Raw genomic sequence first — 72089 nt, 5'->3', positions numbered from 1 at the left:
AAAGGAGGGTGGTGCTTGAAATCATTGTTCTTCCTCTGTTAACCATGGTTACCTGCAAGGAAACACGTGCCATCATCATTGCTTTGCACAAAAAGGGCTTCACAAGCAAGGATATTGCTGCTAGTAAGATTGCACCTAAATCAACCATTTATCGGATCATCAAGAACTTGAAGGACAGAGGTTCAATTGTTGTGAAGAAGGCGTCAGGGCACCCAAGAAAGTCCAGCAAGCGCCAGGACCATCTCCTATAGTTGATTCAGCTGCACCACCAGTGCAGAGCTTGCTCAGGAATGGCCGCAGGCAGGTGTGAGTGCATCTGCACGCACAGTGAGGCAAATACTTTTGGAGGATGGCCTGGTGTCAAGAAGGGCAGCAAAGAAGCCACTTATCTCCAGGAAAAACATCAGGGACAGACTGATATTCTGCAAAAGGTACAGGGATTGGACTGCTGAGGACTGGGGTAAAGTCATTTTCTCTGATGAATCCCCTTTCCGATTGTTTGGGGCATCCGGAAAACACCTTGTCCGGAGAAGACAAGGTGAGCGCTACCATCAGTCCTGTGTCATGCCAACAGTAAAGCATCCTGAGACCATTCATGTGTGGGGTTGCTTCTCAGCCAAGGGAGTGGGCTCACTCACAATTACCTAAGAACACAGCCATGAATAAAGAATGGTACCAACACGTCCTCCGAGAGCAACTTCTCCCAACCATCCAAGAACAGTTTGGTGATGACCAATGCCGTTTCCAGCATGATGGAGCACCTTGCCATAAGGCAAAAGTGATAACTAAGTGACTCGGGGAACAAAACATCAACATTTTGGGTCCATGGCCAGGAAACTCCCCAGACCTTAATCCCATTGAGAACTTGTGGTTGATCCTCAAGAGGCGGGTGGACAAACAAAACCCCACAAATTCGGACAAACTCCAAGCATTGATTATGCAGGAATGGGCTGCCATCAGTCAAGATGTGGCCCAGAAGTTAATTGACAGCATGCCAGGGCGGATTGCAGAGGTCTTGAAAAAGAAGGGTCAACACTGCAAATATTGACTTGTGCATAAACAATGTAATTGTCAATAAAAGCCTTTGACACTTATGGAATGCTTGTAATTATACTTCAGTATACCATAGTATCATCTAACAACAATATCTCATAACACTGAAGCAGCGAACTTTGCGAAGACCAATACTTGTGTCATTCTCAAAACTTTTGACCACAACTGTAAACTCAGGTAACTTATATTTGACATTTGTAGAAAGGGGTGTTTCAAAAGCCTATTCAAGCCTTCTGTGCCAAGTTTGATACTGTTACCTCTTGTTGAAGTCACCACAGATCTGAGAGCACCTGAAGATAATGTCATATTATTGAAAAAACAAACAAACGATCTATTAGGTGACCAAATATACAGTACATAGCCATGGGAAGTAGGTGTGCTAAGGGTGCAGAAGCACCTCCTGAAAAATAAAAATAACATTTTAAAAACGTGTTAAAAAAAAATTATAAATTTTTTTGCGGGGGGGTTGGAAACATTTGTTTTCTCACAAAAGTAGAGCACTGGGCCTTTACGCCTTTACTAGTCCTGTATTAACCGACCGATATAGCCGTCTGTAGCACGGCATCTTTTTTGTTCAGCATTGTCCCCCCCTCCTTGGCGGAAAAATCGCAGCACCCCCAAACTACTTCCTGCGGCTATGCAAATATAGGGACCTACAGTATGCTGATTTAGAATTTCAATTACAGAGCCTGCAAGCATTTCCACCCTGCAGGCTCAACAGAAATGTTAAAGGAATAATTCCATCTCTCGCTTTACAATGGGACAAAGAGCCACCAGCTGGGAGGAAAGGGGAAAGGAGCAACGAGGGACATTGAGACCCACGTAATAACCCTTGATGAGACAGCTTTTATGAATAACATTGACTGAGAAAAATTAAGCATGCATTATAGCTAAGCTCTGCCTCTCAGTAGAAACGAACATTCAGGTTTTTAATGCTCCAACTGACATTGTCGAAACAAAATTAAAGTGGTTTCTTATTACAGGATATCTAGCTTCTGTCACAGGCTTTCAATCAGACATCTGTATCCAGGCAGCTGAAGTTCTCTCACTGGCACTCAGGAGACACAACGATTGTGATTTTTTTTTTTTGTGTTGTATATGAGATGTAGAACCTGAGTGTGTATGGGGCCATGATGTGCTTCACACATTCTAGCAATATATTATGGAAAATATTACAGAATTATTACAAAAATGAGAGGAAGATTCTGGGCCACCATCTCACGCGCAATGGACTTGAGAGGCTGATTTGACGCCATATAAATTTGCCCCTAAATACAATTTTCTGGTCCCCTAATCTTCAACAAAATGTAAGTAACATTTTAATTGAGCATTTATAATGCGTCAAATTAGCATCTCAAGTCCATTGTGCGTGAGATGGCGCTGTCGAGCAAGATGAAACATCATTAAGCAAGCAGACACTGAGTCGAGAGCACAGAGGATGGGTCCCACCAGCAGAGGATGAGTGCAGTGAGCGCACAGACCAGACGAGAACGGTCTGTGCAGTTACAATAAAAGAGAATGACCTCTAACCATCTTCTCTCCCACTTTCACTTTGTGATGGGGAAGTTGTTCTCTGCTTTGCTGACAGAGATAGAAGATACAGGAGTCCACTCTGTTCCCAGTACCTTAGCTCTCCTCTATGAACAGCACTCTGGGGACTTCCTGCAGGTAACCATGACTTCTATCAATCACCCCTGTAACTTAATCATTAGCGGTACTGAGAGTTCTTCTAATTGCTTTAACGCTGTATGGAGGCATTGTTATTAGGACATTTGTCACGTAGATAGGATGCCATATTATTGACTTTGACCAACTGCTGTCTATTTGGTTAGAAATATGGTTCTATACAGAGGATGGTTCTATACTGAATGTGTAGAAGTAGGTTAGGTAAGGGATTAAGTGAAAACCTATAGAAAGATAGCTCTCCACGACGAGGGAGAGAGCTGACATCAGGCTGTTCAATACTGAGCCATACTGACTGACGAGTGGCGTGGATTGGTACAGCTCGGCTCAGAGGAAGTTTGTACCTGGGAGTCACATTTGACCTTGACGTAACTTTCTTCTAAGGCTTTTGGGGTCATGGGTGTTCCCCAACTCATCTTCTGCCTTACACACCTCAGCACATACGAATCCCTCCACCTTCCTCGGTGGAGTCCTAACCAGGGGTATGTCTATGTACCTGTTGTGTTGGCGTGGTTACCAGACCAGTGGGGGGAGGTGTTGATGACAGTGATGCGTCAAAGTGTGATCTCAACAAACAACCGCTGTGTCATCGTCATCATGCCTGATGACGATAACCAGATGATATACCTCCACCCTGGATCACGGTAAACACACACCTAGTCTCTCTCTCTGTGCATGTTTTCATTTGCGCGTGAGAGAGTGAGTAATGTGACTCTGTGTGTGTAGTGTAGGATATAAATTTTTTGTATATGAGTCTACTAGTGGTGCGCGGGTCAGCTATTTGTTCACGCGCACCCGCCCGCATTTCTTAATTACCCATCCACAACCGCCCGACTACAGTGGCTTGCGAAAGTATTCACCCCCCTTTGCATTTTTCCTATTTTGTTGCCTTACAACCTGGAATTAAAATTGATTTTTGGGGGGGTTTGCATCATTTGATGTACTCAACATGCCTACCACTTTGAAGATGCAAAATATTTTTTGGGGTGAAACAAACAAGAAATAAGACTAAAAAAAAAAAGACAACTTGAGCGTGCATAACTATTCACCCCCCCAAAGTCAATACTTTGTAGAGCCACCTTTTGAAGCAATAGCAGCTGCAAGTCTCTTGGGGTATGTCTCTATAAGCTTGGCACATCTAGCCACTGGGATTTTTGCCCATTCTTCAAGGCAAAACTGCTCCAGCTCCTTCAAGTTGGATGGGTTCCACTGGTGTACAGCAATCTTTAAGTCATACCACAGATTCTCAATTGGATTGAGGTCTGGGCTTTGACTAGGCCATTCCAAGACATTTAAATGTTTCCCCTTAAACCACTCAAGTGTTGCTTTAGCAGTATGCTTAGGGTCATTGTCCTGCTGGAAGGTGAACCTCCGTCCCAGTCTCAAATCTCTGGAAGTCTGAAACAGGTTTTCTCTCAATATTTTCCCTGTATTTAGCGCCATCCGTCATTCCTTCAATTCTGACCAGTTTCCCAGTCCCTGCCGATGAAAAACATCCCCACAGCATGATGCTGCCACCACCATGCTTCACTGTGGGGATGGTGTTCTTGGGGTGATGAGAGGTGTTGGGTTTGCGCCAGACATCGCGTTTTCCTTGATGGCCAAAAAGCTCAATTTTAGTCTCATCTGACCAGAGTACCTTCTTCCATATGTTTGGGGAGTCTCCCACATGGCTTTTGGCGAACAACAAACGTGTTTGCTTATTTTTTTCTTTAAGCAATGGCTTTTTTCTGGCCACTCTTCCGTAAAGCCCAGCTCTGTGGAGTGTATGGCTTAAAGTGGTCCTATGGACAGATACTCCAATCTCCGCTGTGGAGCTTTGCAGCTCCTTCAGGGTTATCTTTGGTATCTTTGTTGCCTCTCTGATTAATGCCCTCCTTGACTGGTCCGTGAGTTTTTGTGGGCGGCATTCTCTTGGCAGGTTTGTTGTGGTGCCATATTCTTTCAATTTTTTTATAATAGATTTAATGCTGCTCCGTGGGATATTTTTTTATAACCCAACCCTGATCTGTACTTCTCCACAACTTTGTCCCTGACCTGTTTGGAGAGCTCCTTGGTCTTCATGGGCCGCTTGCTTGGTGGTGCCCCTTGCTTAGTGGTGTTGCAGACTCTGGGGCCTTTCAGAACAGGTGTATATATACTGAGATCATGTGACAGATCATGTGACACTTAGATTGCACACAGGTGGACTTTATTTAACTAATTATGTGACTTCTGAAGGTAATTGGTTACACCATATCTTATTTAGGGGCTTCATAGCAAAGGGGGTGAATATACAGTGGGGAAAAAAAGTATTTAGTCAGCCACCAATTGTGCAAGTTCTCCCACTTAAAAAGATGAGAGAGGCCTGTCATTTTCATCATAGGTACACGTCAACTATAACAGACAAATTGAGGAAATAAAATCCAGAAAATCACATTGTAGCATTTTTAATGAATTTATTTGCAAATTGTGGTGGAAAATAAGTATTTGGTCACCTACAAACAAGCAAGATTTCTGGCTCTCACAGACCTGTAACTTCTTCTTTAAGAGGCTCCTCTGTCCTCCACTCGTTACCTGTATTAATGGCACCTATTTGAACTTGTTATCAGTATAAAAGACACCTGTCCACAACCTCAAACAGTCACACTCCAAACTCCACTATGGCCAAGACCAAAGAGCTGTCAAAGTACACCAGAAACAAAATTGTAGACCTGCACCAGGCTGGGAAGACTGAATCTGCAATAGGTAAGCAGCTTGGTTTGAAGAAATCAACTGTGGGAGCAATTATTAGGAAATGGAAGACATACAAGACCACTGATAATCTCCCTCGATCTGGGGCTCCACGCAAGATCTCACCCCGTGGGGTCAAAATGATCACAAGAACGGTGAGCAAAAATCCCAGAACCACACGGGGGGACCTAGTGAATGACCTGCAGAGAGCTGGGACCAAAGTAACAAAGCCTACCATCAGTAACACACTACGCCGCCAGGGACTCAAATCCTGCAGTGCCAGATGTGTCCCCCTGCTTAAGCCAGTACATGTCCAGGCCCGTCTGAAGTTTGCTAGAGTGCATTTGGATGATCCAGAAGAGGATTGGAAGAATGTCATATGGTCAGAAGGAAACCAAAATAGAACTTTTTGGTAAAAACTCAACTCGTCGTGTTTGGAGGACAAAGAATGCTGAGTTGCATCCAAAGAACACCATACCTACTGTGAAGCATGGGGGTGGAAACATCATGCTTTGGGGCTGTTTTTCTGCAAAGGGACCAGGACGACTGATCCATGTAAAGGAAAGAATGAATGGGGCCATGTATCGTGAGATTTTGAGTGAAAACCTCCTTCCATCAGCAAGGGCATTGAAGATGAAACGTGGCTGGGTCTTTCAGCATGACAATGATCCCAAACACATCGCCCGGGCAACGAAGGAGTGGCTTCGTAAGAAGCATTTCAAGGTCCTGGAGTGGCCTAGCCAGTCTCCAGATCTCAACCCCATAGAAAATCTTTGGAGGGAGTTGAAAGTCTGTGTTGCCCAGCGACAGCCCCAAAACATCACTGCTCTAGAGGAGATCTGCATGGAGGAATGGGCCAAAATACCAGCAACAGTGTGTGAAAACCTTGTGAAGACTTACAGAATACGTTTGACCTGTGACATTGCCAACCAAGGGTATATAACAAAGTATTGAGAAACTTTTGTTATTGACCAAATACTTATTTTCCACCATAATTTGCAAAGAAATTTATTAAAGATCCTACAATGTGATTTTCTGGAATAGTTTTTCTCATTTTGTCTGTCATAGTTGACGTGTACCTATGATGAAAATTACAGGCCTCTCTCATCTTTTTAAATGGGAGAACATGCACAATTGGTGGCTGACTAAATACTTTTTTCCCCCACTGTATATGCACGCACCACTTTTCCGTTATTAATTTTTTTAGAATGTTTTGAAACAATGTATTTTTTTCATTTCAATTTGGACTATTTTGTGTATGTCCATTACATGAAATCCAAATAAAAATCCATTTAAATTACAGGTTGCAATGCAACAAAATAGGAAAAACGCCAAGGGGTATGAATACTTTTGCAAGGCACTGTATATGTGATAAAGTGAAAATCTGAGGCCCGCAGTCGACGCTAACCCGCAATGTTTCTGCTTATAATTTCAGACATTTTGGTAAGCTATTTGTTGGTCAACTTGTCTATAATTAGATACATGCCGCTTCTCTTCTGTCATTATATGTTGCCTAGAAGACTAAATAAACCAAGAATAATGTCATAAATCGCTAGAATGAATGCTTCAATCTACACTGAGTATACAAAACATGAAGTAGTGAGGGAAAAAGGTATTTGATCCCCTGCTGATTTTGTAAGTTTGCCCACTGACAAAGACATGATCAGTCTATAATTTTAATGGTATGTTTATTTGAACAGTGAGAGACAGAATAACAACAAAATAATCCTGAAAAACGCATGTAAAAAATGTTATAAATTGATTTGCATTTTAATGAGGGAAATAAGTATTTGACCCCTCTGCAAATCATGACATAGTACTTGGTGGCAAAACCCTTGTTGGCAATCACAGAGGTCAGACGTTTCTTGTAGTTGGCCACCAGGTTTGCACACATCTCAGGAAGGATTTTGTTCCACTCCTCTTTGCAGATCTTCTCCAAGTCATTAAGGTTTCGAGCCTGACGTTTGGCAACTCGAACCTTCAGCTCCCTCCACAGATTTTCTATGGGATTAAGGTCTGGAGACCTCTCCAGGACCTTAATGTGCTTCTTCTTGAGCCACTTCTTTGTTGCCTTGTCCGTGTGTTTTGGGTCATTGTCATGCTGGAATACCCACCCACGACCCATTTTCAATGCCTGGCTGAGGGAAGGAGGTTCTCACCCAAGATTTGACGGTACATGGACCCGTCCATCGTCCCATTGATGCGGTGAAGTTGTCCTGTCCCCTTAGCAGAAAAACACCCCCAAAGCATAATGTTTCCACCTCCATGTTTGACAGTGGGGATGGTGTTCTTGGGGTCATAGGCAGCATTCCTCCTCCTCCAAACAAGGCGAGTTGAGTTGATGTCAAAGAGCTCGATTTTGGTCTCATCTGACCACAACACTTTCACCCAGTTCTCCTCTGAATCATTCAGATGTTCATTGGCAAACTTCAGATGGCCCTGTATATGTGCTTTCTTGAGCAGGGGGACCTTGCGGGCACTGCAGGATTTCAGTCCTTCACGGCGTAGTGTGTTACCAATTGTTTTCTTGGTGACTATGGTCCCAGGTGCCTTGAGATCATTGACAAGATCCTCCCGTGTAGTTCTGGGCTGATTCCTCACCGTTCTCATGATCATTGCAACTCCACGAGGTGAGATCTTGCATGGAGCCCTAGGCCGATGGAGATTGACAGTTATTTTGTGTTTCTTCCATTTGCGAATAATCGCACCAACTGTTGTCACCTTCTCACCAAGCTGCTTGCCGATGGTCTTGTAGCCCATTCCAGCCTTGTGTAGGTCTACAATCTTGTCCCTGACATCCTTGGAGAGCTCTTTGGTCTTGGCCATGGTGGAGAGTTTGGAATCTGATTGATTGATTGCTTCTGTGGACAGGTGTCTTTTATACAGGTAACAAGCTGAGATTAGGAGCACTCCCTTTAAGAGTGTCCTCCTAATCTCAGATCATTACCTGTATAAAAGACACCTGGGAGCCAGAAATCTTTCTGATTGAGAAGGGGTCAAATACTTATTTCCCTCATTAAAATGCAAATCAATTTATAACATTTCTGACATGCGTCTTTCTGGATTTTTTTGTTGTTATTCTGTCTCTCACTGTTCAAATAAACCTACCATTTAAATTATGGACTGATCATTTCTTTGTCAGTGGGCAAACATACAAAATCAGCAGGGGATCAAATACTTTTTTCCCTCACTGTATGTACAGTTGAAGTCGGAAGTAAATACCAAATACTAAACTATTGACAAAATGTAATACATCATATGGGAATTTGTCCATATACTTATGCCACCTTATAATGTGGGGGACTAGATACATACAGTGCTTTCATTTCTAAACAGTAAAACATATGTATGAAAATACCCTCAAATAAAAATACATTTAAACTCAGTTTTTCACAATTCCTGACATTTAATCCTAGTGAAAATTCCCTGTTTTAGGTCAGTTAGGATCACCACTTTATTTTAAGAATGTGAAATGTCAGAATAATAGTAGAGAGAATGATTTATTTCAGCTTTTATTTCTTTCATCACATTCCCAGTGGGTCAGAAGTTTACATACACTCAATTAGTATTTGGTAGCATTGCCTTTAAATTGTTTAACTTGGGTCAAACGTATCGGGTAGCCTTCCACAAGCTTCCCACAATAAGTTGGGTGAATTTTGGCCCATTCCTCCTGACAGAGCTGGTGTAACTGAGTCAGGTTTGTAGGCCTCCTTGCTCGCACATGCTTTTTCAGTTCTGCCCACACATTTTCTAAAGGATTGAGGTCAGGGCTTTGTGATGGCCACTCCAATACCTTGACTTTGATGTCCTTAAGCCATTTTGCCACAACTTTGGAAGTATGCTTGGGGTCATTGTCCATTTGGAAGACCCATTTGCAACCAAGCTTTAACTTCCTGATTGATGTCTTGAGATGTTGCTTCAATATATCCACATAATTTTCCTTCCTCATGATGCCATCTATTTTGTGAAGTGTACCAGTCCCACCTGCAGCAAAACACCCCCACAGCATGATGCTGTTCTTTGGCTTGCAAGCAACCCCCTTTTTCCTCCAAACATAACGATGGTCATTATGGCCAAGCAGTTCTATTTTTGTTTCATCAGACCAGAGGACTGTATGATCTTTGTAATGGACACCTATGATGTGTGTGAAGTACTTTTTTGGTATTTTGTTGTACTGATTATAATGAGCTAATATTTTATATTTGAGATTCTTCAAACAGCCACACTTTGCCTTGATGACAGCTTTGCACACTCTTGGCATTCTCTCAACCAGCTTCACCTGGAATGCTTTTCCAACTGTCTTGAAGGAGTTCCCACATATACTGAGCACTTGTTGGCTGCTTTTCCTTCACTCTGCCATCCGACTCATCCAAAACCATCTCAATTTGATTGAGGTGGGGGGTTGTGGAGGCCAGGTCATCTGATGCAGCATTCCATCACTGTCCTTATTGGTAAAATAGCCCTTACACAGCCTGGAGGTGTGTTGGATCATTGTCCTGTTGAAAAACAAATGTCAGTCCCACTAAGCCCAAATCAGATGGGATGGCGTATCACTGCAGAATTATGTGGTAGCAATGCTGGTTAAGTGGACTTTGAATTCTAAATAAATCACAGTGTCACCAGCAAAGCACCCCCACATCATAACACCTCCTCCTCCATGCTTTACGGTGGGAACTACACATGCAGAGATCATCTGTTCACCCACACCACAACTCACAAGACACGGCGGTTTGAACCAAAAATCTCCAATTTGGACTCCAGACCAAAGGACACATTTCCACTGGTCTAATGTCCATTTCTCGTGTTTCTTGGCCCAAGCAGGTCTCTTCTTCTAATTGGTGTCCTTTAGTAGTGGTTTCTTTGCAGCAATTCGACCATGAAGGCCTGATTCACACAGTCCCCTCTGCACAGTTGATGTTGAGATGTGTCTGTTACTGGAACTCTGTGAAGCATTTATTTGGGCTGCAATTTCTGAGGCTGGTAACTCTAATGAACGTATTGGTTTTTGCTCTGACATGCACTGTCTGTGACATGATGAGGTTGGACCCAGGAGCAGAGAATAGACCAAACGAGGAATCAGTGGTAAAAGTAAACGTAAATAATTTACTTGAGGTAACAGCAGGATTACAGTAACCCTGAGAAAACAACAAACACTAGGACTAGAGAACTTACTCAGGAGGCAAACACACATGACAATCGAATCATGCTACAGCAAAGGGAAGCAGAAAACACACCTCTCTTAAAGGGGAACTTATAATTAGAAAATAGAAATCACCTGAGTGTCATAATAGTCTCTAGCAAACCCGAATTGACACTTGATCGGCGACAGTCCAGTGGATGAGTTCGGCAGTGTGTTGTGAGCATACTCCTCCCAGACGAGGAACTTGCTCCAGTTGACGGCTTGAGAAGAGACAAAACAGCGGAGGAACTTCTCCAGCTCCTGGTTGACCCGCTCAGTCTGCCCATTCGACTGTGGGTGGAACCCCGAGGAGAGACTCACCGACGCCCCCAACATGGAGCAGAAGGCTTTCCAATACCGCGCCATGAACTGGGGCCCACGATCCGAGACAATGTCATGGGGAAGTCTGTGTAGTCGAAAGACATGGGTAATCAAGAGATTAGCGGTCTACCTCACTGAGGGCAACTTGGGCAATGCGATGAAATGGGCTGCTTTGGAGAACCAATCGACAACCACCAGGATAGTGGTCAGCCCTTGGAAAGGAGGTAACCCTATGATAAAGTCTACAGACAGGTGGGAACAGGGCCGCTGGGGATGAGTAGAGGTTGGAGCAATCCAGACTGTCGCTGTCATGAAGATTTACTTTGGGCACAGGTGGAGTAGGCCGTCACGAAGGACCTTTCATCCTCAGTCATGTTGGGCCACCAGAATCTCCACCTTAGAAACTCCAGTGTCCGATTAACCCCTGGGTGCCCAGACAATTTAGAGGTGTGTCCCTATTGTAGTACTTGGGACTGGACTGATTGCGGAACACAGAGTCTGTTAGCGGGACCCCCACCAGGGTCAGATTCTCGGTTCTGGGCTTGTCGGACCATGGGGATGATGGGCTCGGAGTCCTTCTCCTCGCTAGAGACCTCGTGCTGATGGGACAGGGCGTCTGCCTTCTGATTCTTGGATCCCAGGCAATAGGCTAGTGTGAAGCCTGGCGAGCGTTCAACCTCTTGGCTTCTTGAATGGAGACCAAGTTCTTATGGTCCATCCAGATCACGAAAGGATGAGGTGCTCCCTCCAAACAGTGTCTCCACCCCTCAAGAACCCACTTTACTGCCAAGAGCTCCCAGTTGCCTACATCGCAGTTGCGTTCCGCTGGATAGAACAGCTTGGAGAGGAAGGCGCATGGGTGCAGTTTCTTGTCCCCCTCGTTCTGCTGTGAAAGGACTGCCCCTGTTATGGTGACTGAGGCGTCCACCTCTACCACGAAGGGACGAGTAAAATCAGGATGAATGAGGATGGGCCCGGAGGTGAAACATCCCTTGAGTTCCACAAATGCCCTGTCAGCCTTGGGGGTCCAGCAAAAGTGGGTCAGGGTAGAAGTTCTATGGCATAGTCGTAAGGATGATGAGGGGGAAGGGTGGAGGCTTGCCTCTTACTGAAAATCTCCCAGAAGTCAAAGTACTCGGGAGAGGGAGCGGAGAGGTCCTGGTCTTCGAGGGATGCTGGGGAATGTGGCGAGGCTCTTGGTGGAGGTCTTAGACACTTGGTTAGGCAGTTCTTCCCCCAGTCTAGCAGGTGTCCCGTGGACCAGGAGAATAGTGGGTCATGGAGCACTAGCCAGGAGTACCCTAGGATCAGAGAATTCTCGGGAGTAGTGATCAAAAGAAAGCTAAGAGTCTCAGAATGGTTCACCCCAACCTGCAGTAGAATGGGCTTGGTCTGATACTCCACCTGGCCGGAGCCTATGGGACACGCATCGAGCGCTTGAATCTGCAGAGGGATGGAACATTTATGCAGGGGATTTGTAGATTACTGGCGAGGTCTTGGACCATGAAATTATCCGCGGACCCAGAGTCCACGAAGGCTTGAATGTGCTGCTGACAGACAGTGACTGGGGAGTAACTGCACATTTCGTCAGGGTTTCCCCTTGACCTGGCGAGCACTGGCATTTCCCGTCAACTCTGGACATGTAGCACAGAGATGGCCGAGACCGCCGCAACAGAGGCAGCAGCCTTCGCGCATGTTCGGGGTGTGGGGTTGGGCCGTGGTAGGAGGGAATCGGTGAGTGCCCGAAGGGTCTCAGATATATGGGAGAGTTGTTCTGGCTGCCGTCCCAACAGTGCTCCTTGGTGGGTCATCACATTCTTCATGAGGGTGATCTCTGCTGGGTCCATGTTGGAGGCAGTAGCTTGCTGTGACATGATGAGGTTGGACCCAGGAGCAGAGAATTGACCAAACGAGGAATCAGTGGTAAAAGTAAACATAAATACTTTACTGAGAATAAGTAACAGCAGGATTTCAGTAACGCTGAGAAAACAACAAACACTAGGACTAGAGAACTTACTCAGGAGGCAAACACACATGACAAAGGAATCAAACTACTGCAAAGGGAAACAGAAAACAAACCTCTCTTAAAGGGGAACTCATAATTAGAAAATAGAAGGTCTATTTCGCCCTCTGGTGACAGGTGGAAACATGACACTGTCAACTGTGGGACCTTATATAGACAGGTGTGTGCCTTTCCAAATCATGTCCAATCAATTGAATTTACCACAGGTGGACTCCAATCAAGTTGTAGAAACATCTCAAGGATAATCAATGGAAACAGGATGCACCTGAGCTCAATTTCGAGTCACATAGCAAAGGGTCTGAATACTTATGTAAATAAGGTATTTCTGTTTTGTATTTTTATTACATTTGCAAAACTGTCTAAAAACCTTCTTTCGTTTTGTCATTATGGGGTATTGTGTGTAAAATGATGAGAAAAAAAATATATATAATCCATTTTAGAATAAGGCTGTAACGTAACAAAATGTTGAAAAAGGGAAGGGGTCTTTCCGAATGGACTGTATACTTAGGCTATTGTAACAAGGCATATGCCAGCATTGTAGGCCTACTGCCTCTGCTCAGAAGACTACTAGGCTTTCATGGCAACGGCCGTTAGAGCTCACTTTGCCACATATGAGCCCTGGTTAGAGTCCCTGTTGCAGGGTTCACTTCCTTCTGCTACATTGGTGGCAGTGTTGGGATCACGTCCAGCTCACATCTAGTTACGTGATCTAGACGTGGGAAACATTATGTTTTTCAACATTGTGTTGGGTGTAATTACATTGATATACAGTATCTAGTGAACAATTGATAAGCAACAATGGGCGTGACGGATAGAAATAGTCACTACAGGTGTGATCAAGCCTTACATCAAAGTTGCCTGAAGCTGAATGGAAAGTGCTATGCCCTGACCAGATATTCAGAAGAAAATCATCTGTGACTGTCTAATTTACATAAGTTAACTTACCAGTGTGGACCCAAAACAAACACATTCTATGCATTTACAAACTACCTGTTTAAAGTTTTATTACAACCATGGTGTTCTTTTGTTACTGAAGCTTATATACAGTGGGGAAAAAAAGTATTTAGTCAGCCACCAATTGTGCAAGTTCTCCCACTTAAAAAGATGAGAGAGGCCTGTAATTTTCATCATAGGTACACGTCAACTATGACAGACAAAATTAGAAAAAAAAATCCAGAAAATCACATTGTAGGATTTTTTATGAATTTATTTGCATATTATGGTGGAAAATAGGTATTGTGTGTAGCACTCCTGTAGCACTTTGCCCAACATGTTATACCCCAGAGGCTGGAAACCCTTTTTAAGGGGATATAACTTGTATCATTATTATAGGGCTGTGAAACCCATAGCTGAATGGCTTCAGACAGAGCATTTCTCACCATTTATTTATGGAGAGCAATTTCCGTTTTATAACAGGTAGTGTCCATTTAATTACAGTAGTGTGTTGATTAATTATTGCTTTCTTCAGTGGAAATACAGAATATGTAAGAAAAAAAGCTAAATCAAGTAGAGATTTACGACTATTTAACCATGTTAATCATTACTGAAACATGCAAACTACAAACATTTAACCAGTTAAAGATAATGAATACATGACAAATAGATACAAATATTTTATTAAAAATAATTTATACAAAAGTCAAGAGTCGGGTATAACATGAGTACAAACAAAGTGAGTGTGTGTATATGTGTGTAAGTGTTTGTGTGTGTATTATGGTGTGTATTATAATTTCCCATCATAAAAATGTATCCCCATTCCCCAATCAAATACCTTCATCGATACCACAAATTGTTGTTGTACAAACATGTGTCTTTTCACATCAATTAAGCCACACCAAAACACACAAAAATGTACAAAATCTCCTGAACGTTTTTGTACATACAGTGGGGAGAACAAGTATTTGATACACTGCCGATTTTGCAGGTTTTCCTACTTACAAAGCATGTAGAGGTCTGTAATTTTTATCATAGGTACACTTCAACTGTGAGAGACGAAATCTAAAACAAAAATCCAGAAAATCACATTGTATGATTTTTAAGTAATTAATTTGCATTTTATTGCATGACATAAGTATTTGATACATCAGAAAAGCAGAACTTAATATTTGGTAGAGAAACCTTTGTTTGCAATTACAGAGATCATACGTTTCCTGTAGGTCTTGACCAGGTTTGCACACACTGCAGCAGGTATTTTGGCCCACTCCTCCATACAGACCTTCTCCAGATCCTTCAGGTTTCGGGGCTGTCGCTGGGCAATACGGACTTTCAGCTCCCTCCAAAGATTTTCTATTGGGTTCAGGTCTGGAGACTGGCTAGGCCACTTCAGAACCTTGAGATGCTTCTTACGGAGCCACTCCTTAGTTGCCCTGGCTGTGGGTTTCGGGTCGTTGTCATGCTGGAAGACCCAGCCACGACCCATCTTCTAAGCTCTTACTGAGGGAAGGAGGTTGTTGGCCAAGATCTCGCGATACATGGCCCCATCCATCCTCCCCTCAATACGGTGCAGTCGTCCGGTCCCCTTTGCAGAAAAGCATCCCCAAAGAATGATGTTTCCACCTCCATGCTTCATGGTTGGGATGGTGTTCTTGGGGTTGTACTCATCCTTCTTCTTCCTCCAAACACGGCGAGTGGAGTTTAAATCAAAAAGCTCTATTTTTGTCTCATCAGACCACATGACCTTCTCCCATTCCTCCTCTGGATCATCCAGATGGTCATTGGCAAACTTCAGATGGGCCTGGACATGCGCTGGCTTGAGCAGGGGGACCTTGCGTGCGCTGCAGGATTTTAATCCATGACGGCGTAGTGTTACTAATGGTTTTCTTTGAGACTGTGGTCCCAGCTCTCTTCAGGTCATTGACCAGGTCCTGCCGTGTAGTTCTGGGCTGATCCCTCACCTTCCTCATGATCATTGATGCCCCACGAGGTGAGATCTTGCATGGAGCCCCAGACCGAGGGTGATTGACCGTCTTCTTGAACTTCTTCCATTTTCTAATAATTGTGCCAACAGTTGTTGCCTTCTCACCAAGCTGCTTGCCTATTGTCCTGTAGCCCATCCCAGCCTTGTGCAGGTCTACAATTTTATCCCTGATGTCCTTACACAGCTCTCTGGTCTTGGCCATTGTGGAGAGGTTGGAGTCTGTTTGATTGAGTGTGTGGACAGGTGTCTTTTATACAGGTAACGAGTTCAAACAGGTGCAGTTAATACAGGTAATGAGTGGAGAACAGGAGGGCTTCTTAAAGAAAAACTAACAGGTCTGTGAGACCTGTTAGCCTAGCTAGGTAAACAACGTGTAAAATCAAAGCGAGCGAGCCAGCCAACTAACGTTAGCTAGCTAGCTAAACAATGAACCATAATCCCAACTCATGATGTTACTACCCTGCATGAATCTGCTGGTAGCTAACCAACCAGGTTCAATGTTAGCTAGCTCACATTAGGCTCTAACTAGCCAAGCAAATCTCTCTGAGATACGAATGATAACATCATACACCTAACGTTAGTTAGTGAGCCAGCCAGCTAATGTTAGCTAGTTAAACAATGAACCATAATCCCAACTCATGACGTTGCTATCCTGCATGAATCTGCTGGTAGCTAACCAACCAGGTTCAAATGTTAGCTAGCTAACATTAGGCTCTAACTAGCCAAGCAAATGGGTCTGAGATACGAATAATAACATCATACGCTTAACGTTAGCTAGCGAGCCAGCCAGACAGCTAACGTTAGCTAGTTAAACAATGAACTATAATCCCAACTCATGACTTTACTACCCTGCATGAATCTGCAGGTAGCTAACCAACCAGGTTCAATGTAAGCAAGCAAATGGCTCTGATATACGAATAATACGATCAAAATTAGAAAATTGTAATATCTGGAAATTTAGCTAGCAAGACTATCTTACCCGTATACATCATGCATGATGGACGCGCCTCCCTGTTCCGGATGCCGTGGTTGCTCTTAGTTTGAAGATGTAATCCGGAGACGCGTCCATCATGTTTTCTCCATCTCTTTAGCTATCATACTCTAATTCCATTGATTTCAAAACTTCATCCTCCAGAAAGTGGAGAGCAACACTTATGCAGCTCCACTACACGGTACATAAAAAAAAGCAGCCTTAGAGAGGATTACCTACACATACTGACCAACTCAAATAGACAGAAGCGTGCTATATGGCAGACCAATCTGAACTCCTCTCTTGGCATGTCCCGCCCATTCATTATCTCAGCCAATCATGGCTAGTGGGAAGGTTGCCGTCTTTTTCTGTGGCTTAACCAACTAGGCTCGTAATTTAACAATTATATTGTTATTTACAGATGGCATACGAGTTTGTTATTAAGGCACATTAAAGTTCACATGTTCCAGAAGGCACTTCTGCCAAAAAACGCATTTTGATTTTTAAAAAAAGTTTACGTTCAAATGGCTCTCCTGTGAAGTAGTGACCTGCGACATACGTCTAGTTTCCTGAAACTAGTCACATATTTGCACGAATTGAGCATGAGCTTGTATTGATTCAGAGGGTGAATGGGCAAGACAAAATATTTAAGTGCTGGTTTGTGTCAAGAACTGTAACGCTGCTGGGTTTTTCATGCTCAACCGTTTCCCGTGTGTATCAAGAATGGTCCACCACCCAAAGGATATCCAGCCAACTTGACACAACTGGGAAGCATTGGAGTCAACATGGGCCAGCATCCCCGTGGAACGCTTTCGACACCTTGTAGAGTCCTTGGCCCGAGGAATTGAGGCTGTTGGGAGGGCAAAAGGGGGGGTGCAACTTAATATTATGAAGGTGTTCCTAATGTTTGGTATACTCAGTGTAGTTGACATCATTCAAGTTTTCTCTACCATCTTCTTTTGCAGAGCAAAGACGGAAAATGCAATAACAAAAAAGAATGGAAAGTTCTACATTTCATCAGTTTCACCGGTTTTAAGGAAACAGAAAGCTGTGAAAACAACCCAACATGTTTCTGACAAGATTTCAGTTCAGCTTGAATGCATATTTTATGTGGTTGAAATACTATCAGCTTTCATGATGCTGATAAAGATAGCACCTCTGCAGATGGTATCTAACTGAGCATTTGCATTCTCTCAAGATGCTGAATGAAAGATATCATATTTCTCCACTCCTGTTCCCGAGTCTAAATGTTGCCTACATTTGGTGTAGGCTATCATTTTACTGCAAGAAGTGCTTAATTCTGCAGGAATTAATATTAAAGCTATGCAGTAGCGGTGCATGGGTAAAATCACTGGGGAAGCCAGAATAAAAAGCCTTATTACAACCTATGTGTTGTGATAATTGCTTTGTTTGCTCTTTCACCTGTTATTTCATATGCCTTGCGGCCGTGATATGTAGGCCTAAAGGCCCAGACAATAAGAAGACAGACACAGTGGCAGAATAAATTCAACTACACCTTTGTTTCATCACAAAACCGGAGAGCAACATCTGTCCAGTGAAGTCCACAAAGCATACAGTACTGCATGTAACAAACAGTTACATGACCTACAGCATGGTCAAGTAAGTTAATGTTTCCGACATTTCCGGACCACAAAACAACTATTGATTTAGAACCACAGAGTTACCACAAGTCGCAAAGAAAACAGGAGCTGCCTCCACTATTCCAGCACCATTTAAACTTCAACATTTCAACATCATCAAATCACGTATACTTAGTCTAATACCGTGATAACTAAAAGATTCCAAAAACAATTTAGTCCAATCAACGTAAGCTAAATATGATGTGGCTGATTTCTGTGTGCATGTGTGTGCGTTCGTGCAAGTAGTAAAACATGTTGACTCACCCTACTTGTAGAGAAATGCCAACACCATTCTCCTCTCTTTCTTGTTGATGAAACTGTCTGTCACTCTGTCATACGGTATGCTTGCTCGCTAGCCTAACTTCCTTTCATGGGCAACGTTAGCTAGTTAACATTAGCCTTCTACATTTAGCTACACATTGAACTTCCATCCTCTCAGGCCAGGGGCATAATGTATGAATTAATGGTTGGATCAGAATCATCGTTATAGTCATTGGCCAGTACGGAGAATGAAGTAAAACCACAAGTCCAAATCCCTATCCCCATCCATGGCTAATTTATGAAAGGGCCAATTTTAGCTAGCTAGCCACCGGAGGACAACAACACAACGAGATGCAACAATTCAAGTTGTTTCTGTCAATGCCATATGCTCTCAATGCGATTTGATAGGAGTGACGCCAAATCCAAACTGGCTTCCCTTGACACTTTTTTTTTGGTGAGCCAGGACCATTCACAGTTGAGCTCACTCAGTTTAGCTCAACGCTGATTGGCTATTATTTTATACTTGTTTTTATCAAGGGAGGCCAAATGCTTGCTGGCTTCCCTTGCTTTCAATGCTAGGTGCGGCAACAATGTCATACTCTTTTGGATCAGACAGCATCAGATAGATGGCCTAGACATACAGAGACAGAGGGGCACTGTTTCACTCAAATGCTTTCTCCGGTGAGATACAGTACATTCAGCCTCTTACGAATTGAAGGAAAATTATGAAACACAGAGACATTTTTTTTCTTGGTAAATGTTTTGGGGTAGCATGACTTCCCTTACACGCCACTGAGGCTATGTGAGAGGTTATAGATCTGCAGTCAGTGTCCAGATTTCAGTTTCCATTTCACATATCTGAACAGCAGGCTACAGTTCCCATGACGTGCCATAGGCCTATTTGAAGTCCCCATCTTGTGACTGTCAAATTTGTATAGCACCTCACAATCATCACACATAACACTGCTATCATCCTCTTTTACCACTTCACCAAATCTTTCTGAAACATTACTTTTCTGGCCCTCCCTTCGTTTTATTTCCAACTCTCTGTTTGCCCACACTTTTCTTGTTTGTGACTTAGTGCAGTGTTTTGTGACATTCCTCTCTCTTCTCCTCAGATATTTGGTGCTCCCCAGACCTGTGTTTCGAGGTAGGGATGGAGTACACTGTTCGTCTGAGCTTGCCCCTCTACTCTGCACTCAGTGATGTCCAGTCCCTATACACACTCATCGACTTGGATAGTTCCCACACACAGACACTGTTAAACATAACTGAGACTTTTGCGTAAATCATGCATTGATGTCATTTGCATACAAATTCAGGCTACAAGGATTTAAAATTGGGATTCAGCCCTTTGACTTCATACTATCAATTCCATTTTCTGTATCTTTCTGTCCTCTCTATAGATTGCAAGAGAGCAACTTGAGAAATTGAGAGTGAAAACTTGACAAAGACATGTAACTATTGTTGGTGGACAATTTGATGCTTTCAAATGAATGTTTTACACGTTTGAACTATGTTTCTTAGCTTATGGTTCTATATTTTTTGATTCAGACATTTTTCTTTTTGATCTGTGGCAATGATGTTCTGCTCGCCCAAAGTCACACTTGCAAGCTCTCAAGTTTGGCCTGTCCGCTCGCGGGACACATCCTCTGCTCTCTCCACTACATTTCTGCACTCCTGACTTGTCTGTATTCTGGCGGCACTCATCCTCTGCTCGCTGGACCCATCCTCTGCTCTCTCGACTCAAGTGTTTGCTTGCTCAATGATGTTTAATCTTGCTCGACAGCGCCATCTCGCTCGCAAATAGACTTTAGATGTTGATTTGAGGCGATACATGTAATAGGTTTCTAACTACAAGGGGTTGTAGAAAAAAGCTGTGAACAACATGATTTCTTATATTTGGTCTGTTGATATTTGATGTCTGTCTCCTAATCCTGTCATGTCCTGTCAGGCTACCTTCCAATATCCTACTTAGAATGCATGCCCAACTACATGACTTCATTCTAAGTACTGTAAATATTGAAACAGAGTCTCAGTGAATTTGTAACTATTGTTTTTCTTATCAATGACAAGAGACAATACAAATGATTTAAAAAGCCTTATTCTCAGCTGGGCGCGCAATATCAAGTGCGCCTATAGGCTATTTAGTGTGGTCTCAATCAAATGACCCATAGCCTATAGGCTACAAAGTGCGTGCTCGGAGAAGCACAGAGCAAAGTTATATTTCTAAGATATTTGCTGGGATGGTGTAAATACAACTAGGCTGCATTACACACAGCTATGGATATTCCAACCCTGAGCCCCAGTCTGCTCTGCTTTTGCTGATCAAAAATGTTTTTGTATGCTGCCTAACCAAACCAATGGCTGTGCTGTGTAGGCCTACGGTGGCAGTTCAGGAGTCGAGTCAAAGGTTCTTCTGAAAAAAATAATTTTTGATTAGGCCAAGGCCAAAAAATGCACGCGGACTAGCCTATAGCCTGTTCAGCTTGAGAAGGAGAGCGCGAAGATGAGAAGGAAGACCAGAGGTCAAATTTGCCAGCTTGCTACTACTATAATTGATTTTATTAAAAACAATATGTTTCTTGCCCATTATGTATTTATCAGTTATTAACCTCACAATAAGCTAGATTCGAGTAACTTACATTGAGTTGCTGAAGTGGACAGCTCATGGTGCTGAAAGTAGGCAAATTCGAGTAGGCATAATTCATTTCAACCATCTTCATTTTAATTAGACTTTACTAACAACAAAAGGGCTTTGTGTTGGAGCCTCCATCTTCCTATTTAAGAAATAAGGCCTACTTGTTTGACAGATGAAATTAGGCTATAGACTGCTATATCCATAGATTTGTCAGTCAATTCCTCCAGCCACCATGCACTCATTAAATAGCCTACCTCAGTGTCAGTGATGTTAAAAGACTTGAATTGAGGGGGTATGACAGGGTATGCCATAGGCCTTTTATTAAAGAAAATGGCAAAAAGCAGAGGCCTACCCCTTGATAGTTTAAGATTTTGAAGAAAATAAAACGGATCTGATGATATAAAGTGATCTATAACAGCGCTTTGGTCCGCGATGCTTTATGTAAGCTGTAAAATACCTGGGAAAGAAGTGACTCCAAATGCATATGGGGATATCATTGTTTTGTTTATTTAACATTCAGAGGCTGAGCTATAACCTTCTATAGCCTAGGAGACAACATTTACATTGCTTGGGAAGTAATCTAAATCTGTTACTATCAATTGATTAAGCTATTCCCTTTCTGTACAATATAATATGTTTAAACCCAGGCAGCTTTAAGGCAAACACTTGTGACCTTCTTTCGTTGGGTTAAGCCAAGGAAGAAGAGTAGCCAGCAGTTAAAATTTACATTTTTCTGCGTCGGTAGGCCTACTCTGTCTGGGGTGGAAAGGCAGGCCTAACTTTTGAAAGTACCATGCTCAGATTCCTAATAACGTCTCAGATTTAACTATTAACAGAGAGAGTTTTGTTGCAAACAAGACACACTGATTTGGCATTGGAGAAATATGATAAGATGAACACATAGGCCTATCTCTCTGTCCATTCTTAGCCTGTCATTTCGGTAATTTGTGTGGTATTAAAAAATATTCTGCTGATGTGTAAAATGACTTAGAATTGCTTGAAATCTTTATAAAATGCAATTTATGCTCGGACCTGCAAATACGATGATAGATTCATGCAATGTTTTTACTATAAAGGAGATCTTTCCACCCCTCCTCTTGTCCATGGTGGTCTGCGAACCCACAACCTTTTCGCCCGCAGCCCTGTGCACTATCAAAATTCCTGCGTATCTAAGGCTCTGGTGTGTCCAAGAAGTGAGGGTAAACGGTAGACATATTCTCTGCTATCCACTTGATGTTTTAATTATTATTTTGGGTATAGGGGAGGGTCACTTGTTTTATATCAAGCGTTAGGTAAAATATATTTTGCTGAAGGGCCGTCCATTTTCATTTCAGAGAGGTCCGATTTTCTCCATGTAACCCTCATTATGAATAACATTCACTCCCTAAATGATAGGTCATTTGCAAGTGGGTGCTCTTACAGGATAAATTACTCTTCCCCGCCATCTTGTGGCTACTCTTATTGGTAGAGTATTTTGACTTTCCATTTCACCTGTTGTTCAAACACAATTTGACAATGACATAATTGTTCATAAATTAGTATAATTTTTATACTGTTTACTCATTCTGTTATGATGCAAAGCAATATGTAGGCAAATATGTTACTACTATTCTAGATATTATACAGTACATATGAAAATAATCAACTCCACTTATTCATAAATATTTCTGGACATTTTAGCTGCTCTTTTGAAATGTCACAGAGCGAAACCCACAAATGACATAAATACAGTTTTTTGGTCTTTACCTTATCTAGACAAAATAATCATATTATTCCCTGAAGCCCAAACTGAAGCCCAAACGGTGACAATAAAACCTCAGAAGTTGCGGCTTGAGATTTTAACAAGAAATATGTTTTAATTGAAACGGGTTGCATGATAAACTTTCATACTGTATTTCTGATTTGTTCTGTGGTCTTTGCGGATTTAAATAGAATATACAAAAAAATTAAGAGATGCATAAAACAATTTTGTTGTCTGTGAAATTCATAAAAGACTGCTGCATCTCCTCAGCACCATTGAATTACCTGTGTCCAACCAGGACAGATTAAATGACACTGCCATCCATCTGGAGACTGTCTCAACCCCTGCCTCTTAATAAAATGTTTTCAACCCCCATTAAAAGCACATGGGCATGCACATCTTAAAAAGTAAATTATTAATCGTAAGTATTCATTTTTTGTTTTTGTAAAATGACTCATCGCTAAACGTTATAACCCCCTTTCCCCTCATAGAAAAAAAACGGAGTCGTCAGTTGTTCAATGTGGTCTGCAACATCGTCATTGGAGCTGGGCCACATCAGCAGAACTGGAATTGAAAACAAACTAATATTAGTAAATGGATAGATTATTAATGTCGGTGGACCATTGTTATGCCTCAGAGACACCACTGTATGTGCTGGGCTTGTGTTATGTATTTGAATGGGCTTTATCTGAGCTGGTGAGTCTGGTGAGGGAAATGTCTCACCTTCCAGCGGTTCCCGCACTCGTTACACAGAACAAAAGTGGTCATAGGCTCGTCAGCGCTGCGGGTCTGCATCTACACACACACACACACACACACACACACACACACACACACACACACACACACACACACACACACACACACACACACACACACACACACACACACACACACACACACACACACACACACACACACACACACACACGGTTAATGACCTTAAACATCCCAAGAAATACAAAGGCCGTTTCATTCAACAGTACATGCTGTCTCCATTGTATCTCACTGTGTAAAATGTAACTGGAACTGGTAGAGCGTACAATATAAAACTGATATTGGGTCAGTATGTATGTTTTCAGTGCAGTGAGCCGTGTGTATCTGTTTAAGTAAAATACAGTATATACCTGGTAATAAGCAGAATATGGTGGGTATGGTGTGTTTACCTGGTTGTATGTGCAGTTCTTTTTGCTGCACTTGCTGCACTGAAACAGGTCAGAAATTGTACCGCTGGTTTTGGACAGCTGGTGTTCCCTAATGGCCTCCTTAGTCAGATTGTTCCTCAGCTGCTTCAGCTCATCACTAGCCATCTCCTAGATAGAATAGATAGAATAGATAGATAGATAGATAGATAGATAGATAGATAGATAGATAGATAGATAGATAGATAGATAGATAGATAGATAGATAGATAGATAGATAGATAGATAGATAGATAGATAGATAGATAGATAGATAGATAGATAGATAAATAGCCCCGTGAAGTGTAGCTCAGTTGGTAGAGCATGGCGTTTGCAATGCCAGGGTTGTGGGTTCGTTTCCCACGGGGGGCCAGTATGAAAAACTCACTAACTGTAAGTCGCTCTGGATAAGAGCGTCTGCTAAATGACTAAAATGTAAATGTAAATGTATAGATAGATAGATAGATAGTGTGATGTCACGAGAGGCTGTGTCCTGGAGGGACGTTACATCCCCCTGAGATGGCTGCAAACCCAGACAGCTATGGCTCCATCTGCTGGTATGGTCGGGAACTCCAACCCTCTATGGCCAATCTTCCCACGCAGCTGAAACCAATCAGGAGCTGATGAGCTGAAGGTTTGTTGAAGGGAAGAGACACGGTCTCCAAGCTGGGCTCTCTGGAGGACAAGAGTGCTGCACGTCCACTTCCATGAGGAATATAAGGATTTGGAGATACTTACCTTTGGGAAATACTCACCTTTGGATATATGCACCTGTGGAAATACGTGTGGGACATTTGGAAGGACGTTTTGCTGGGTTGGCCACTAGCTGCAACGTGGAATACAGTAAGACTGGGGAAAAGTTATTTGAGCGAGGGAGAGTTATGATTTTGGATGTGGAAGAGACATCCCTGAACTGTTAAACCTTAAAGAGCCACCAGAGAACAGAATTGTGTTATACTTTCGTTAGTTTCCCAAGACCTTTAATAAAATCCTTGTTTTGGTTGAACCTGGTCTCCTTGCACTACTTGAGCAATCCCGCTGAAAGCTGTGTAGCCTCTCGTGACATCACAGATGGTGGAGAATACGGGCACGCTCAGCGTTAATAGTGCATGTCAGAGGAGGATACCGAAGGTTTGATCACCCAGTTTTCCAAGTTGGCCGTAGGCTCCCCGCCGACTGAAATGGAGGACATATTGAAAGCCCTTGTTGCTGGCCAGCACGCCCAGATGCAAGCAAACGTGGCTCTCTTGGAGGAGCAAAAGAAAGCCAACCTTCTGAAGGCAGAGGAATTGCAGTTGCAGAGACAGAGGGTGGTCCAAAATACCCGCCCAATAAAGGCAAGTGACTTTATATCTAAGATGGGAGCTACCGATGACATTGAGGCATACCTGCATGCATTTGAGGCCACGGCCACTAGGGAAGCCTGGCCCAAGCAACAGTGGGTTGGTCTGTTAGCCCCCTTTCTAACCGGGGAAGCGCTGAATGCTGTCCGGGACCTGGGCCCTGACCAGGTTACTGACTATGATGCCCTGAAGTCTGAGATCCTCAGCAGATATGGACTCACAAAGTTTGGTATGGCCCAGCGCTTTCACAGCTGGACCTTCCAACCAGACCAACCTCCTCGGGCGCAGATGCATGAACTTGTCCGAATCGCAAGGAAATGGCTGGATCCGCAGAGGAATACAGCAGCGGCGGTGGTGGAGGCCGTTGTGGTGGATCGTTACCCTACGCGCCCTGCCTTATGAGGCAAAACGGTTCATCAGTCAACAGGCCTTGACCACGGCTGATCTGACCGTGGAAGCTGTGGAAAAGTACCAGGCCACAGCGGAGATGCTGAATGCTTCGAAAAGACCCCAGGAGTGCGGCCCCACCACAAATGGGAAGAACCCGTCCAAAGGACCCCAAGGTCTCGAACCCAGCCACGTCAGGACTTATCCCGGCTCCAGGGGAGCCAGAAACCAGGCGGGTCCAAGAAGAGTACACCAGGAGGGGGAAACTCGACAGTGTTACCGGTGTGGGGAGATGGGACATATCTCCTGGCAGTGTGGGAAACCAGCCGATGAACCTATGCCCACTGCGGAGTCCTCCAGCTCAGCACCCACACACCGTTTTGCCTCGCTCTTGGGAGTCGTAGATGGCGGCCCAGATCGACCCCCCCACCTGCCCGGTAACTGTGAATCACCATGATGTGGAGGCCTTACTGGATTCTGGTAGCCGGGCCACCCTGGTGCGTAAGGATTTGGTGGGCCCCACGTGTCTGACCCCGGGGAAAGTCCTCCCAGTTTCCTGTGTCCATGGGGACACCAGAGAATACCCCATTACTGAACTTACAATGACCAGCACACGGGGAACCATACACACGACGGCGGGGTGGTTGATTCCCTCCCCGTCCCTGTCCTAATTGGACGAGACTGCCCAGCCTTTTACCCACTCTGGAGAGAGTCTCAGGAGAGGATAACCCGAGTACCTCGGAAACGGAGAGGCAAGACTCATCCTGGGAAGGCTCCGGTGCAATCCTCCGAGTTACTCACTCCCGCCCGGGCTCTGATAGGGATGGCAGGTGCCCAGACCGACACAGAGACGGAGCTACAGAATCTGGACAAAGAACTGTCTGGTCTGAAGGGGACCGCTGAGAGGTATCGTTTGTTAAAGCAACAGTTAGACATGAAGACAGAAGAGTTAGATATCCTCCAGGCTAAACTCCAACAGAGCTCCTTCCCTAAGCAACAGGAGGAGCTGGAGAGGCTGTGCAGGACCATCGAGGAGTGTGAGGGAGACCCTGCGCAGGAGTAAGGAGGTCCAGAAGAAGGCAGAGGAGAAGTACAAGGTGTTGGAGAACAAGATGAAGAATGCGGAGGCAGAGAGAGAGAAGGAACTGAAAGCTGCTCAACAGAAGCTAAACTCTGCTAAAACCAAGGCTGATGCGTTCAGTAAGAAACTCAAGGAGAGACAACAGGAGGCTGAGTCCCTGGTCCTAGAGTTGGAGGAGTTGAAGAGAGAGCAGTCTGGCAAGCACCACGGCAATGCGGACGCCCTCTCCCGGCGTGATGCCTTCTTCGCTGCCTTTACCCCGACGAGGACGTCGGTCCCGAGGAGGGGGGATGTGTGATGTCACGAGAGGCTGTGTCCTGGAGGGACGTTACATCCCCCTGAGATGGCTGCAAACCCAGACAGCTATGGCTCCATCTGCTGGTATGGTCGGGAACTCCAACCCTCTATGGCCAATCTTCCCACGCAGCTGAAACCAATCAGAAGCTGATGAGCTGAAGGTTTGTTGAAGGGAAGAGACACGGTCTCCAAGCTGGGCTCTCTGGAGGACAAGAGTGCTGCACGTCCACTTCCATGAGGAATATAAGGATTTGGAGATACTTACCTTTGGGAAATACTCACCTTTGGATATATGCACCTGTGGAAATACGTGTGGGACATTTGGAAGGACGTTTTGCTGGGTTGGCCACTAGCTGCAACGTGGAATACAGTAAGACTGGGGAAAAGTTATTTGAGCGAGGGAGAGTTATGATTTTGGATGTGGAAGAGACATCCCTGAACTGTTAAACCTTAAAGAGCCACCAGAGAACAGAATTGTGTTATACTTTCGTTAGTTTCCCAAGACCTTTAATAAAATCCTTGTTTTGGTTGAACCTGGTCTCCTTGCACTACTTGAGCAATCCCGCTGAAAGCTGTGTAGCCTCTCGTGACATCACAATAGATAGATAGTCAAGAAAGTGAAGCACCTACCAAAACTTTGAGTAGAGTAAACACATTTCCCTCAGAGATTTCATCCTTTGATCCCCGATTCAAGATCTGACATTCGGGCCATGTTAGATCTTGAATCAGGGATCAAAGGATGAAATCTCTGAGGGAAATGTGTCTACTCTACTCAATGTTTTGGTAGGTGCTTGACTTTCTTGACTCTCTCTCTCTCTGATACAACATCTTAGGAATATGTTAGAGGCAGGGGTGGGTCATGGGTTGATATGACAGAAGTTTACAGTACCTCAGCAGACATGATGGCGAAGCGTCTCAGCTCGATGCCTCCAGCCAGGACGTTCCTCCGCAGCCCAGGGTTTTTGGGGTCCTTCAGGTTGCTGATGCGGCTTCGCACCCTGTTTTTATACTTCATATCTGTGGCTCCCATCTCCTTGTAAATATGTGCAGCAGAGGATAGTTAAGGAAGCTTTCATCACTGCCTGACTGAAATATCTAACAGTGACAATCAAAGATCAAACAAATATAACGTGTTATATTCAAAGCCAAGAGAGCAAATGGCAGCTCTGCAAACACACTGCAAACTGAAACCAACCCAATTGGTAAAATACTTCAGAACCACATGCAGAGTTAAAAGGATATGATCTTCAATCTCTGCTGCCATGGAATCACAGTTTGTCCCAAATTCTTTGAAGTTGTCTGAAGAGATAAAACTGAGTGTATTACGTTTCTTCCTTTTCATCTACAAAATCTATCATTCTGTGTGTAATGTAACCATTAGTCATTTCCATACTGTACTGTATGTGTGAATGAATGTGCATTGAATGAGTCACTTTATGTGTAGATTGATCTCTTGTTACTTGCATCTCTGTGAGTGTCTGTACTTGTATTCTGATCCATTCAGTTAGTGTCTGGTCTTTTCCCCACCATCTGTGCGTAGAGCAGCAGCCAGCATCTCGATGCACTTGTCCCTGATGGTTTCTCCAGTGGCCAGGTGGGGGGACAGGGGAACCCCTGCTGAGCTGAAGGGGGGGGACATGGGACTGGTGGGGGTGGTTGGGATCTTTGGCATCTCTGGTTTCCCTCTCCTGGTCATCGTACACAAACCAGACAGCATATACAGTGGGGAGAACAAGTATTTGATACACTGCCGATTTTGCAGGTTTTCCTACTTACAAAGCATGTAGAGGTCTGTAATTTTTATCATAGGTACACTTCAACTGTGAGAGACGAAATCTAAAACAAAAATCCAGAAAATCACATTGTATGATTTTTAAGTAATTAATTTGCATGACATAAGTATTTGATACATCAGAAAAGCAGAACTTAATATTTGGTACAGAAACCTTTGTTTGCAATTACAGAGATCATACGTTTCCTGTAGGTCTTGACCAGGTTTGCACACACTGCAGCAGGGATTTTGGCCCACTCCTCCATACAGACCTTCTCCAGATCCTTCAGGTTTCAGGGCTGTCGCTGGGCAATACGGACTTTCAGCTCCCTCCAAATATTTTCTATTGGGTTCAGGTCTGGAGACTGGCTAGGCCACTCCAGGACCTTGAGATGCTTCTTACGGAGCCACTCCTTAGTTGCCCTGGCTGTGTGTTTCGGGTCGTTGTCATGCTGGAAGACCCAGCCACGACCCATCTTCAATGCTCTTACTGAGGGAAGGAGGTTGTTGGCCAAGATCTCGCGATACATGGCCCCATCCATCCTCCCCTCAATACGGTGCAGTCGTCCTGTCCCCTTTGCAGAAAAGCATCCCAAAGAATGATGTTTCCACCTCCATGCTTCATGGTTGGGATGGTGTTCTTGGGGTTGTACTCATCCTTCTTCTTCCTCCAAACACGGCGAGTGGAGTTTAGACCAAAAAGCTCTATTTTTGTCTCATCAGACCACATGACCTTCTCTCATTCCTCCTCTGGATCATCCAGATGGTCACTGGCAAACTTCAGACGGGCCTGGACATGCGCTGGCTTGAGCAGGGGGACCTTGCGTGCGCTGCAGGATTTTAATCCATGACGGCGTAGTGTGTTACTAATGGTTTTCTTTGAGACTGTGGTCCCAGCTCTCTTCAGGTCATTGACCAGGTCCTGCCGTGTAGTTCTGGGCTGATCCCTCACCTTCCTCATGATCATTGATGCTCCTCGAGGTGAGATCTTGCATGGAGCCCCAGACCGAGGGTGATTGACCGTCATCTTGAACTTCTTCCATTTTCTAATAATTGCGCCAACAGTTGTTGCCTTCTCACCAAGCTGCTTGCCTATTGTCCTGTAGCCCATCCCAGCCTTGTGCAGGTCTACAATTTTATCCCTGATGTCCTTACACAGCTCTCTGGTCTTAGCCATTGTGGAGAGGTTGGAGTCTGTTTGATTGAGTGTGTGGACTTTTATACAGGTAACGAGTTTAAACAGGTGCAGTTAATACAGGTAATGAGTGGAGAACAGGAGGGCTTCTTAAAGAAAAACGAACAGGTCTGTGAGAGCCGGAATTCTTACTGGTTGGTAGGTGATCAAATACTTATGTCATGCAATAAAATGCAAATTAATTACTTAAAAATCACACAATGTTATTTTCTGGATTTTTGTTTTAGATTCCGTCTCTCACAGTTGAAGTGTACCTATGATAAAAATTACAGACCTCTACATGCTTTGTAAGTAGGAAAACCTGCAAAATCGGCAGTGTATCAAATACTTGTTCTCCCCACTGTACATCAATCAAGAGTTTAAAATCTGATCCATATTGATTTCAGTAGTACAGTAGATCGTATTTTCCAGCTAAAAAGGGTACCGTTCAATACTGTCCGTTGAGGACTTTCTCTGCAGAGGGCCAGGGTGAGAGGACTTGGAGCCATGAGATTCTTTCCTGAAACAAACACAGAGACAGAAAAAGCTATGGAGTGAACTAACATCCTTATCTTAATGCGCCCCATTATGCAAAGTAAATAAAAAGGCCTTAATGACGCAGTAAAATAAATAAGAAAAGGAAATTAGCTTTTATATCTGCATAAGAAAGGAGCCCTCTTACATCTCGCTAGAGAGCTTCTTAGCTGAGGGTGAGCTGCCAGTCTTGGAATCCATAGAGTCCCTCCTAAAGAGAGGTAGTAAATGATGAACGATTTGAAAGAGAGAAAAGTGGGTTACTACCAACTGGGCACAAGCTGATTGAATCAATGTCATTTCAACAAATAAAATTAAAAATCCAAATTTGTACTAAAATGCAATGACATGGCTCGCTTGCAGTGGTGTAAAGTACTTAAAGGAAAACTCCACCCCAAAATGTGTCTTTTGGTATTCGTTTCATTAGTCCATTGTTGATATAGTCCCAAAATATGTTGTATGTCAGCAATCAAGTTTAAGATACGTAACTTTAAAAAAAAGAAAATCTGGCGCGTATGATGCATTTTGCATCATATAATAATCAAAGTGTGGATGCAGCGGAGTTTCCTGCAGTTAAACTTCAAAAAGACAGAGGTCATCCTGATTGGCACTCGCATCATCGACTAAATCAGCAGCTACAGCCTCAATATTGATGGTGTCAAGGTCCTCCCCTCCAGTGAGGTTCACAATCTGGGTGTGATATTTGATAGTCAGCTCTCGTTTGAGGCCCACATCAAAAGTGTTACCAAAGTAAAAATTGCCAGGTTACGACCTATGCTATCACAGCCTGCAGCTGAGCAACTCATCCACAACTTTATCTTATCCCGTCTGGACTATTGTAATACCCTGTTTGTTGGCAAATCTGACAAGTGCCTAAGAAGGCTACAATATGTCCAGAACTGTGCTGCACGTGTCCTCACCCACACCTCCCCCATGAGCACATCAATCAAGTGCTGTTCAACCTCCACTGGCTCCCCATATGCTCACGCATTGACTTTAAATTCCTGGTTCACATCTACCAAGCTATCCACAACTCTGGACCCAAGTATCTGTCTGACCTCATCCTACCCTCCTGCCCCACACACACCCTTCGCTCCTCCAGGTCCATCTCCCTTCAGCAGTCCCACAGCAGACTAAAAACTATGGGTGACAGGGCTTTCAGTTGTGTGGCTCCTCGGCTGTGGAACGCACTTCCAGTCACTGTCAGGGCTGCAGAGTCTCTGGCCTTGTTTAAGGCACAGTTAAATGACTGAGCTGTTCAGAAAAGCTTTCAATAACCTATGTTAATTCTGTTATCCTGTTCACCGGATCAGACGACACCTGTATATAGCATTGAGTGTTGTCTGCTTATAATGTTCTGTGTTTTGGATTGCTTTTATTATTTATTTATTTTAAATTCAGTGCCTTGGGTGTGAGAATTTTTAAAAAATAATTATTTTCCTTCAAAGTTCACTTCATTCAGGTTTAAAAGTGAGGTCAATAAGTGTTTTTAGAGTGAAGTTTAGTACATCCACAAATTATTGTGTACAGAATATGACCCTGCTTATTCAGACCTGTCTTTCTTGCCATCCAGACTTGGCCTTTTAGGAGGTTTTTGTTTGGAATCTGACGAGTCCAGACTCTGCCTTTTAGCAGGTTTTGGTTTGGAATCTGACAAATCCTTTCTGAAACAGGAAACATTTGTATGTAACATTTGCATGTAGTGCAGCCATGGCTGATTGGCAAAAAGCACACAGCATTCAGGGAGCAGGCATACTTCATCAAAACAGCCTCACCAGCAGAGGGCAGACAAGATGACAAGATGGCGAAGCACTGATAAATATGCACACATACAGTATTTCCCTATGAAGACCTCTGCTCTAATGAAAAGGTTAACAAACCATTCTCTAATATTTCCAAATATACAACCACAACTTATGTCAGTGGGATTCAACTTAAACAAGCACATAGGCCCACATGCAGTGTATAATTATGCATGCAACTGTGTACTATGGCTTGCCAACCTTTCTTTCTTGGCATCAACAGATGGTCTTTTGGGCACTTTGCTATCTGAGTCTTTTCTGCAAAAGGAGAGCAGTTAGCAGCGCTTAGCAACTGTTCTCATAATAATCATCTCATTTAACCAAATTACATCATCATCATCATCATCATCCGCATTTAGAGAATTTCATGATAAATACAGTGCCTTCAGAAAGTATTCAGACCCCTTGACTTTTTCCACATTTTGTTATGCTACTGCCTTATTCTAAAATGGATTGAATGAAATAAAAATCCTCAGCAATCTGCACACAATACCCCATAACGATAAAGTGAAAACAGGTTTTTAGAAATGTTTGCACATTTATTACAAATAAAAAACAGAAATACCTTATTTGCATAAGTATTCAGACCCTTTGCTATGAGACTCGAAATTGACCCCAGGTGCATCCTGTTACCATTGATCATCCTTGAGATGTTTCTACAACTTGATTGGAGTCCACCTGTGGTAAATTCAATTGATTGGACATGATTTGGAAAGGCACACACCTGTCTATATAAGGTCCCACAGTTGACAGTGCATGTCAGAGCAAAAATCAAGCCATGAAGTCGAAGGAATTGTCCATAGAGCTCCGAGACAGGATTGTGTTGAGACACAGATCTGGGGAAGGGTACCAAAACATTTCTGCAGCATTGAAGGTCCCCAAGAACACAGTAGCCTCCAACATTCTTAAATGGAAGAAGTTTGGAACCACCTAGACTCTTCCTAGAGCTGGCCGCCCGACCAAACTGAGCAATCGGGGGAGAAGGGCCTTGGTCAGGGAGGTGACCAAGAACCCGATGGTCACTCGGACAGAGCTCTAGAGTTCCTCTGTGGAGATGCGAGAACCATCCAGAAGGACAACCATCTCTGCAGCACTCCACCAATTAGGCCTTTATGGTAGAGTGGCCAGACGGAAGCCACTCCTCAGTAAAAGGCACATGACAGCCCGCTTGGAGTTTGCCAAAAGGCACCTATAGATTTTCAGACCATGAGAAACAAGATTCTCTGGTATGATGAAACCAAGATTGAACTATTTGGCCTGAATGCCAAGATCACCTCTGGAGGAAACCTGGCACCATCCCTACGGTGAAGCATGGTGGAGGAAGCATCATGCTGTGGGGATGTTTTTCAGCGGCAGGGACTGGGAGACTAGTCAGGATCAAGGCAAAGATTAATGGAGCAAAGTACAGAGAGATCCTTGATGAAAACCTGCTCCAGAGCGCTCAGGACCTCAGACTGGGGCGAAGGTTCACCTTCCAACAGGACAACGACCCTAAACACACAGCCAAGACAACGCAGGAGTGGCTTCGGGACAAGTCTCTGAATGTCCTTGAGTGGTCCAGCCAGAGCCCGGACTTGAACCAGATCTAACATCTCTGGAGAGACCTGAAAATAGCTGTGCAGCGACACTCACGTTCCAACCTGACATAGTTTGAGAGGATCTGCAGAGAAGAATGGGAGAAACTCCCCAAATACAGGTGTGCCACGCTTGTAGCGTCATACCCAAGAAGACTCAAGGCTGTAATCGCTGCCAAAGGTGCTTCAACGAAGTACTGAGTAAAGGGTCTGAATACTTATGTAATTTTTTTATTTTATTTTCATATATTTAGCAAATTAACAAAAATGTAGCTAAAAACCTATTTTTGCTTTGTCATTATGGAGTATTATGTGTAGATTGATGAAGAAAAAAACTATTTAAATCAATTTTAAATAAGGCTGTAACCTAACAAAATGTGGAAAAAGTCAAGGGGTCTGAATACTTTCCAAAGGCACTGTATAACAGGAACTATTAACAGACTGTTGGATACTATATTTACTATATTTATCATTACATCAGGAACATGTACTGAAAGGCTAAACACAATTGAGCACACTCAACATGAATGAGGTAGTATGATTTACAGATCCCAGACCTGTCCTTTTTCACATGGTCAGATGACGTCACCTTCAGAGAAACGGGTTTGTAATCTGACGACTCTTTTCTGGGTAGCAAATGGCAAAGAATGTGATGTTTGAAACTTCACAAAGAAAAGCAACAAAAATGCTTAGTATCGAAATTAATAGAATCCATTAAGCGTATCTGTCAATAGAAGCAGTTCAACAATGTCACAGAGTATAAACATTGCAGAGACTCAAAAGTAACCACAAAAAAACAACCATGCAACATCACAGCGACTCTGATCTCTCCTTTTTGACTTCCACTGACGGGCGCTTTACAGAAGGATGGAGATGGAGAGGAAGAGGAGCAAAAGGAGCATTGGGGTCCGGAGGCTCTTTTCTAACCACCTGAGCCACAGAAATCTGCAGAGGCTCTTTTCTAAATGTAAAATATTATTTTCAATCATCACTACTATTCATCATTACTATCGATAGTATAGTAGCACACTCATGTTTCAAGTTTTATTAGTCGTATACTGTATAAGATATACACATGCACCATCCAACGAAACGCTTACTTGCAGGCAGTGGTGTAAAGTACTTAAGTAAAAATTCTTTAAAGTACAACACAAGTAGTTTTTTGGGGGTATCTGTACTTTACTATTTATATTTTTGACAACTTTTACTTCACTACATTCCTAAAGAAAATGATGTACTTTTTACTCCATACATTTTCCCTGACACCCAAAAGTACTCGTTACATTTTGACAGGAAAATGGTCCAATTCACACACTTATCAAGAGAACATCCCTGGTCATCTCTACATCTCTACTGCCTCAGATCTGGCGGACTCACTAAACACAAACGCTTCATTTGTAAATGATGTTGGAGTGTTGGAGTGTGCCCCTGGGTATCTGTAAATATTTAAAAAATATATAAAAAATGGTGCCGTCTGGTTTGCTTAATATAAGACAATTTGAAATAATGTATACTTTTACTTTTGATACTTAAGTATATTTTAGCAATTACATTTACCTTTGATACTTAAGTATATTGAAAACCAAATACTTTTAGACTTTTACTCAAGTAGTATTTTACTGGGTGACTTTCACTTTTACTCAAGTCATTTTCTATTACGGTATCTTTACTTTAACTCAAGTATGACAATTGCGTACTTTTTCCATCACCGCTTGCAGGTTACTTCTCAACAATGCAACAACAATAAGAAATAACAAAAGATAAGAATACGAAGGAACATAAAGTAAATGGCTCAGTAGAATAGAATGAACATTTTAGCATAAGTATAATACAGGAAGCACAATTTAAACTGTAGTCCAATATGTCTTGTGAAAAAAATATAGTTTATGACAGAAGAGAAGCTGACTCTGACCTCTCCTTCTTGACCTCTGCTGCAGTGGGCATAGAAGGATGAGGATGAAGAGGAGGAAGCGGGGCATTAGGGTCAGGAGGAGCTTTTTTCCTAAATGAAAAACCAACAGACTAAATAATCTATTGCAATTCTGAAAACTTTAGTCATTTTCTGTCTATCGCTGACAGTTTTCATCAAAAAAGGAGGAACATGCACATAGTTGCAATGTTTTTGACTTTGCTGTGCTGTATAAAGTATAACCTATGATAACAAAACAAATAGTAAAACAGTGATTTCAGGGCAGATTTCACTGTGTCAGATCATCACCTACCTCTGTTTTATCAAACACAAACTATGGACCATTATACACAACTCAGTCTATTCACAAACAGCATGCCCTCTGACCTCTCTTTCTTCACCTTCACTGAGGTATGTCTGGACAGAGGGGTGGGACGAGGGTGAGGACGAGGGTGAGGACGAGAAGGAGACAGAGTGTCTGAAGAATCTCTTCTGAATGGAAATCGAAATATTCCAAATGAAATCAGAGAAAGACCATGCTTTCCAGAACTAATACAACCAGCACAAATCGAAAGATTAACGAAAGCATGCATAATTGACCATGATCACACCGTGCACCATGCAGAAGTGGGTGCTGGGTAAGTCACTCTTCAAGTTACTACCCACTGGGCACAAACTGGTTAAATCAACGTAATTTGTCAACGTATTCTGACATGGAATCAACCACAGATTATGTCATCATTGTAACGAATTCTCAAGATAGACAAACTTGTATAAAATGTGTGGAATTTGAAACTGTGAAACAACATCACTATATCCACTATGAGAAAATAAAACAATAGGCTGGCTACCACCTCCTAATGGAGAATTGATCTATCTACAGCTATTCATTTGGTCTCCCATCCAGGGTTTTAACCAATCCCAGCCCTGCTTAGCTTTGATATTTGTCACTGACAACTACCAATATGCTATCGTGAGAATGGTTATTGAGAGAGCTCTTAATTACTACATACACTGAGTATACCAAACATTTGGTACACCCTCGTAATTTTGACTTGCCCCCCCCCCCAATAATGTAATAACTGAATAACCAACGTTTCGACAGACAAGCTGTCTTCATCAGGGTATAGTGACAAACACTGTGGTTCACTAGTTTATATAGTGTCAAAGGACACACACAGGTGTCTGTAATCATGGCCGGGTGTGGCCTGATATCATTGGTTAATTCACAGATAAACAGAACATACAAAAAACATGAATGGATAACATACGATCATAAATACAATTTGGCTACATAGGCCTACAAACATTTACAATGAATAGCAAAATCACAATAATCACCAGAATGGCTTCAGATCAAAGTCTATGTTGAGACCGAAGGGAGCAAGGGTCTTTAAATGAAAGATCCAGGCAGCCTCTCATTTTAACAATAGGTTGTCGAGGTCACCCCCTCTCCTAGGGAGGGTGACATGTTTGATGCCGATATAACGTAGGGACGAAACCGAGTGGTTCGCTTCCAAAAAAGTGGGCCGTGACTGGGTACGTTGAGTTTTTGCACCTAATGGTGGTACGATGCTCCGAGACTCGTACTTTTAATTCATGCTTTGTTTTACCCACATCATTTTTACCACAAGGACAAGTTATAAGATAAATAACTGCCTTAGTGGAGCACGTGATAACACCTTTTATTGGGATTTGTTTCCCTGTTTGGGGGTGTTTGAAGGATCTACATTTGTAAGTGCCATTGCATTGAGCGCAACCATTACACTTGTAGATTCCATCCGGTTGAGGTGCAAATAGACGTGCAGGGATATTTTGGGGTGGTAAATCAGAGTTTACCAATTGATCTCTGAGATTTCTGCCCCGCGAAAATACAACCAAGGGAGGGTCCGAAAACACATTACCGATACTGTCATCGGATCTTAGAATGTGCCAATGTTTGTGAACGATTCCCTTAATTTGTTCAGAGCACTTTGAATAGCATGTAGTTAGAACGCAAGAATGCTTATTTTTGCGAGACTGTCCTTGAAAAAGATCACGTCTCGATTTGTTTTAAATTTTCTCAATGGCAGTATTAATCTGACCATTTTTGTACCCCCCTCCTTGAATTTTCTTTACGTCTCAGCCATATTTCTGTCGAAATCTTGATAGTTTTTTGCAAATTCTTTTGATTCTACAGAATTGGCTGTAGGGCAAACTGTTTTTCAAGGGAAGCTATCAGCCCTCAACAAACTGTTCCAATCAGTAGGTTTCCTGTGTTTAGAACATTATCCTCACAAAAAATCAGACGATCAAGGAAACTAATTTGACGTGTGTCAGATTGCATAGTAAATCTCAGGTGCTCAGAACAAGAGTTAAGAAAAACATGGAATGACTGGGGCTGTTTTGAATCACCCCTCCATAGAACAAAAATATCATCAATGTACCGTTTCCAAATAATAATGTTAGGCAAGAAAACATTTTTGAGAGGATTGAAAATTGACTGTTTCTCCATGTAACCCACATACAAATTAGCAGTTAGGAGCCATAGGGGATCCCATAGCAGTACCCTTCATCTGAATAAAGAAATCATTTAGAAACATGAAATAGTTGTGTGTGAGTTGGCTGGATGTCCTTTGTGTGGTGGACCATTCTTGATACCCACGGGAAACTGTTGAGTGTGAAAAACCTAGCAGCGTTGCAGTTCTTGACACAAACCGGTGCACGTGGCACCTACTATCATACCCCGTTCAAAGGCACTTAAATATTTTGTCTTGCCCATTCACCCTCTGAATGGCACACATATACAATCCATATTTCAATTGTCTCAAGGCTTAAAAGTCATTCTTTAACCTGTCTGCTCCCCTTAATCTACACTGATTTAAGTGGATTTAACAAGTGACATCAATAAGGGATAATAGCTTTCACCTGGATTCACACGGTCAGTCTATGTCATGGAAAGAGCAGGTGTTCTTAACGTTTTGTATACTCAGTGTATATTCACTGTTGCTATCAAAATCATTCCAAAGGGTAGGTTTAACAGAGCAAATGAAATGTAACCATACTTTATAAGTCATATATCATCAATTATATATTTAGGCCTGTATAGCATTTGAAAAGTAATCAACATTGTTTCAATTAAACCCAGGGTTCAACTAAAATAGACAATACATATAGGCCTAGGGTTTCACGCTTTGGTTGACATCTAATTTCATCTTCAAGTTAATCATTAATATGTTGGATTCACGTTTCCATCTCAACCAAAGATCCGATAAAGAAAATAGGACTAAATCAAATAAAACTTTAAATGCACTTTAAATAAAGTTTGATTTGATTTAGTCATATTCTTTATCTTTGATTCATGGTTGAGATGGAGAAGTGAATCCAACATATCAATTATTCATTTGTAGACAAACTGGAATTAAAGCCAGACTAGGTCAGTGGCACAAAAGACATGTCCTTCAAATGTTGATATTTGGTTGAGTTGACAATCAAACACAATTCAATATCACTTTTGCATGCAATACAGTAAATAGCATATTAACTTGTCGACAAGTGTTGAAATTATATGTTGGATTCACGTCTGCAACTAAACCAAAAATAAAAGTTAAAGAATAGGATTAAGCCAGTGGCTCAGATTAAACTATCCAAGCATTAGATATCCTTTAAAAATGTTGATATCTGATTGTATTGACAACCAAACACAATTCAATATGACTTTTGTAATACAGTAAATAGCCTAAAGTTAAGGATATTTTACAAACTAAAGTAACAGTATTTATTCAACCTTAACCTTTTACTGCAGTGGGCTAAAATCAGGGTCACACAGAGTGTTTCTTGGTAGTCTTAAACAAATCTACTTTGAAAAAAAAGTATACACCTCACACACATGGTTATGGGCTTTTAAAAAAGAAGACACCTGTACCATGTCAGATATAGCGTGGCCACATTTTTTGGTTAGCCTACTGTAACTATACATGTATTTTTATGTAATCATAGAAAGTGTGCATGTTCAAGATAGCGTGCAAAGGTCGCAGTTCTGTGGAGATCTTCACAATTGCTATAATAATCTGTGAAGAATCTCTACAGCATTGAACACTTGCACTATGTACTTTTAATGTAATCTCAACTGCAATCCAGGGAATTTGGTTGTGCAATTAGATGAAGCACAGTGATAAAACATTAAGTTGTTGTATAAATACTAAATATCTGACATTAAAATGGTTGAAAGCGCACTGATAATACATTTAGATGAGAACAATAATCTGACATTGTTTTTCCAATGGAATTTAGTTTTGCTTTTAGATGGTTGCAAGCATAGTGACAACGCATTGGGAATTCAACCAACTTCTGGCTGACTTTTTGAGTGGGTGAATAAAGGTTGAAATCTCATTGATCAACATCTCTACCAAATATTACCCAGATTTCCACGTTGAAATTACGTGGTGTGCCCAGTGGGTATGCTGTATGAACAAGTCAGTGAAACAACAAGGTTAGTGTGCAATCCACCTCAAGGGCTTCCAATATAAACATCTCAAACTGTAGCCTTATATCTGTACAAACTACTCATTCAGTAATGCACCAAAGCATCTGCAAGTAATACAGTGTTCTCAGAAAAGTTCCATGCGTTGACACCAGAGTATCTATCCATCCTGACCTTTCTCTCTCCTTCTTCACCCCTTTATTCATCTCCCCAGACATACGTCTGACAGGGGGAGGAAGGCGGGGTGGTCGGGGGGGTCGAGGAGGAGAGTTACAAGAGGGGTAAAGATCATCCAAGACGCTTCTCCTGAAAACACAACACTTCCCTGAGGCCCAGCCCTGGTCCTCTCTAGACTGTATGGAATCAACTTAACAGAGGCACCTCTCACCTCTCAAACCCTTTTCTGTGGTTTTCAACAGGTCTCTCTTGTGGGGGTTCGTACATTGGTATCTCCTTTCTGCGTTCCTCTGTGTGTTTTTCGTTTCTCAGTTCATCTGCAAAACTATCCCTTCTGGGTTTGTCTGAGTGGCTTTTATTTTTGGGTTCTTCAAAATGACTTTCTTTCTTGGGTTCTTCTAAATGTCTTTCTTTCTTGGGTTCTTGCACGTCTTTCATTTTTTGTGTCATGTACAGGTACATGTCTTTCTTTTCTGGATTCTTCGAAGTGTCTCTCCTTTTTGGGTTCTTCTAAGTGTTGTTCTTTTTTGGAGTGTTCTACATGTCTTTCTTTTCTGGCATCTTTTGTATGTTTTCCATTTTTGGATTGTTCTGCATGCTGTTTGTTTTTGAATGCATCTGTATATCTCTCCTTTTTAAGGTCAACAGCTCGCTCGTCTTTTTTGTGTTCAACATTGTCCTTCTCTTTTCGCCGTTTGTCAGAGTATTCTTCCTTTTCAGATTCAGGATCTGAATCAGAAACATCCGGCCTCTTGTGACTATAGCAAAAAAACACAGACCACACCAGATACCGTATCTTCCCCTTTTCTATGTTTACATTTTTGCCTTCACATGCAGGCAATGGTTTGAGTTTGTGTGAGTGCGTGTGTATGCACATACCTGGTGTCTTTATCTGAGGGGAACCTGACTGGGGACCCTGTGGATTTGTTGGAGTCAACCCCATTCTTCATCTCATTGGGCCTCTCAGTACTCTGAGTACGTGCAGCATCTAGGGGGCAAAGAGGGTTGAACATGTTGTCTCTACATACTGTGTTTACTGTAAAACGCAAGACAGTCTCCTACCCAGCAGTCTCTTCCAGTCCTTGATGAGGATCTTGGCCAGGGAAACGACCTCTTCGTCTGTGCAGTACTTCCTGATTCCATTCACAGACATGCCGATCCTCGTTTCCTATTCAGTGGAGAGAATGGTTTGTTGCATGTGATCCTTGAAATAATTGACATTTTTAGTCATTTAGCAGATGCTCTTATCCAGAGTAACTTACAGTTAGTATGTGCATACATTATTTCTTTATTTTTCATACTGGCCCCCCGTGGGAATCGAACCCACAACCCCGGCGTTGCAAACGCCATGCTCTACCAACTGAGCTACATCCCTGCCAGCCATTCCCTCCGCTACCCTGGACGACGCTGGGCCAATTGTGCGCCGCCCCATGGGTCTCCCGGTCACGGCCGGCTACGACAGAGCCTGGATTCGAACCAGGATCTCTAGTGGCACAGCTAGCACTGCGATGCAGTGCCTTAGACCACTGCGCTACTCGGGAGATAATGAGTTTACACTTTTATAATGAGTTCACACTTATCATTTGGAGTAGGCATAACTAGATAATCCATTCCCTGTTTGTGGAGAAATTGCACTGACTGCACTGTATTCCCCATGAATTTGATAATATTTCATGTTCAATGTAGAAGTAGCATAAAATATGAAACTTCTGTTCACCTAAATATTACATAACAGGTGAGTGGGATTTTCCTGCTGCTGGTCCTCTACCTGCAGAAGTTTCAGCGTCATGTTGAAGCTCTTCAGTTCATTCAGCAGGTCCAGGGCACCCTCCTATGTCCACAAACATGGAGATGATGGTATTGGAGGTTGTAGCCAACAGGGAGAGCAGCAAAATTATTTATTTTCATTACATATGTAGTACCAGGGGTGCAACTTTCACTGGGGATGGGGGGGACATGACCCCCCCCACATTCTGAAATTGCATTTTTGTTGCCCCCCAGTTTTATCATTGCATTGTGATACAAAAAGCCGCATCGGTGTGCTTTAGGACCATGCGGACGCCTCAGAGTGGTCGGGTAGGCTGTTTGGTGGTTTCAGCCGGCTGGATTTAGGACTGTGCAGACACCACAGAGCGTGCGAACAGAGGCAGCTGTTGTATGTGTGTGTTGTGCTTTTTCTCTGAGTTGTAAAAGCAAGCAGAGCAGAAACTGGCTACTCTTTATTTGACTAATGTAGCTGGCAAGGTAACTGCTGTTTGACTTAACAGGAAAAAAAAGTATTTATTCCCAGAGCTGAGCTAGTAGTGTAACTGACATGTAACGTTAGCTAATGTTTCATCCCCCTCGACTGAAGTTCTGTCTGAAGTGAATTAACTAACTTAGCTAGCTTGCTAGCTATCTAGCTATCTAGCAGCCAGTTCAGTCTAGCTATCTGTCAGGTAGCAGTATCTAACAGCTGTTGTGTGTATGGAAATGTTTTGTAGCTTTTGTTTAGAGCCAGCCAAAAGTTGGCTAACGTTAGATATTATTTTTGCCGCAGTCAGTATAGCAATGTAACGTTATTGATCTGTCAGTTTCCCTAGCTAATTCCCTACTTTTCACACTGACAGTAATAAACAGCTCTAGAGGCTTCACTGTCATGGTGCACAGTCAGTACAGAACAATATTCTCATCATGTCTTAGCAGGATCAGACAGCCAGGGAAGACCAGTCTACAGAGCTCAGGTGAATTCTGCTGTAAATTACAACAATCAGTGAATGGATACAAAGTTCCATCTTGAGTTGATGGGTAGTCCACAGTCTGGGATCTGGGAATAATTGTCATTTAAATTATTGAACCATTGATTCTATTCTTGGATAATATAATGTATAAATGTACACCAAGGTAATTCTTTGTCATGCCTCATCTAAGCAGTATCAAATAGTGACAGGGGTCTCAGCACGGTCAGGCAACCAGGGAAGACCTGTCTGTGACGGCGCTAAAGTGAACTTTTGCAGATGCAAAAATTACGAAATGTATAAGAACAAATTTACTCACCTACTTCGGACAGCCCAAAAAATATATTTTACTAACAAATTCCAAGAATCCTTAAATAAAATAAAGTCAACTTGGAAAATCATCAATCAACTTTTGAATAAGAAAAAGGCATCTACAACTATTCCATCTCAATTTATTGTTGGAAATAAGACCTATAGTGATCCTGATGTTATTTAATGTGAATGTCGGTTCCTCTCTGTCAAAGAAAACGGAGAAAACTGATGGAAATCCCTTGAATTACAATAAGGGACATTTTCCTTCTCTGTTTCAGTTTGATCCTCCTGATATAATAGAGGTGAGGGAGGTAATTGGTAACTTAAAGATATCAGCAGTAGGTCATGATGAGATTGGTGCCTCTGGTGAAATCAGTGTCTTTCTCGATTACTGAGCCTCTAACGTACAGTACCAGTCAAAAGTTTGGACACACCTACTCATTCAATGGTTTTTCTTTATTTGTACTATTTTCTACATTGTAGAATAATAGTGAAGACATCAAAACTATGAAATAACACATATGGAATCATTTAGTAACCAAAAAAGTGTTAAACAAATCAAAATAGATGTTATATTTGAGATTCTTCAAAGTAGCCACCCTTTGCCTTGATGACAGCTTTGCACACTCTTGGCATTCTCTCAACCAGCTTCACCTGGAATGCTTTTCCAACAGTCTTGAAGGAGTTCCCACATATACCGAGCACTTGTTGGCTGCTTTTCCATCACTCTGCAGTCCAACTCATCCCAAACCATCTCAATTGGGTGGAGGTCGGGTGATTGTGGAGGCCAGGTCATCTGATGCAGCACTCCATCACTTTCCTTGGTCAAATAGCCCTTACACAGTCTGGAGGTGTGTTTTGGGTCATTGTCCTGTTGAAAAACAAATGATAGTCCCACTAAGCGCAAACCAGATGGGATGGCATACCGCTGCAGAATGCTGTGGTAGCCATGCTGGTTAAGTGTACATTGAATTCTAAATCAATCACGACAGTGTCACCAGCAAAGCACCCCCACACCATCACACCTCCTCTTCCATGCTTCACGGTGGGAACCACACATGCGGAGATCAACTGTTCACCTACTTTGCGTCTCACAAAGAGGCAGCGGTTGGAACCAAAAATCTCTAATTTGGACTCATCAGACCAAAGGACAGATTTCCACAGGTCTAATGTCCATTGCTCGTGTTTCTTGGCCCAAGCAAGTCTCTTCTTCTTATTGGTGTCCTTTAGTAGTGGTTTCTTCGCAGCAATTCGACCATGAAGGCCTGATTCACGCAGTCTCCTCTGAACAGTTGATGTTGAGATGTGTCTGTTACTTGAACTCTGTGAAGCATTTATTTGCTGTGGCAGTCCTCATGAGAGCCAGTTTCATCATAGCGCTTGATGGTTATTGCGACTGCACTTGAAGAAACTTTCAAAGTTCTTGAAATTTTCAGGATTGACTGACCTTCATGTCTTAAAAAAATGATGGACTGTTGTTTCTCTTTGCTTATTTGAGCTGTTCTTGCCATAATATGGACTTGGTCTTTTACCAAATAGGACCATCTTCTGTATACCAACCCTACCTTTTCACAACACAACTGATTGGCTTAATTGATGAAAAGTTATCCTGGAAAGATCATATTCAATTTGTCTGCAACAAAGTGATTAAATCTGTTGGTATCATCAGAAAGATTAGTGGTTTGGTTCATCAGGCTTACTTCCTAACTCTATACTATAGCTTATTTTATCCATATCTCATTTACTGTAATATTGTCTGGCCCAGTACATAGGCCTCCTACCTACACAAATTACTCATCATACAAAATACATTTGCAAGACTAGCCACCTCCTCTAATTACCTGGCTCCATTTGCACCTTTGTTTAAGAAACTCAATATCTTGTCTATTTACAACATTAATGTATGCCAATTACGCACTTTCATCTACAAATACTCATACCTCCCAGGCAGTTTACCTAAACCCTTCAATGGATTCTTCTAGGTTAATTCTGAAATCCATCTATATAACACAAGACACTGCGATAACCTTCACCCTCCACAGTGCCGCACCTCACATAGTCAATTCTCTATCAGATACAGAGGTACCATTCTCTGGAATTCTTATCTTTACATTGCCAAAACATCAACATCCCTCAATAACTTCAAGCGAAGACTGGGGGTCAGCCTGATGAACCAAACTACTCAGTAAACTCCTCCATATAGCCTAACTCTCTCACACACACACACACACATTTAAACAAAACAAATATTGTTTGTTTTTTTCGTGATATTTGATCAATTCATTTATACATTTAGAATTAGTAGGTTTTGTTATCTGTTTTAACAAACCTTTTTTTATTTTTGATCTTATGTATTGTATATTGTTTTTTTGTGGTGTGGTTTTCATATAAGCCCTTGGGCTTCCAACCACACCTGCACACCTTTTTTCATATTTTGTATTTGTTTTTATCTGTATTTTTGTATTTGTATTTATTGGGGTCCAAACAAATGAAGGCACTTACATCACACATAAAACAAAAGATAAAACATCACATCATATAACATTATTACACCACTACACATCTACAATACAAAATGTATAATACCACCATACAAAAATATTACAATTTATTTGTGCTAGCGTTTGTCTGCGTATGCGTGTGTCTCTTCACAGTTGGTGTCAAGGTGTATTTGTATCTGTTTTTTAAATCTAATTCTACTGCTTGCATCAGTTACCTGATGTGGAATAGAGTTCCATGTAGTCATGGCTCTATGTAGTGCTGTGCACCTCCCATAGTCTGTTCTGGACTTGAGGATTGTGAAGAGACCTCTGGTGGCATGTCTTGTGGGGTATGCATTGATGTCCAAGCTGTGTGCTAGTAGTTTAAACAAACAGCTCGGTGCATTCAGCTTGTTAACACTTCTTACAAAAACAAGTAGTGATGAAGTCAATCTCTCCTCCACTTTGAGCCATGAAAGATTGACATGCATATTATTAATGTTAGCTCTCCGTGTACATTTAAAGGCCAGCCATGCTGCCCTGTTCTGAGCCAACTGTACTTTTCCTAAGTCCCTCTTTGTGGCACCTAACCACACGATTGAACAGTAATCCAGATGCGACAAATCTAAGGCCTGTAGGACCTGCCTTGTTGATAGTGTTGTTAAGAAGGCAGAGCAGCACTTTATTATGGACAGACTTCTCCCCATCTTAGCTACTGTTGTATCAACAGGTTTTGACCATGACAGTTTACAATCCAGGATTACTCCAAGCAGTTTAGTCACCTTAATTTGCTAAATTTCCACATTATTTATTGCAAGATTTAGTTGAGGTTTAGGGTTTAGTAAATGATTTGTCCCAAATACAATGCTTTTAGTTTTTGGAATATTTAGGACTAACTTATTCCTTGCCACCCATTCTGAAACTAACTGCAGCTCTTTATTAAGTGTTGCAGTCATTTCAGTCACTGTAGTAGCTGACGTGTATAGTGTTGGGTCATCCTCATACATAGACACACTGGCTTTACTCATTAAAAAAACTAAGGGCCTAGACAGCTGCCCTGGGGAATTCCTGATTATGTTGGAGACTCTTCCATTAAATAACTCCCTCTGTGTTCTGTTAGAAAGGTAACTCTTTATCCACAATATAGCAGGGGGTGTAAAGCCATAACACATAGGTTTTTCCAGCAGCAGACTATGATCGATAATGTCAAAAGCCGCACTGAAGTCTAACAAAACAGACCCCACAATCTTTTTAACATCAATTTCTCTCAGCCAATCATCAGTAATTTGTGTAAGTGCTGTGCTTGTTGAATGTTCTTCCCTATAAGCGTGCTGAAAGTCTGTTGCCAATTTGTTTACTGTAAAATAACATTGTATCTGGTCAAACACAATTTTTTCAAAGAATTTACTAAGGGTTGGTGAAAGGCTGATTGGTTGGCTATTTGAGCCAGTAAAGGTGGTTTTACTATTCTTGGGTAGCAGAATGATAGACAACAATAATTTATTGACAGACAACAATAATTATTTCACCTCTTCCACCCTCACTTTACAGAATTCAAAATTACAATGCTTGTCTTTCATAATTTGGTTAGTTATACTTAGATGTGTAGTGTCAGCGTTTGTTGCTGGCATGTCATGCCTACGTTTGCTAATCTTGCCAATGAAAAAATCATTAAAGTAGTTGGCAATATCAGTGGGTTTTGTGATTAATGAGCCATCTGATTCAATTAATGATGGAGCGGAGTTTACCCTTTTTTATTTATTTAAGGTACTCCAAAGCTTTTTACTATCATTCTTTATATCATTTATCTTTGTTTCAAAGTATAGTTTCTTCTTCTTCTTTGTATTCAGTCACGACTCTTAATTTGCAGTACGTTTGCCAATCGTTTGTGCAGCCAGACTTATTTGCCATATCTTTTGCCTCATTCCTCTCAACCATACCATTTTTTAATTCCTCATCAATCCAAGGGGATTTAACAGTTTTTACAGTTATTTTCTTAAATGGGTGTATGCTTATTAATAACGGGAATAAGCAATTTCATAAATGTGTCAAGTGCAGCGTCTGGTAGATCCTCATTACACACCACAGACCAGCAAATATTCTTTACATCATCAACATAAGAATCACTACAGAACTTATTTTATGACCTCTTATACACTATATTATGCCCAGCCTTTGGAACTTTGGTTTTCCTAGATATGGCTACTATATTATGATCACTACATCTGATGGATTTGGATACTGCTTTAAAGCACATTTCTGCAGCCTTAGTAAAGATGTGATCAATACATGATGATGATTTCATTCCTGTGCTGTTTGTAACTACCCTTGTAGGTTGACTGATAACCGGAACCAGGTTGCAGGCACTGGTTACAGTTTGAAGCTTTTTCTTGAGTGGGCAGCTGTATTGTTGTCTATCACTTGTTTTCTTTGGTGCAAATAAATTAAACTTAAACGTAAACTTATTCTCTCTGTGTCAATGGCTGATGTGGATGTGGTGTTGGAGTCAGGCGCAGGACACAGAAGCTTAGTCCAACAGACTTTACTTGTAGACACACGACTAAACAAAGTAACGGGCCTCAACAACAACGGAGGCGAGCGATTACGCATACAGTGCGCAAATACACAAAATACAAAAGAATACGCAAATAGTGCGTCCGTACTCTAAATACATGAGAGCAAAAATCACAGCACCTACGGACAGGCGGAACAATTACACACAACTAACTACAAACAAAACGAGAAACTTATAGGGGACATAATGAACACTAAAAGGAAACAGGTGTATAAGGAAGACAAAACCAAACAAACATCGATAACATACAACGGTGGCAGCTAGTACTCCGGGGACGACGAACGCCGAAGCCTGCCCGAGCAAGGAGGAGGAGCAGCCTCGGCCGAAACCGTGACAGTACCCCCCCCTTGACGCGCGGCTCCAGCCGTGCGCCAACCCCGGCCTCGGGGACGACCAGGAGGACGCGGAGCAGGGCGCGTGGGATGACCACGGTGGAACTCAGTCAGGAGAGATGGATCTACGATGTCCCTCCTCGGCACCCAGCACCATTCCTCCGGGCCGTACCCCTCCCACTCCACGAGATATTGGAGACCCCCCATCCGACGTCTCGAATCCAAGATGGACCGAACTGTGTACGCCGGAGCCCCCTTGATGTCCAGTGGGGGCGGGGGAGTCTCTCTTATCTCACAGTCCTGGAGTGGACCAGCTACCACCGGCCTGAGAAGAGACACATGGAACGAGGGGTTAATGTGATAATCAATAGGCAGTTGTAACCTGTAACACACCTCGTTCAATCTCCTCAGGACTTTAAATGGCCCCACAAACCGCCAACCCAGCTTCCGGCAGGGCAGGCGGAGGGGCAGGTTTCGAGTTGAGAGCCAGACTCGATCTCCAGGTGCGTACACCGGACCCTCACTGCGGTGGAGATCGGCGCTCGCCTTTTGTCGACGGATGCCCCGCTGCAGATGGACGTGTGCAGCATTCCACGTCTCCTCCGAGCGCCGCACGCACTCATCCACCGCAGGAGCCTCGATCTGGCTCTGATGCCATGGTGCCAGAACCGGCTGATACCCCAACACACACTGGAAAGGGGTTAGGTTGGTGGAGGAGTGGCGGAGAGAGTTCTGTGCCATCTCTGCCCAGGGGATATACCTCGCCCACTCCTCCGGCCGGCCCTGGCAATAAGATCTCAGAAACCTACCCACATCCTGGTTCACTCTTTCTACCTGCCCATTGCTCTCTGGGTGGTACCCCGAGGTAAGGCTCACCGAGACCCCAAGCGCTCCATGAACGCCCTCCAGACTGGAGGTGAACTGGGGACCTCGATCAGACACTATATCCTCGGGCACCCCGTAGTGCCGAAAGACGTGGGTGAACAGTGCCTCAGCGGTCTGTAGGGCAGTAGGGAGACCCGGCATTGGGAGGAGATGACAGGCCTTAGAGAAACGATCCACAACGACCAGTATAGTGGTATTCCCCTGAGAGGGGGGAAGGTCTGTAACGAAATCCACCGAGAGGTGAGACCATGGCCGTTGTGGAACGGGCAGGGGTTGTAACTTTCCCCTGGGCAGGTGTCTAGGCGCCTTACACTGGGCGCACACCGAGCAGGAGGAGACATAAACCCTCACATCCCTAGCTAACGTTGGCCACCAGTACTTAGCGCTAAGGCAGTGCACTGTCCGGCCAATACCTGGATGTCCAGAGGAGGAGGACGTATGAGCCCAATAAATCAGACGATCCCGAACTCGAGCGGAACATACGTCCGACCCACAGGACACTCTTGGGGACTAGGGTCGGTACGCAACGCCCGCTCGATTTCCGCATCGACCTCCCACACCACCGGTGCCACCAGACAAGACTCCGGCAGTATGGGAGTGGGCTCAATGGACCTCTCCTCTGTGTCATACCGCCGGGACAGGGCGTCTGCCTTACCGTTCTGGGACCCAGGGATGTAAGTTATTTTAAATACGAACCGGGTTAGAAACATGTTCCACCGAGCCTGACGAGGGTTCAATCTCCTAGCTGCCCGGATGTACTCCAGGTTACGGTGGTCAGTCAAAATGAGAAAAGGGTGTTGAGCCCCCTCAAGCCAATGCCTCCACACCTTTAGGGCCTGTACCACGGCTAACAGCTCCCTGTCCCCTACGTCATAATTTCGCTCCGCTGGGCTGAGCTTCTTGGAATAAAAAGCACAGGGGCGGAGTTTAGGTGGCGTGCCGGACCGTTGCGACAGTACGGCCCCAATAACGGCCTCTGACGCGTCCACCTCTACCTGGAATGGTAAAGCGGGGTCCGGATGCGCCAGCACCGGAGCCGAAGTGAACAGGTCCTTCAGTCTCCCAAATGCCCTGTCCGCCTCAGCTGACCACTGCAAACGCACCGGGCCCCCCTTCAGCAGGGAAGTTATGGGAGCTGCCACCTGTCCAAAACCCCGGATAAACCTCCGATAGTAATTGGCAAAACCCAAAAACTGCTGCACCTCTTTAACCGTTGTTGGGGTTTGCCAATTACGCATGGCTGACACACGGTCAACCTCCATCCTCACCCCTGACGCGGACAACCGATAACCCAAAAAGGAGACTGACTCCTGGAAAAACAGACATTTCTCTGCCTTGACATACAAGTCGTGCTCCAACAGCCTCACCAACACTCGGCGCACCAGGGCTACATGCTCGGCTCGGGTAGAAGAGTACACTAGAATGTCGTCAATGTACACGACCACACCTTGCCCATGCATGTCCCGGAAGATCTCGTCCACAAAGGATTGGAAGACTGAAGGAGCATTCATTAACCCGTATGGCATGACGAGATACTCATAATGACCCGAGGTGGTACTAAATGCTGTCTTCCATTCATCTCCCTCCCTAATGCGCACCAAGTTGTAGGCGCTCCTGAGATCCAGTTTTGTGAAGAAACGCGCTCCGTGTAATGATTCCGTCATACTCGCAATCAGAGGGAGTGGATAACTGTATTTCACAGTGATCTGATTGAGACTACGGTAATCAATACACGGGCGCAACCCTCCATCCTTCTTCTTCACAAAAAAGAAACTTGAGGACGCATGGGGAAGTGGAGGGCCGTATGTATCCCTGTCTCAGAGACTCGGCTATGTATGTCTCCATAGCCACCTTTTCCTCTTGAGACAGAGGATACACATGGCTCCGCAGAAGCGCTGCTCCTTTCTGGAGGTCTATCGCACAATCCCCCTGTCTATGAGGAGGCAACCGCGTCGCCCTCGTCTTGCTAAACACGAGTGCTACATCCTCATACTCAGGGGGAATGTGCATTGCGGGCACTTGGTTCGGACTCTCCACCGAGGTCGCCCCCACGGAAACACCTAGACATCGCCCTACACACTGGGCAGACCACTCCTTGAGAGCCCTCTGTTGCCACGAAATGGAGGGATTATGGGTAATTAACCAGGGAAGCCCCAGCACCACAGGATACGCAGGAGAGTCGATCAGATATAACTGAATAGTTTCCTCATGACCCCCCTGCGTACTCATCCTAAGTGATGCTGTGACCTCTCTAATCAACCCCGATCCCAACGGGCGGCTATCTAGTGCATGGACACGGAAGGGAGCATCAACAGGAAGGAGGGGAATCCCTAACCTTACACAAAAATTCCCAGCTGCGCCTGAATCGACTAGCACCTTATGCTGGGAATGAGGTGCAACCTGATGAAATCTTACAGGTATACATAAGTGAACAACAGAGAGCTCTGGGTAAGTGGGGCGCCTACTCACCTGAAAGGACTCCCCAGTGCGTGGCCTGTTGTCCCGTCCTCCTGGAGACCCTCCCCAGCACCTAGCCGCAGTGTGCCCTCCACGGCCACAGTTGGTGCAGGGGACGGCCCCCCTCGGGCTCCCTCTCCTCCTCTCTCTAGCGCCAGCACCCCTGAGCTCCATAGGGCTCGGCTCAGAGGTGCTGGAGGGTGGAATGGACGGCCCCCACTCAGGACGTCCGTGGGTGGCCAGCAGGGTGTCGAGACGGATGGACATGTCCACCAACTGGTCGAACGATAGGTTGGTGTCCCTGCAGGCCAGCTCTCGACGAACGTCCTCCCGTAGACTGCATCGATAGTGGTCGATGAGGGCCCGCTCATTCCACCCCGCATCCGCCGCTAGAGTCCGGAATTCCAGGGCGAACTCCTGTGCGCTCCTCTTCCCCTGTCGGAGGTGGAATAGACGCTCCCCCACCGCTTTCCCCTCAGGTGGATGGTCGAACACTGCCCTGAAGCGGCGGGAGAACTCCGCGTAGGTGATGGTGGCGGCGTCTATTCCCCTCCATTCGGTGTTGGCCCACTCCAACGCCTTGCCGGAGAGACAGGAGATGAGGGCGGAAACGCTCTCGTATCCCGAGGGCGCCGGGTGTATGGTGGCTAGGTAGAGTTCCACCTGCAGGAGGAACCCCTGACACCCGGCTGTGGCGCCATCATACGCCCTCGGGAGCGAGAGCCGAATCCCACTGGATTCCGGAGCTGGGATGGGAGGACTGACCGATGGTGGTGGTAAGGTTGGAGGAGGTGTGGGCACTCCTCCGGTCTCCCATCGGCGCAGAGTGTTGATCACCTCCTGCAGGGCGGATCCGAGTTGATTGATCCTGGCGTCTTGACCGCTGACTCGATCCTCCAGCGACTCGGGTGCTGCTGCTGCTCCTGCTGACTCCATAGTGGTGTGTAATTCTGTCAATGGCTGATGTGGATGTGGTGTTGGAGTCAGGCGCAGGACACAGAAGCTTAGTTCAACAGACTTTACTTGTAGACACACGACAATACAAAGTAACGGGCCTCAACAACAACGGAGGCGAGCGATTACGCATACAGTGCGCAAATACACAAAATACAAAAGAATACGCAAATAGTGCGTCCGTACTCTAAATACATGAGAGCAAAAATCACAGCACCTACGGACAGGCGGAACAATTACACACAACTAACTACAAACAAAACGAGAAACTTATAGGGGACATAATGAACACTAAAGGAAGACAAAACCAAACAAACATCGATAACATACAACGGTGGCAGCTAGTACTCCGGGGACGACGAACGCCGAAGCCTGCCTGAGCAAGGAGGAGGAGCAGCCTCGACCGAAACCGTGACACTCTGTGCAGCAAACACTAGACAAGCCAGAAGCTTCAAAGATTGAAACTATTTTAAGGCAAACTGACAAACCTCTAAAGTTGATTTCCAAACTGTGTCAAGGGTTGATAGAGGCTTTTCCAGATGACACAAAACATATAAAACAAAAATGTGAGGAAGGCCTAGGAGACACTACTGATGATGATGATGAATGGATACAGATATGTTTGAATGCCCAGTTATGTTAATATAATCTCAGACATAAATTACTGCAGTTTAAGACCATCCTTAGAACGTACTATATGCCAGTAAAACTGAATATCATGCACTCAGAAATAATTCCTCTGCTAGAGTTGTAAAACACAAAAGGGGACATATTTCAATATGTTATGCTCTTGTGAAGGCTGGCTGAATTCTGGCAAAGAGTATGTTATTTTCTGTCTACAGATTCTCCCTCCTCCCTGTTTTTGTTTGCTTGGAAACGTTGATACTGGAGACTTATCAGAAGAAACTGTGTAACCTAGCATTTATAGCGCCCATTAATTGGTAACTTGGTTATCCTCCCACAATGTCACAATAGATGACAGAAATGTCAAGTTATGTATCACTAGAGTTTATTTATTACAAGATTAAGGGTATACTGTGCAACTTTCATAAGGTCTGGATGCCTTATATGGAATACTGTATGACAAAAGGAGTCAGTATTGAAAACATGCCAACATCAGGAGAGATATCTACAGTTGAAGTCGGAAGTTTACATACACTTAGGTTGGAGTCATTAAAACTCGTTTTTTCAACCACTCCACAAATGTCTTGTTAACAAACTATAGCTTTGGCAAGAAGTCGGTTAGGACATCTACTTTGTGCATGTAATCTTTCCAACAATTGTTTACAGACAGATTATTTCACTTATAATTCACTGTATCACAATTTCAGTGGGTCAGAAGTTTACATACACTAAGTTGACTGTGCCTTTAAACAGCTTGGAAAATTCCAGAAAATGATGTCATGGCTTTAGAAGCTTCTGATAGGCTAATTGACATCATTTGACTCAATTGTAGGTGTACCTGTGGATGTATTTCAAGGCCTACCTTCAAACTCAGTGCCTCTTTGCTTGACCTCATGGGAAAATAAAAAGAAATCAGCCAAGACCTCAGAAAAAAAATTGTAGACCTCCACAAGTCTGGTTCATCCTTGGGAGCAATTTCCAAACGCCTTAAGGTACCACGTTCATCTGTACAAACAATAGTACACAAGTATAAACACCATGGGACCATGCATCCATCATACCGCTCAGGAAGGAGACACGTTCTGTCTCCTAGAGATGAACGTACTTTGGTGCGAAAAGTGCAAATCAATCCCAGAACAACAGCAAAGGACCTTGTGAAGATGCTGGAGGAAACAGGTACAAAAGTATCTATATCCACAGTAAAACGAGTCCTATATCGACATAACCTGAAAGGCCGCTCAGCAAGGAAGAAGCCACTGCTCCAAAACCGCCATAAAAAAGACAGACTACGGTTTGCAACTGCACATGGGGACAAAGATCGTACTTTTTGGAGAAATGTCCTCTGGTCTGATGAAACAAAAACAGAACTGTTTGGCCATAATGACCATCGTTATGTTTGGAGGAAAAAGGGGGCTGCTTACAAGCCGAAGAACACCATCCCAACCGTGAAGCACGGTGGTGGCAGCATCATGCTGTGGGGGTGCTTTGATGCAGGAAGGACTGGTGCACTTCACAAAATAGATGGCATCATGAGGAAGGAAAATTATGTGGATATATTGAAGCAACATCTCAAGACATCAGTCAGGAAGTTAAAGCTTGGTCGCAAATGGGTCTTCCAAATGGACAATGACCCCAAGCATACTTCCAAAGTTGTGGCAAAATGGCTTAAGGACAACAAAGTCAAGGTATTGGAGTGGCCATCACAAAGCCCTGACCTCAATCCTATAGAAAATTTGTGGGCAGAACTGAAAAAGCGTGTGCGAGCAAGGAGGCCTACAAACCTGACTCAGTTACACCAGCTCTGTCAGGAGGAATGGGCCAAAATTCACCCAACTTATTGTGGGAAGCTTGTGGAAGGCTACCCGAAACATTTGCCCCAAGTTAAACAATTTAAAGGCAATGCTACCAAATACTAATTGAGTGTATGTAAACTTCTGACCCACTGGGAATGTGATGAAATAAATAAAAGCTGAAATAAATAATTCTCTCTACTATTATTCTGACATTTCACATTCTTAAAATAAAGTGGTGATCCTAACTGACTTAAGAAAGAGCATTTTTACTAGGATTAAATGTCAGGAATTGTGAAAAACTGAGTTTAAATGTAATTTAAATGTATGTGGCTAAGGTGTATGTAAACTTCCGACTTCAACTGTATTTAGGCAATCCCTAACTGCTGGGCTGCTCAGTCCTGGCCTTGGTGGTCTGCCGTACTGTTGGTTGTCACTCTGGCCTTGGCCTAACACACCTGAAACCAATAATGAATGTTTCACTAAGATCCTAAAGCTGAGTGGAGTGTGTTGGGTTTGGGCGCTGCAGGGCCGTGGACCCCTAGGGGCAGGAGGGGGCGATCCAGCTATATATGACTTGTTTCAGGAAACTAGGCGTATGTTGCATGTCACTACTTCACAGGAGAGCCATTTGAACATAAACATTTTTTTTTAAATCAAAATGCGTTTTTTGGCAGAAATGCCTTCTGGAACATGTGAACTTTCATGTGCCTTAATAACAAACTTGTATGCCATCTGTAAATACGAATACAATTGTTCAATTACGAGCGTAGTTGGTTAAGCCACAGAAAAGACAGCAACCTTCCCACTAGCCATGATTGGCTGAGATAATGAGTGGGCTGGACATGCCGAGAGAGGAGTTCGGATTGATCTGCCATATATAAGGCTGTCTGTTTGAGCTGGTCAATATGTGTAGGTAATCCTATCTAACGCAGATTGTTTTTAAATATATTGTGTACTGGAGCTCTCCACTAGTGGAGCTCTCCACTTTCTGGAGGATCGAGTTTTGAAATCAGTGGAATTAGAGTATGATAGCTAAAGAGATGGAGAAAACACCTGTCTCCGGATTACATCTTCAAACTAAGGGCAACCATGGCATCCGTGACAGGGAGACGCGTCCATCATGCATGATGTATACGGGTAAGATAGTCTAGCTAGGTACATTTTCAGATATTTCAAGTTTCTAATTTTGACAGAAAGTGGTTTCATTTCAAGTTAAAGTGTACTGTTAGCTAGCTAGCTAACGTTAGCTGACTGGCTCGCTAGCTAATGTTACGTGTATGATGTTATTATTCATATCTCAGAGCCATTTTCTTTGCTAGTTAGAGCCTAATGTTAGCTAGCTAACATTGAACCGAGTTGGTTAGCTTACCAGCAGATTCATGCAGAATAGTAATGTCATGAGTTGGGATTATGGGACATTGTTTAGCTAGCTAACGTTAGCTGGCTGGCTCGCTTGCTAACATTACGTGACGTGTATGATCTTACACGTTGTTTACCTAGCTAGGTTCATTGTTTACCTAGCTAGCTAGCTAGCTACAGGTCTTAACAAAAGACTCCACTATGCAAGTAACATTTTGGGTGCATTCGTAAATTCAGTCTGAGTATACCAGAGTGCAGAATAACTGATGAATTTACGAACGAACAACACCCGTTGAATATGGCCGGTGTCAGTAAACGTCGGCAAAAAAGCATAATTAAATTGTTGCCAGCAGAGCTGGTTAGGCTGTTATGTTTCACTATATTGGATCACTCCAATATATTGGTATCACTCTGCGGCGGAGGGATACATCCGAGGTGAGGATTTACAGATTTACTCCCGTGTACACCTGTGTCACAGCTGGGGTCCGCCCCTATCTATAGACCCCATGGCCGCGACACACATTCTCTTTCATTTTCTTGGCGGACGTCCATATGGTTTGAGGTACAAACTTTCTTAAGTTCGCTTGGTAAGTCACTGTTAAGTGTAATATCTTGCATGGAAGTATACTCACTGGCTGTTTGCAGCCTGGAGCAGCTGGCCGCATGGCCAGCCCCTCCTCTTGAGTTCTCCACTCGCTGCGCGCGGTTGATATGTATCTTCCGCCCTTGGTTGTCGTACTTGTGTTTCGTTAGCGTTACACTACGACTCCGTGTGCATCCATTAGTATGGTGGCTCTTGCTGCACAAACTGTAATTTACCTTATACAACCTGCCGACTGGCTTGTTCTATGTGTGTGTTGTGAATTGCTTTAACATGCTGCTCCCCGCGCTGTAGGCGCGGGTTCTCTGCTAATTACCCTGTGGGGTTTTTTCTTGTTCTTTCCCCTGCAGAGTGTAAGAGTATCATGGTGGGCTTTCCACTACATTGAGACATTAACTATGGAGTTCCTTAATGGAGTTACTCCTGTTTTTGCTGCTTGGATATTAAACCGGCTAGGTAATATTACAGTTGGAGTAAAACAAAAACAAAAAAACAAATAAATCAAATCCATTACCTGGATACTATTTTTATGTCTGCCTGTTTTTCCCACACAGGTCTTCCCCGGTTTTTGCAGAGGTACTGGGTAATATATCCCTCACCGGGTTCCTATTCCTCCAAGCGGGTCACAACATAAGCTCTCCCAGGGCGTTGGACCCCTGCTCCGTGGCCTTGTTGGCTTGGCTGAGCTTATGGCTTCTCTTTGTGACAGGTGTGATGGTGGCATCCCCCCTGGGGATCCGCATACCTCGTGTATGCACTGCCTGGGTTTGAGCCACGCGGAGATGGCGGTGGAGCACCCTACTGGATGCCTGTTTTGTGTGGTGTTCTCAAAACGCCTGCGCCTGGCGGGATTGGAGGCCATGCGCGAGTGGGTCAGCCAGGCTCGGGCTCAGCCTGGGGACGAGCTCCCTCCCTCAGGAGTGGTGCTTCAGCGAGCTGTTAGTCCCTCTATTGGGCCCAGTACCCCTCCCAGGAAGCGTGGCCGGAGCCACCGCAGGCAGAGCCCATCTGCAACCAGTCCTGGACGGGGGCAGGAGTCGGACCGCTGGGACCACCTTGAACGGAGGGCGCATGCCCTGCGTCAGGAGGTTGATAGCTTCGGTGGCGACGACAGCTTTTCCCTGTTGGCCAGTGATAGGCTGTTCCTGGGGGACGATGCTGGCACTGTTCACCGCCGTGAGCGGGGCTACCAGGCTGACAGGCCATCAGAAGCCGGCAGCGGGGCTTCATCGCCCCCAGCGGCTCGATAGGCTATGAGGAGCCTACTCACTCGGGTAGCCACTGCACTGGACATCAAACTGGTGGACAGGGATGACTCTCCATCTGTCCCCATCTCTGCTGAGTTCCGCGAGGCCTTGCAGGAGAGCTGGGCCTCTGAAAGGGGGCGCTTCCGACTCACAGCAGAGACTGGATCATGGAGTTATGTTGCGGGCGCACTCGGCCTCCGGGAGTACCCGACCATGGACACCATGATAGCTGCCATGGTCCTCCCGGACCGGGAGATTATAGGGCGGAACCCGCGACTGAAGCCGGGACCCCCCCAGATTCTTTGATGCGGACTTGAAAGCCACAAATGGGTCCCTCTGCTCTCTTGGCCGCCTTACCAATGCGGCTATGCTGCTGCCGGCCTACCTGCAGACTCTGTTGCCCCGGCTGCAGGAGGGCACAGAGGAGCTACTACGGGAAGCGATGGAGGTGTCTCGCCTACTTTCCCTGCTCCAGAGGGATGTGGCCCGCGCCAACGGACGGGCCATGGCACAGGTGGTTACCTCCCGGCGCCATCTCTGGCTGGCCAAATCCCGTCTGCCAATTGCTCTCCAGAGCACATTTGCCACTCTCCCCATCACCCCAGGGCTGACGTTTGGCCCAGGGGTTGATGACATTCTGGAGCAGACCGATAAGGTTCGTAGGGACCGTGAGACCCTGAGACGGTTCATGCCGCCTCCTCAGGCCCCAGGTCCAAGGCAGACGGACCATCGCCACCCACCTGCACCTGAACAACGGGGGGGTCCCTCTCCTGCCCCATCGCCTCGTGCTGAGGGACGACAGCGGGGAGGGGCACAGCGTGTGGTGTAGCAACAACCTGTCAACTGTCACGCCATAGGGATGTGCCTGGGGGACCCAGGCGCTCGGGCGCCAGAGGAGAGGCGGGCCCCGGCAGGACCCCTGAGACACCCTTCCCCGGCCGCTTCTCCCGGTCTCAAAGGGCAAAGTGGGAGGAGGGTGTGGAGTCCTCCTGGGTGTTGTCTACGATGCTTGAGGAGTACCAACTCCAATTCCGGTGCCGGCCCCCGTCCTTCAGGGGCCTTCGTTTCACCATGGTGGCCAAACCCCTGAAGAAGAAAACCCTGCAGCTGGAGATCTCCTCACTCCTGGACGAGACATCAGAATGGCTAGGTGGGTTCTACTCCACTTATTTTGTGGTCCCAAAAAGAGACTGAGGGTTTCGACTGATTCTGGACCTCCGCAACCTCAATGGGTACTTGAAGGTACTGAGGTTCCACATGCTGTCCCCAGCCTCCATGTTGCAGGCCGTGTCCAGGGACCAGTGTTTTGTGACGCTGGACCTGAGGGATGCATACTTGCATGTTCCTGTTCACCCAGCTCATTGGCAGTACCTCCGATTCGCTTTCGAAGGGACAGCTTACGAATTCATGGTTCTTCCCTTCGGCCTCTCCTTGGCACCCCGCACTTTCACAAAGTGCATGGACGCTGTCCTGGCACCTCTCACGTCCCGAGGATTGTTGATCCTCAATTACCTGGACGATTGGCTGATTTGTGCCCCGACCAGGACACAGGTCCTGTCAGACAGAGACACGCTCCTGACCCACATCGGCGGGCTGGGCATTACTGTAAATGACAAGAAAAGTTGTCTGACGCCCACCCAGAGGGTGGCCTTCATTGGCATGGAACTGGACTCAGTCCTCATGAGAGCACGCCTGCCCACCAGAAGGGTTCAGGCGATCTTATCTTGCCTCGACCACCTTCGGCAGGGGCGGGTGGTATCCGCCCTGACCTGCCAACGCCTGAATGAATCGTGAATAATGATGAGTGAGAAAGTTAGACGCACAAATATCTTACCACAAAGACATGCTAACCTCTCACCATTACAATAACAGGGGAGGTCAGCATTTTTTGGGGGGGTATAATATTTGTGCATCATTAAATTTCTCACTCATCATTATTCACTATTCAATCATGGTAGAATCCACATTTACATTTTTGTCATTTAGCAGACGCTCTTATCCAGAGCGACTTATTGGGACAGTGAAGCATTTTTTCTTCTTTTGGCCCTATACTCCAAAAGTTTGGATTTGAAATCAAACAATGACTATGAAGTTAAAGTGCAGACTGACAGCTTTAATTTGAGTGCATACATTTTTTTGTTTGTTTATTAATCTTTGTTATTTTCATACTGGCCCCCAGTGGGAATCGAACCCACAACCCTGGTGTTGCAAACGCCATGCTCTACCAACTGAGCTACATCCCTGCCGGCCATTCCCTCCCCTAGGCAAAAATTGTGCGCCGCTCCATGGGTCTCCCGGTCGCCTAAGGCAAAACGTGGATTCGAACCAGGATCTTAGACCACTGCGCCACTCTCTTCATGTAGAAGTGTTTAGAAACATTATATTCTTACTTACAATCAAAGTGACCCTAAAAGGGTAATATTAGATTGTGTCGAAATGCAGGAAATGGCGATGGTGGGAGCATAGTATTATTTAATTAATGCTGCAGGCAGGGTTTGTACTGTAGTTAGTAGGCCTACTGTAGCTGCTGCACATGTTTATACAGTCTGTTTTTAAGTGATTACCCTTAAATCACAATTGACGTGTAATCACTGTAATCAATTGTATTAACCATAATTACAATCAATAACAAACTGTGATATTATAATAACCATGTAAAAATCTTGTAATAGTAATGTAGACTAATAGTCAAAATAGTTGTGTTTATGTAATCTACAGCAGGCGCTATGTTAATAAGGAATTTCATTCAATGTATCAGTGAACGACTTGCATTCTACAATCCGCCAAAACAGCACTGAACAATTGGCCCATACTAACAACAAACATTCCCATAGTACGCCACTGTCACGACCTTGCGCTGTTTACTTTCGGTTCCATGCACGGAGTTGTTGTAAAATACCAGCATGCTTTAAGTCTCACACTTTTGCATAAGTAGTTTTATTCGGTGTGTGTGTATATCGCACGGTATTGCTGAATAGGCAAAATCTGGACAATTCTGTGCCAAACACCTGTTCAGCATTTGCCACTTGCACAACTGTTCCTCTCGGGACAGTGCACAACTTTTTACAGCACAGCCTCGAAATGTAATACTTTGTATTATTGTAGATAACTATAATATGGAATACGTCATTGCAAATTCAAAATAAAGCATGTATCTACACATGATTTCATACATTTGACTGCACGAGGTGACAGAACACATGCGACATAAGGCAAGGTGTCAAAATACATTCTCACCGTGTTATTTCTAAACACCATCTTGTCCAGCTTTTTTGCAATCCGAATTAACTCCTCTTCTCGCGTCATAGTTTATGGCATGGATTAAACGTACAATAATATATATTATGTAAAATGCTATATCATAAAAAATAAGAAATGTAAATTTTCATCCTACGCAGATAGGACTTTACGTTATGGCGCGGTCCATTCCATTCGGTGAAGGGGCGTGTCCACAGTAGTTACAGGCCAGAAGGACAGTTGTCGCATCGTCTCACCATCAGGTCAAAATTCCCATGAGATACATGGCAACAACTCAATATAGGCGTTGCTATGGGTCTGACACTAATATCGTCTTTATATGAAAAATATTTAATAACTTACTTTAATACAGTGGGCTATGCAAACTATTTCAGCGGACTTTGGAGAGAACCCCAATGCCAATTCGCCTCGCGCAATAGAGCTCGCCAGCTTGTAGTCCTAAAAACCGGAAATTAGTTACTCTGGATCGTTCAGCCATTCTTTTTTATTTATTTTTATTTATTTCACCTTTATTTAACCAGGTTGGCCAGTTGAGAACAAGTTCTCATTTACAACTAAAACCTGGCCAAGATAAAGCAAAGCAGTGCGATAAAAACAACAACAACACAGAGTTACACATGGGATAAACAAAACATACAGTCAATAACACAATATAAAATCTAAGTGTGTGCAAATGTAGTAAGTTATGGAGGTAAGGCAATAAATAGGCCATAGTGCAAAATAATAACAATTTAGTATTAACACTGGAGTGATAGATGTGCAGAAGATGATGTGCAAATAGAGATACTGGGGTGCAAATGAGCAAAATAAATAACAATATGGGGATGAGGTAGTTGGGTGGGCTAATTACAGATGGGCTGTGTACAGGTGCAGTGATCGGTAAGCTGCTCTGACAACTGATGCTTAAAGTTAGTGAGGGAGATAAGAGTCTCCAGCTTCAGAGATTTTTGCGGTTCGTTCCAGTCATTAGCAGCAGAGAACTGGAAGGAATGGCGGCCAAAGGAGGTGTTGGCTTTGTGGATGACCAGTGAGATATACCTGCTGGAGCGCATACTACGGGTGGGTGTTGCTATGGTGACCAATGAGCTAAGATAAGGCGGGGATTTGCCTAGCAGTGATTTATAGATGACCTGGAGCCAGTGGGTTCGGCGACGAATATGTAGTGAGGGCCAGCCAACGAGAGCGTACAGGTCACAATGGTGGGTAGTATATGGGATTTTGGTGACAAAACGGATGGCACTGTGATAGACTACATCCAATTTGCTGAGTAGAGTGTTGGAGGCTATTTTGTAAATGACATCTCCCGAAGTCAAGGATCGGTAGGATAGTCAGTTTTACGAGGGCATGTTTGGCAGCATGAGTGAAGGAGGCTTTGTTGCGAAATAGGAAGCCGATTCTAGATTTAACTTTGGATTGGAGATGCTTAATGTGAGTCTGGAAGGAGAGTTTACGGTCTAACCAGACACCTAGGTATTTGTAGTTGTCCACAAATTCTAAGTCAGACCCACCGAGAGTAGTGATTCTAGTCGGGCGGGCGGGTGCAAGCAGCGTTCGATTGAAGAGAATGCATTTAGTTTTACTAGCATTTAAGAGCAGTTGGAGGCTATGGAAGGAGTGTTGTATGGCATTGAAGCTCGTTTGGAGGTTTGTTAACACAGTGTCCAATGAAGGGGAAATGAACCAAGAAAGAATGGGGTTTTGGGATAAATGACGAAAATAAGGTCTGAGGTTAACACATCTTATATGTTTTGTTCTATGAGATAATATCATGATCTTTATGAATTATGAAGCCTTTATGTGTTTGTTTTGATTACATACATGCTTCAAAATACACAAGAAATGACGTTAGCTGATGAGATTATCTCATAGAACAAAACATATATGATCTCCTAAGCCTGTGTTAACCACAGACCTTTTTTTTGGCGTCTTTCCCCCCAAAACATTAATTTTCCCATGGCAGAGTTAGTGCCTACAAAAAGACGCCATTACTATTGCTCTCTATAGTTGTGTATCCAACCACACACTAAAATATCCCACTCTGTAGGTCTACACTTTAGTTTGAAGATATAATGAATAATTGTTATATGATATACCTTAGTAGTAAACCATGTAGCCTATAACAAGGTCAGAAGTTAATGTTTGATTAATACAGTGAAATATAACCAATCATTTATATACAATAGATGACTAACAGGGGGCACAGTTTTGAAGCCAATGCGCCTCCATCTTGGCAATCCCCCAATGTTGTAAAAAATATTTTGGAAGCTTTAGAAATGCATTTATTAATGTCTACATTTGTTTTTGCCACGTTTATTCTATTAGACACCTTAATGCATATTTTACAAGTATATTATGTGAGCTAAACATACAAATAAAGATATATAATAAAACATTTTCCTTAAAGTATCATTTTTATAAAAATCGAATGTTACTGTCCCCACTACAACAAGAAAAATACTTAAATACATGTAATTTTGTCCTTGAATCATTTAGTTGAAATACTGTAGAATTCCATTCCTTCCTATAGACCAGGACTGCCCAACCCTGTTCCTGGAGAGCTACCGTCCTGTAGGTTTTTGCTCCAACTCTAATCCAGCACACCTGATTCTAATAATTAGCAGGTTGATAAGATGAATCAGGTTAGTAACACCTGGGGTTGGAGCGAAAACCTATAGGAGAGTAGCTCTCCAGGAACAGGGTTGGGCAACCCTGCTATAGACTATAGAGGACTGCTTCTGGCGAGTGCCATTATGGCCGACTGGTGGCTTCAAAGCCTCCCATTGGCCAATAGCAATCCAGTGTTTATATACATAATTGAATACGGCATGCAGGGTGCTATTCATGTGGTGACACACCTCCACTTTCACAACCTACACAGCTCTGACAGCGGCACAAACATAACTAGTAGGTAGTATACAAGTGTACACACAACTTGGAGCGTTTTATAGTGTTCCCATGAATTTACTATGGAGGAAAGTTGGAGTCACTTTATTGCGCATTAAAGTTGGAGTCCCTTTATTGTGCAGCAGATGTCACTCTGGTGTTGGGTTTCTTATCATGAGGACTATTTTGACCATGTTGTGTGAGATGGGGTTGTGTCTTTACAGTGTTCTTTACAACTTTAGTGTTCTTTAAGTAAAGTTATTTGCATTACAAATACATAGGCTGCTACAGTCTATGATTTATACTCTCCTACAACCTTGCCAAAAGAGAAATGCACACTGCGTACAGTAGGTGGCGGCACCTCTTAAACACTCACAGAAGAAGCCGGAAACAAATGATAGTCCCACTAAGCCAAAACCAGATGGGATGGCATATCGCTGTGGTAGCCATGCTCGTTAAGTGTGCCTTGAATTCTAAATAAATCACAGACAGTGTCACCAGCAAAGCATCCCCACACCTTAACACCTCCTCCTCCATGCTTTACGGTGGGAAATACACATGCGGAGATCATCCGTTCACCGACACCGCGTCTCACAAAGACACGGCGGTTGGAACCAAAAATCTCATGAGGTCTAGCATTGTCTTGCATTAGGAGGAACCCAGGGCCAACCGCACCAGCATATGGTCTCACAAGGGGTCTGAAGATCTCATCTCGGTACCTAATGGCAGTCAGGCTACCTCTGGCGAGCACATGGAGGGCTGTGCGGCCCCCTAAAGAAATGCCACCCCACACCATGACTGACCCACCGCCAAACCGGTCATGCTAGAGGATGTTGCAGGCAGCAGAACGTTCTCCACGGCGTCTCCAGACTCTGTCACATGTACTCAGTGTGAACCTGCTTTAATCTGTGAAGAGCACAGGGCGCCAGTGGCGAATTTGCCAATCTTGGTGTTCTCTGGCAAATGCCAAACGTCCTGCACGGTGTTGGGCTGTAAGCACAACCCCCACCTGTGGACGTCGGGCCCTCATACCACCCTCATGGAGTCTGTTTCTGACCGTTTGAGCAGACACATGCACATTTGTGGCCTGCTGGAGGTCATTTTGCAGGGCTCTGGCAGTGCTCCTCCTGCTCCTCCTTGCACAAAGGCGGAGGTAGCGGTCCTGCTGCTGGGTTGTTGCCCTCCTACGGCCTCCTCCACGTCTCCTGATGTACTGGCCTGTCTCCTGGTAGCACATCCATGCTCTGGACACTACGCTGACAGACACAGCAAACCTTCTTGCCACAGCTCGCATTGATGTGCCATCCTGGACGAGCTGCACTACCTGAGCCACTTGTGTGGGTTGTAGACGACTTCGTCTCATGCTACCACTAGAGTGAAAGCACCGCCAGCATTCAAAAGTGACCAAAACATCAGCCAGGAAGCATAGGAACTTAGAAGTGGTCTGTGGTCACCACCTGCAGAACCACTTCTTTATTGGGGGTGTCTTGCTAATTGCCTATAATTTCCACCTGTTGTCTATTCCATTTGCACAACAGCATGTGAAATGTATTGTCAATCAGTGTTGCTTCCTAAGTGGACAGTTTGATTTCACAGAAGTGTGATTGACTTGGAGTTACATTGTGTTGTTTAAGTGTTCCCTTTATTTTTTTGAGCAGTGTATATAAAAAATAAGAGGCAAAAGGGAGTAGGCACGTCGCTTTCAGCGTCTTGCCTCGGACTGGTAGCTGTAGTGTCACAGGTCGGGAGAAGGGCGGTTAGGCTGCGTGAGGAAAAAGCTACGTGAACGGCAGGAGCACTGTGCAAAAAAGCTGTCGCACGGCGCGTGATCACCCTGGAGGGTTAGCTAATTGCTAACTGTGTGCCTGACACTGAATTAGCTCTAGAATTGTTCTCATCTATTTTTATTGCTCTGGCAGACAAACAAGCCTTAGAGTAAAATAATATAACAAATCCTTGGTTCTCTATAGAACTTTCATTTCTTGTTATGCCGAGAAATCAGTCCTGGGCCAAGGCTAGAAAAACTGATTGGCAGCTTTTCAGGCAATTGAGAAATAGGTGTACTTCCTCAATTAACAAAGATAAATCATGCTACTTTCTAAGTTCTATCTCATACTCTGCTGGTGATCTGTCTACATTTTGGGAAACAGTTTATGCACTGAAAGCGTGGAAATTAATCTCCCTCCCTGCCTAAACAAGTTATGTCAGGGTCTAGCATCTTTACTGAGAAAAATTAGATAAGTGATGTTTTTAATCAACATTTTATCTTTGCAGTATCTTTTATTTGAAATAAATTGTGGTTTAATTGATGACCCTGGTCAGTCAATTGATTGTACTTCCCTCTCCCAGCCTCTAGTTGGCGTGATGGAAAATCAGTCAACTACTAGTGAATCTTTGTTTTCATTTCAGCAACTCTCTACTTGTGATGTGCTAGATGGCATGCTTAATATGGATGAAAAAAAATCCACTGGGGCTGATTTGCTTGATCCTTTCTTGCTGCAACTTTCTGCTCCCCTAATTGTGGAAGCATTGACACATACTGGGATGTAGCTCAGTTGGTAGAGCATGGCGTTTGCAATGCCAGGGTTGTGGGTTCGATTCCCACGGGGGGCCAGTATGAAAAAATAAATAATGTATGCACTCACTAACTGTAAGTCGATCTGGATAAGAGCGTCTGCTAAATGACTGAAAATGTAATACTGTATTTTTAACCTGACTGTGAACTGGTTAGAGTTGTGATTAAATAAAGTATCTGTGAGAAGGACATGGCTTCGGTATCTTGCTTGGATCGCCCCCCCTTAAATCTGATTGGCCATCCCAGTGCCCCCCCCCCCAGAAATTCTGAGATATGATAGGTTGTCTCTGAATATATTGATAATTTTGACCAAGACACACCGACAGAAAGACTCATCAATCTCAACAGAGAAAACATCCAAGCGAGTGAAACAGCGCCTCTCTGTCTTAATATGTGTAGCCCATGTATCTGATGCTGTCTGGACAAAAAGAGCATGACATGGGATATTCCTTTTGGCCAGACAGAATCAGATGAATGGACTACAGATACTAAGACAGAGGGACGCTGTGTGCCTCGCTTGGATGCTCTCTCTGGTGAAATAGATGCTTTCTCAGCCTATTGTGAATTGAAGGAAAATTATGAAACACGGATTATACATATTCTTTTTTTATTGTACATTTTTTGGGGGGTAGCCTGGCTTCCTTTGGTATCCATGAATACAAGTCACTTTCTAGGCTGAATGTCATTACACGTATGGTGTTTGTAATAGATGTCCCTTTCCATTCAAATGGCGGGTGCACACTGCACTTTTCGGATGTTGGACATATTTTGGAGTGGACGAACGTGCGCAGGTAGCCTACTTGACCTACTTTTTGAAGTGATTTGTTTGACAATCAGATGAAAACATAATGACTGGTTGTGTTCATGACACATTAAAAGGTCATACATTTTACAGTTAAATTACATGTCTTTACTATAAAGCCCATATTATTTTTTCAAGTTGTTAATAAAGGATCTCATTGTTGAGGAATGTGTTTGTTCATAAATTGCTTGTAGTATTGTATGTTGTACATTTTATAAATTGTGTTCATGCAGGGTTCCCTTGAAAAGTGAAATGAAAAAAAATAACTTGTTTCAACGAAATTATAACAAATAAATAATGGAAAAGTGATGCGTGCATATGTATTCACCCCCTTTGCTATGAAGCCCCTAAATAAGATCTGGTGCAACCAATTACCTTCAGAAGTCACATAATTAGTTAAATAAAGTCCACCTGTGTGCAATCTAAGTGTCACATGATCTGTCACATGATCTCAGTATATATACACCTGTTCTGAAAGGCCCCAGAGTCTGCAACACCACTAAGCAAGGGGCACCACCAAGCAAGCGGCACCATGAAGACCAAGGAGCTCTCCAAACAGGTCAGGGACAAAGTTGTGGAGAAGTACAGATCAGGGTTGGCTTATAAAAAAATATCCTAAACTTTGAACATCCCACGGAGCACCATTAAATCCATTATTAAAAAATGGAAAGAATATGGCACCACAACAAACCTGTCAAGAGAGGGCCGCCCACCAAAACTCACAGACCAGGCAAGGAGGGCATTAATCAGAGAGGCAACAAATAGACCAAATATAATCCTGAAGGAGCTGCAAAGCTCCACAGCGGAGATTGGAGTATCTGTCCATAGGACCACTTTAAGCCGTACACTCCACAGAGCTGGGCTTTACGGAAGAGTGGCCAGAAAAAAGCCATTGCTTGAAGAAAAAAATAAGCAAACACGTTTGGTGTTCGCCAAAAGGTATGTGGGAGACTCCCTAAACATATGGAAGAAGGTACTCTGGTCAGATGAGACTACAATTGAGCTTTTTGACCATCAAGGAAAACGCTATGTCTGGCGCAAATCCAACACCTCTCATCACCCCGAGAAAACAGAGATGTTTTTCATCGGCAGGGACTGGGAAACTGGTCAGAATTGAAGGAATGATGGATGGCGCTAAATACAGGGAAATTCTTGAGGGAAACCTGTTTCAGTCTTCCAGAGATTTGAGATTGGGACGGAGGTTCACCTTCCAGCAGGACAATGACCCTAAGCATACTGCTAAAGCAACACTCGAGTGGTTTAAGGGGAAACATTTAAATGTCTTGGAATCCCCTAGTCAAAGTCCAGACCTCAATCCAATTGAGAATCTGTGGTATGACTTAAAGATTGTTGTACATCAGCGGAACCCATCCAACTTGAAGGAGCTGGAGCAGTTTTGCCTTGAAGAATGGGCAAAAATCCCAGTGGCAAGATGTGCCAAGCTTTTAGAGACATACCCCAAGAGACTTGTAGCTGTAATTACTGCAAAAGGTGGCTCTACAAAGTATTGACTTTGGGGGGGTGAATAGTTATGCACACTCAAATTTTCTGTTTTTTTGTCTTATTTCTCGTTTGTTTTACAATAACAAATATTGTGCATATTCAAAGTGGTAGGCATGTTGTGTAAATGAAATGATACAAACCCCCGAATAATCCATTTTAATTCCAGGTTGTAAGGCAACAAAATAGGAAAAATGCCAAAGGGGGTGAATACTTTCGCAAGCCACTGTAAATATGAATGGCATTTTAATGTGTTTTTTGATATCTCATAGGGCTGGGAATTGCCAGGGACCTCACAATACGATATTATCATGATACTTTGGTGCCGATACGATATACTGTATGTATTGCGATTCTCATGATTCTACATGCATTGCGATTCTACAAATTGGCTCCCTATTTAAAAAGAAGATGGAGAGCAAGCTACGAAGGAAACATACTTGAGTTTTGGTGCAGGTACAGTCAACTAGAACAAAAATAATATTGCGATATTGTGGAAATGATCCAATAAGATATATCGTCAAAAATAATATCCCTGTAGGTAACTGTATCGATTTTTCCCCCATCACTAATATCACAATATAATAACTATTTCCAGTAAATTACAAAATAGGCTAACTAAACTTAAAGCATAGTAGGCTAAGCTTGAGTCCAATATAGAGAAAAGATAAGACCTTCAAGTCTGTTCCAAAATTTCAAGTTGTGAAATAGGCTACCAAGAAAAGTAAATATGTTGGGAGTTAGGCCTATTCAGAATTGCAGATGCAGATTATGTAGGAGTTTAATCACAATCAATACAACACACAGTAGGCAGTACAGGCAACTGGTGTTGCTGAGTAGGCAAATCAAGATGACACACATTCAATAATAATATCATATATATATATGTGTGTTTTTCTTCTTCTGCCAAAACAAATAATATTGCTGTGTTTGAATAGGGCACAGCAGTTTAGTCTATTTTCTATTTGTGTACTCTGCATCAGTACCACCAGAGGATGCTATTACTGTAGATTAGACAATCACAGCGGTACTGAAAGCAGTTCAGAATTTATTGGAGGGTTTTTTCTGGATCAAAAAGGGGCTTCGGTGGTAGGCGTGGCAGGAAGCGTGGCAATGAGCGAGTTCGGCCCGTCGGCGTGGCTGAATTTAAGATAATATTTTATAGGTCCCCAGAGAAATCTTAGCATTTTTAAGCCAATTTCCTACCATTCAAAAAATCTCTCCATGGAACTGAGATAATGTTTTGCAGTTATAACGCTAATTTCCTGCAATTCTACACATTTGCCATGGAGCTGAGAGACAATGTTGCAGTTTTAAAGCTAATTTTCTGCAATTCCATGAATTTTGCCATGGCTAATGCTGTGTTCTTTTGCTCAAGCATAATAACAAAATCAATACTGCTAAATTCATTATTTTTGGGATTTTCAATTCACCCTGACTGTCTAGCTTTTATTTTGGTGATTATTAGTAGAGCTCTGCTACTCGACCCAAGCCCGACGGGCCTTGACATTATACATCAGGGCCGAGTAGGGCCTGTTTTTTTCATCAATATCTAGGGTACGGGTAGGGCTCGGGTATCTCTAAATTGATCACTAACATTTTGAAGCTGCGCCATTTGCTCGTGCTCTGCTGTGCAGTCATATCTGACTAAGATCATAACATGGTGTCAGAAAGGCTTCAACGTCATCCAATATAAGACAGGAGAGAAAATATTAATGTTCCTTGAGTTTTATCGGCGTTTAGAGTGACAAAGTAGCTAACAGCTCACTGCTCTCTCATGTCTCGTCATTGATTAGAGCAGCCCAAGCGGAGCCATTGCTATGGATACTCACTGACTCAGAGCCGCCATGAGCAGAGTGCATGCAGAGCGAGCAGCCTGCGCACAGGGAGCGAGTGACAGAC

The 72089-nt window shown here is 43.7% G+C and overlaps 1 protein-coding gene across 7 annotated transcripts; it reads right to left on the bottom strand.

Annotated features, from left to right (window-relative positions):
• Window positions 1-22687: 22687 nt before the first annotated feature.
• On the bottom strand, window positions 22688-62793 carry LOC121543505 (transcription elongation factor A protein 3-like). 7 transcript variants are annotated; one of them, XM_041853403.2, is made up of 14 exons: window positions 40831-41192; window positions 36582-36686; window positions 36198-36287; window positions 34843-34911; window positions 32913-32969; window positions 32463-32573; window positions 31058-31120; window positions 30821-30895; window positions 28958-29118; window positions 28673-28729; window positions 28320-28474; window positions 24308-24454; window positions 23865-23936; window positions 22688-23705 (listed from the first exon to the last, which is right to left on the bottom strand). In XM_041853403.2, exons 1-14 carry the CDS (start codon window positions 40872-40874, stop codon window positions 23697-23699), a joined length of 1215 nt encoding a protein of 404 aa, XP_041709337.1. In that variant the 5' UTR covers window positions 40875-41192; the 3' UTR covers window positions 22688-23696. The 7 variants fall into 7 exon arrangements, with proteins under 7 accessions (XP_041709337.1, XP_041709336.1, XP_041709341.1 ...); XM_041853402.2 differs by lacking the exon at window positions 40831-41192 and having other exon boundaries at window positions 36582-37246; XM_041853407.1 differs by lacking the exons at window positions 32463-32573; window positions 32913-32969; window positions 34843-34911; ... (1 more) ...; window positions 36582-36686; window positions 40831-41192 and adding exons at window positions 41713-41821; window positions 41896-42001; window positions 42602-42664; window positions 62770-62793.
• Between the last annotated feature and the right edge of the window lie 9296 nt (window positions 62794-72089).

The sequence above is a fragment of the Coregonus clupeaformis genome, chromosome 28, assembly GCF_020615455.1.
Source record: "Coregonus clupeaformis isolate EN_2021a chromosome 28, ASM2061545v1, whole genome shotgun sequence".
Taxonomy (NCBI): Eukaryota; Metazoa; Chordata; class Actinopteri; order Salmoniformes; family Salmonidae; genus Coregonus; species Coregonus clupeaformis.
Note: the sequence above shows the minus strand (reverse complement) of the source record. Positions and strands in the feature narration are given on the sequence as shown.

Excerpts from the sequence above, each read along its gene's own strand:
- LOC121543505 (XM_041853402.2), bottom strand. The coding sequence starts at position 36,787 with ATGCATGCTTTCGTTAATCTTTCGATTTGTGCTGGTTGTATTAGTTCT. Across the intron at positions 36,288-36,581 it reads GTGAAGGTGAAGAAAGAGAG|GAAAAAAGCTCCTCCTGACC; the intron begins GTCAGAGGGCAT and ends TTTTTCATTTAG. Across the intron at positions 24,455-28,319 it reads TCGCCATCATGTCTGCTGAG|GAGATGGCTAGTGATGAGCT; the intron begins GTACTGTAAACT and ends TATTCTATCTAG.